Here is a 72,089-nt window from a genome sequence, read left to right as displayed (position 1 = left end):
CATCAATCAAGAAAATGCACCATAGGCTGAATCTGGTGTAGGCATTTTCTTAACAGAGGTTCTCTTTTCCAAAATGACACTCTAGCTGGTGTCAAGTTAACATAAAACTAGACAGCACAGACATGGGGACACAACACTGTTGTTTACACAGTTCACACTAAAGAACTGTGCAACTAAGTCAGAATAAATTCTCACAACATTTTAAGTAAGTTTACAATTTTATGTGGGCTGAATTCACAGCAACCCTCAGCCTCACGGGGCTGCATGCAGCCCTTAGGCCACATATTGGACACCCTTGCTAGAAGAGAAGACCGCTGAACTTGAAGACAGACTAATAGAAACAATTCAAAATGTAACACCAAGAAAAAGTCTGGGGTGAGCGGATAGCTCGGTAAGTATAGGGCTAGCTACGTAAGCGTGAGGACTGGAGTGATCTCAGCATGCACATGAAATGCTGAGTGCAGTGGCTCCTATCTAAAACCTCAACTCTAGGGAGACAGAGACAGGCAGGTCTCTGGAGTTTGCTGGCCAGCCAGGTTCCTAAAGAGATCCCGTAACCCCCCAAAAAAGTGGAGAATGATTGAGGAAGAAATCCATGTCAACGTCTGTCCAATACATGTACACACACATGCTCATGCACTTATGCACATACGCATACACACACACACACACACACAGTATCAGGAAGATGGTGGAAAACCATCAAGCTAACTAATAAATATGTAATCAGAATCCCAGAAAATAGTAGGCAGAAAAGATGTTTTTTTTGAAGATGACCAAAATTTTGAATTTGATGGAAACTATAAACATACCAAGGAAGGCAAAGCAGAAAAGATGGGAAGGAAACTACATCTGGGTGTGTGTGTGCATGTGTGTGTGTGTGCATGTGCATGTGTGTGTATAGTGTGAATACAGGTGTCATACCACATGCATGGAGGCCAGAGGACAACTTTGGAGAGTACATTTTCTCCTCCCATCTTTATGTGGGTTCTGGTGCTTGAACTAAGGTCACCAGATTTGCATAGAAAGCACCTTTACCCACTGAGCCATCTGGCCACCCCTCAAATTTCTTAAAACTAACATAAAGAGAAAAATCTTAAAACGAAGAGAGAAAAACCTCTGAAAGCCCAGAATAATAGGAATTGTTACTGCCAGGCATGGTGACACACACCTATAATCCCAGTACTCCAAAGACTGAGGCAGGAGGATAATTTCAAGTGAGAGGCCAGCCTGAGCTACATATTGATTTGAGGCCAACATAGGCTGTGTAACAAGATCCTGCCTGAAAATGGACACTCCCACCCTCACCCCCATAGATGGGTTTTTCTGTATTGCCAGCTCCCCCAAAAAAGGACATAGAGACATTATTAATTATGAAAGCTCGGCCTTAGCTTAGGCTTGTTTCTAACCAGCTTGTATAACTTAAATTAACCCATATTTTCTAATCTACATTCTTCCATGCACTCATTACCTCGTCTCCATTTCGCCCATCCTGCTTCTTCCACGTCTGGCTGGTGACTGCTCCTTTCTTCTTCCCAGAGCTCTCTGTTCCCAGAAGTCCTGCCTAACTTTTTCCTGCCTAGCTAATGCCCATTCAGCTCTTTATTAAGCCAGTTACATTGGCACATCTTTGCATAATATAAATGAATAGTCCACAATACCCCCAACCCCCCAAAAAAAAGTAAATTAAAAGAAGTTATTTGAACAAAAGGAAGGTGATGCCAACTAGAAACTTGGATTTATACAAAAGAAATGGCTGGAAGTGGTAAACATGTGGGTGGATAACAAAACTGTCTGATTTAAAATATCTTTAAGAGTGCTGGGTGGTGGTGGCACACCTTTAATCCCAACACTTGGGAGGCAGAGGCAGGTGGACCTCTGAATTCAGTGCCAGCCTGGGCTATAGAGTGAGTCCCAGGACAGCCAGGGATACACAGAGAAACCCTGCTTCAAAATAACAAAAATAAATAAATAAGTAAAACTTTAAAGAGCTATTTTATTCTGTAAGAGAAAAGTATTAATAGAGTATCAGTCAGTTATAAAATCTGTACCTGTAACATGTATGTTTGGGAGAGAAGAAAAGGAGCCACACTGCTGGACTGGGCTGCATTTCACAGCTGCAATGGAGCTGCACTGCTGGACTGGGCTGCGTTTCACAGCTGCAATGGAGCTGCACTGCTGGACTGGGCTGCGTTTCACAGCTGCACTGCTGGACTGGGCTGCATTTCACAGCTGCACTGCTGGACTGGGCTGCATTTCACAGCTGCAGTGGAGCTGCACTGCTCAGTAGATCAGCACAGGGAAGGAGAGCGTGAGGGCCACCTCTGTGGATGCCAAAGCAACAGCGGTAACAAGGAGAGTCCCAACGAGTTAAGAAAGACAGAGCAGGGGCTGGAAAGATGGCTCAGAGGTTAAGAGCACTGGCTGCCCTTCCAGAGGTCCTGAGTTCAATTCCCAGCAACCACATGGTGGCTCACAACCATCTGTAATGAGATCTGGTGCCCTCTTCTGGTTTACAGGGATACATGCAAACAGAACACTGTATACATGATAAATAAATAAATCTTTAAAAAAGAAAAAAGAAAAAAAGAAAGACAGAGCAACTGTAGAAAGAATCACCAGTACAAAAACACGAAAGGACAGGGGAAATGAAAAGATGGAGCTCACAGGACAAAATAGGTGATAAAGAAGTCCATACAAGTCCTATGAAGGGTGCTTCCTCTTGGCTCTCTAGTCAAAGGCAGAAATTGTCACACTGGATTGTTTTTTTAAAGCAAGATGTAATTGTTTTGTCTTAAGATACTTCAGCTAGATATAAAGGCATAGTAGGAGTAAGAGTTAGAAATGAGACACCACGCTAAAATCTAAAGAAGGCCACACTGACAAGAATAATATAAGAAAAATATTTCCAAATAAGACGTGCCACACAGCATAAAAATCATCATAAAATGATGAAAAGGAGCCAGGAGGTGGTCGTGCACGCCTTTAATCCCAGCACTCTGGAGGCAGAGGCAGGTGGATCTCTGTGAGTTCAAGGCCAGCCTGGGCTACCAAGTGAGTTCCAGGGAAGGTGCAAAGCTACACAGAGAAACCCTGTCTCGAAAAACAAAAACAAACAAACAAACAAAAAGATGAAAAGGTTGGTTCCTTAAGTAGACAGTAATCTAAAAACCCAGTTATGTGTCTAATGTTAAAGTTTCTAAATATAGGGAGGAGAAACTGACACAGGGAAAAACATGAAAGTCTACAACTATGCTTTGATATCTTTATATTCTATTTCAGTCTTTGATAAAACAAGTAAACAAAAGCCAAACCTGATGTGCACACCTGACATCCTAGCACTCAGGAGGCTGAGGCGGGAGGATTCTGGGTTCTGGGCCAGCCTGAGCTACATAGAAAACAAAGCAGGAACAAGGAAATCAAGAACACCATAGCCTCGAGCAGCCCTGGAAGCCAGCTGGAGGTCCATGACATGACATGTTGAGAACATGCTGTTGTGGGACAGCAACAGAGTGTGTGTTCTTTTCTACACTCATGGAACATTTACTAAGATTTGGATCATAACGTGAGGTATGATAAATTTATAACTTACTCAAATCAAAAGAAAATATATTATTTAATTATGAAGTAAGAAAATTGGGTATTGCTAAGAAAAAGGGATCTGAAAAGTCCCTGGACATTTTGAAACAAAATGGCACATTTTTTAAAAGCAGTGAGTCAAAGAAAATTTTGAAAGCATCTTGATGGTGGCTCACCACCATTTGAAACCTCAGTTCCAGGAGATCCAACACTCTCTTCTTACCTCTGCAGATTCTTGCACACATGTGGTGCACATACATACACTTAGGCACATACCCGTGCACATAAAATAATATGTATAATTTTGAAAATTTATGTGCATAGGTGTTTTGCCTGCATAATGTCGTTGCACCGTGTGTGTACCTGGTGTCTGTAGAGGACAGAAGAGAGTATCAGATGCCATGGAATTGGAGTTACAGATGTTTGTGAGCCACCATGTGGGTGAAAAATTGGATCCTTTGGAAGAGCAGCCAGTGCTCTTAACTGCTAAGCCATCTCTCCATCCCTAAATATACATACTTTAAAATAGAGAAGAAAGACAGCACCTTAGAGCTTATGAACATCACAGTGTTAAAGACGATCATAAATTCAATACTGAGTCCTATACGATGCAATAAATCCAATAGTTTGATCCTAGACAATGCAATAAATTCAACCATTTGGTCCTAGACAGTGTCATAAAGCAATAAAAAGGTGTACTGGACAGGCAGACTAGCTCAGGTGAAGGCGTCTACCACCAAGCTTGACAGCCTGAGTTCAGTCCCTGGGACCCACACGGTAGAAAGAGAGAACCAACACCTGCAAGACGTCCTCAACCACCACACACAAACAGTGGCATGTGTGGGCTTGCACACACACACACACACACACACACACACACACACACACAATAACTAAATCTAATTTTAAAATTCTTAATTATTATTGACAATTTAATTTAACTATTTTTGCCTGGCAGGCAATTTCATTTCATTTTATTTATTTATTTTTTCATTATTCTTTAAGAAATTTTCTACTCACTCCACATACCATCCACAGATTCCCCCCTCCTTCCTCCTCCCACCTCCAGCCCTCTTTCCCAAGCCACCCCGCATCCCCACATCCCACAAATCGAGGTCTCCCATGGGGAGTCAGCAGAGCCCAGCACACTGAGCCTAGGCAGGTCCAAGCCCCTTCCCACTGCACCAAGGCTGTGCAAGGTGTCACACCACAGGCACTGGATTCCAGAAGCCTGCTCATAGACCAGGGACAGATCCTGATCCTCCTGCCTACGTGCACCCCAAACAGTTGGAGCCAAACAACCGTCTCCTTGTCCAGAGGGCCTAGTCCAGTCCCATGGGGGCTCCACAGCCACCAGTCCTCAGTTCATGGGCTTCCACTAGTGTGGCCGGTCAGGTGAGAAGTGGGGGATGAGAACATAGGGAAATGGGAGGGTCAAGCTGGAACAGGGACAGAGTGGGAGGGCAGGGAGGAAGATACCATGATAGATGAAGATATCATGGGAATAGGAAGAGGCAGGGTGCTGGGGAGGCTCTCAGGAATCCACAAGGTTGACCCCACCTTGGTCTGCAGTGGTCCAGAAGGTGCCTGAACTGGTCTACTCTGGTGACCAACCCAGCAAATAACCTAGCTGTCATCATAGAGCCTTTGTCCAGTGACTGATGGAGGCAGATACAGAGATCTCCGGCCAGGCACAAGGCTGAGCTCCAGGAATCCAATTGGTGAGAGAGAGGAGGGATTCTGTAGGCGAGGGACGTCAAGATCATGATGGGAGGACGTGCAGAAAATTTAATTTTAAAAGTGGCATAATGGGAAGAAGGAAATAAAGCTATCTATATTTTCAGCTCACCCAGTCTTCACTATAAAAAATCATAGGTGTCTGCTAATAAATAAACAAATTAATTAATTAATTAATTAAAAGGCCACTAGAACTTGTAAGTGAACTTAGCAATGTTATGTGATGCAAAGTAAAATCAATGTGTTTCTATCCATTAGTACCAAATAATTAAAAATTGTAAAGCAATGACTGCTATACAGCATTGAAAGTGGGAAGCAAGGATCAGCTTGACAAAAGATGTGTGAGAACGTTACCTTGAAAACTATAAATTACTACTGAAAGGATACAGAGGCTCTAAACAATTGGAAAGACACTGGATGTTCACAGGTCAGAAGAGTCAGTAACCCTCCAAATAGATCAGAGCTCACATGAAAGTTTATAAAAATTCATAATGGAAGCAGAAAAGAAAAGCAGTTGGGGAAATTTTTACAATGCCTAACTCTAGAATTTATTATAAATGGGCATTTCATTATATCTTACTATAATGAAAAAGGGCAAAGATTCAAGGAAACACATCTCTGAAGAAATAGTGATGGCAGAGAAGCACACGAGGAAAGACCCCAGGTACCCCCACATCGTCCTGGAGAATGGATGGAATTCAAACACCTGACTGTATCAAGTGCTATTCAAATGCTTGAATGACTAGAAGAACATTTTAAATTAGAGAATGGTGAGGGGGTCAGATATGAGCAAAGTACAATGACATGCATGGAAATGTCATAATGAGGTCCATTATTTCTCGTGATAACTAAAGCAATTAACAATAAATGGCTGGACAATAGTGATAGGAAACAGCCAGTCAGTTGCTTGAAGATGGAGCTGGAGAAGAGCGGAGAGGAGGCCCAAGCCGCCTTTCAGGAGCAAAGGACTGTTGCTGGCTTTTCATTGCTGTGTAATCGATTACTACAAAGTCAGCATGTTACACAATACCTGTCGGTTACCCCACAATTCCTGTGGGTTAGGAATACAGAATGGCTTCCCTGCTTCAAGTTCTCTGTCTGGCTACAGCCATGCTGCCACCGCCTGGGGCTACAGACTCATCTCATGATCTGACTGAGAAAGGGTCTTTTTTTCCAAGGCTATACAACTGTTGGTGGGGTTCAGACCCTTGTGAGTTTTGGAGCTGGAGCCTCAGTTTCTTATTGATTGCTTGCTGTTGGTTGCCCTCCACATGGACATCTTGCCTGGGGCGGTTCACATCACAGTATCCTGCTTTACCCAAAGCCAGCAAAGGCAAATGTATGGTAAAATGGAAGACAGTCTTCTGCGGCACAGCTGTGAACGTGATTCCCAGCATCCTGTCCACGGTGTTCTATTGATGAGAAGCAGTTCACAGTTCCTGCCGACACAGACAGACCTGGGGATGACTGGACTCCGTCTCACAGTCTGCCTGCTACAGGTAAGTTCAACACTTAGTGATGCTACTGACCTCATGTGGGTATAGACATATGTCAAAACTAATCAACTATGTATGTTTGAAATGTGCGATTGTTGCATATTGCCACAGTTGTAAAAAGTTTACAAACAAAAACCAATTGGTTGGTCATAGAAGAATACAGAAAAGCAAAGCATCGACACAGCCATAACAGAGGAAGGAAGTCCCTCTCAAACATGTGGAATCTTCTACAATTAAGAGTTCGGTGTTCGATGGGCAGTGGTAGCACATGCCTTTAATCCCAGCACTTGGGAGGCAGAGACTGGTGGATCTCTGTGAGTTCAAGACCAGCCTGGTCTACAGAGTGAGTTCCAGGACAGCCAGGACTACTTCACAGAGAAACCTGTCTCGAAAAACAAAAACAAAAACAAACAAACAAAAAAAGTGATGTTCCTACAGGAGAGATGAATGGTCCCATGGAACAGATTGGAGAACTCAGAAACAGATTCACAAGCTGTAGACTCCTGACGAACAGCCTAGGTGGTTTTCTGAGTGAACGCTGCTGGAAATGACGCGGGCACAAGTCAGCATCCAGATGGAAAAAATAAAATTATAGCACTCACAAAAATACATTCCAGGTGGAATAGACACTTAGCTGCTTCCACAGCCCAACATTTTAGGAGGAAATATAGACATATCTTTATGTCTTTCATATTGGGAAGAATATTTGAAGTAATACCAGAAACTCAAACAATTGGAAACTGTAAGCTATAAAAAAAAAAGTTAAGTTGCGTTAAAATTACAATCTGTATGGCAAAAATGCAGCAGATGAAAAGACAACACTACACAAAAGAAGAGAAATAATTTATAACTGAACAAAGGATCTCAACACATAATTAAAAAAAAACCTCTGAATTAGTAAGACAAGTATAAGCCCAGAAGCAAATGGAAAAGCAATATAAACAAGCCATTCACAACAGAGATGGCGTATCTGTGTGTTTATGAAAGATGCCTAGCTTTCCCAGAAATCAGAAACACCCAAATTCCCACCACACTGCAAAACTCTTTAAAATTTGACAACGGCAAGACAGTGAGCTTATTGACCCCTGGTGGAGACATAACTGCGAAAAAACACATTCTGGAATAATCATTTGGCAATGTCTAGTGAGTTGAAGATGCAGGGATCCTATTCCACTAGATCCTAAGGAAATTCACATGATTGAAATGAAAGGTTCATTTCAGCAACACTTTTGGGGTGAAAATGATAAACTCAAGTGTTCAGTGACAAGAAGACACACGTGTTTCTTGTACAGCAAATGAAAGCAAAGACCTTACACTAGCCAGGTGTGGGTGGGGCTGCAATCCCAGCACTCAGCACTCAGAAGACTGAGGAGGGAGCGTTGTGAGTTCAGGGTCAGCCTGGGCCACACTGCAAGGTCCCAGACATCAAAAGAAAAAATGAACTGAAACTGTGCGTGGCAGCATGGAAAATCTTATACCCTTGGCGTGCAAGCCAGGCGTGGTGGTGCACACTTGTGATCCCAACACTTGAGAGGTGGAGAGGGAAAAGATCAAGAGTTTACAAACCTCGCAGAGTCCAGGTTGGCCTCAAACATCCACTTCACAGGAGCCAGAGAGATGACCAATCAATCGGTTAAGAGTGCATACAGCTCCAGCAGAGGACCCAAGTTTGGTTCCCAGCACCCATGTCAGGCAGCTCAGAGTTGTTTGTGACTCCGGTTCCAGGGGATCTGACACCCTCTTGCCTCCTTATGAACTCATTTGCACAATACATGTAACTAGAAATAAATCTTAAAAAAAATCTATTTGCCACTGGGCAAGGTGACCTTATGGGGAGAGCTGGGACTAGAAAACAAAGAAGACAGGAGTGTTGGGAGCAAGAATTCTTTCCTAAGCTGATGGCATCTGCCCAGCAACTTTATTAATAAGTACATCATCTTACATACAGGTCACGGGGCGGGGCGGGGGGGGGGGATAGAACGGATTCAACAGAAAAGTATCTGACAGTTGGACCATGTAACAAGAAGCCAATTGAGTGAAAAAATAACACAGGCTATGTCAAGTTGTTGTAAGTGCACTACAGACTTAGTGGTCAGCAGCCTTTGGACAGACAACCACAGCCCTTTAAAGGGGAAAATGTCAGGTTCCCAAAATCTGACACTGCAGCTCTCCAAAGGCCCTTACCCTAGACCATTACTGACTTTGCCAAGCATGTTCCTGGTTTTAGACATGGCTCCCAACAGACACAAGAGACCATAGGCCCAACCAAAATCCGTGTGGTACACACCAAAAGAGGCATGGTGAGTGGGCCGTAAGAACAAGGTCTCCATCAAGAAAGCAGCCATCTGGAAGCCAGCAGGGCATCACTGAGAGACCCATGCAAGGCCCTCGTGGAGGGGAGAATACCAGCTTTAAACACAGCCTGGAAGGACAAATGTCATTGCTCTGTGATGGCACCAGCTGAGTAAGGCCTTCTCTGTCCTTTACAGCTCTTCCCTGACCAAGTGACCATCTGGGAAGATGAACCACGGCCTGGGGTGGGAGCACACATGAGATGCCCTTCCTCCACACCCACTGCAGCTTCTGGCCTGAGACATTTTAATATCCTAAGAAATGTGGAGTTTGGGTCCACAATAAAAGGAATTACTGACATCTCAGTAGTGAGGGAGACAGATTCAGAGCCAGAGATGTTGAGTGGACAGGAGGCCATGGGCTCATCCAGTATATGGTAAGGAGGGTACCTGCCCTCATCAGAGCTGGGGCTGTTCAGTTGGGAGTGGGGAAGTATGTGTGTATGATTGACTAGGGGTATAGCAGGGTTTCCAGGAAATTCTGAGTGCCATGGAGCTGCATCATCTTGCATCTAGGGATGCAGTGGACTTTCCTGTAGCCAGATCTGTTTGTTTGGGAATGGTGTAGAGTAGACAGAGAACTGCATCTGTTTGTCGGGGCTTTCAGGAAACATGTTGGAAGAGGATAAGAACAAGAGGGTGAGTATATGGACAGGCCATAGAATCTACTGAGTTAGAAAGGATGTGAATGTCAAAGACCTTGACAGCAATGAAGAATTGTGGGAATGAGTCCAGCTTATGGGCAGCCACCACAGATACCCCAAAAATGGAAGAAACAAGTCTATTAACATATTCATCCCCTTCCCCATTCCTGAACCTCATCATTTCTATCTGCTCTTGCCCTCCTGCCCTGGCATACTTGACACACCCCTCATAAGGTGCTGGGGCTGGAAAACATACTCCAAGTCTTAACTCTGGAGTAGTGCCAATGGGATCCCTATATTGGCTCCGGTGCCCTGTTCCTCTCTTCACTATAAATTGCCACCATCTGGATTTTGTGCTTTTGGTAAATCTCATCAATGTTCAGGTAGTCAGGGATCAGGGATGGATGTATAGCCTCCCCTAGCCTCAGTCAGGGAAAAGGTTTTCTTTCTCAGGTCAGAATGCTGTCTGTGAGAGTTTTGAGAGACACAGAGTACCCACTCCTTCAAATGAGGTCCAGGAAATCAAGGGAAACCAGGCCACACACACTCTTGTGTGCTCTAGCTAAACTAGCAGAGAATGCCTTCCTCAGAGCAGAAGGTCTTATGTGGATGAAGCTGGACACTGAGCAGCGATTTTGACAACGCGAACTGAAGCATGCACCCTGAGAAGCCGCCTGACAAGGGGAATGGCTGACCTGCATATCGAGCTGTGATGGCCAAGATTTCATGGCTGGTGGAGGAAGAAAAAACTAGAGAGCGGTGCTCTAGCTTTGTTCTCGCCTGGGCAGGTGTCTAGTCTGCCCTCTGAGGACAGGATCTTAAAGACACGGAAGCCCTCCTTTGGTGATGTGGCTTTGGCAACTGATGCGAGCGATTTAACATGGACACATTCATTCTCGAAGTTAAGGAGGGACTGTGGCCGTGGAGCTCTGGAGTCGGTCCATCCTGGCTCACAAGAGCTGACTGTTAAATTTTCCAGAACTTTGTGAGCTGGTTGTTAAAGACATACATCATTTGAAACTAAATTACATAAACTAACCATTACCTCACACTAAAAACAAGGACACCGACTGCTTGTTAGTTATTTTGTATTTTCTGTGTACCTGTGCTCTTGAGGTTATGGGTCTGATGGCAATGTCGTGAATGGAGGACCACTAAGGGATCCAGGGACTTCACAGGCCATAGAAGTCAGCATCCAGCCCCATATTCTCTGGGTCCTGGATGAAAAATACCCACACTGGATGCCAGGGGCCTGGGGGAGATCAGTTAAAATGACCACATCCTCCAGAACCTGTCCCTTCTCAGCCCCGGGCATTCTCTGCTCTCCACATTTGCTTAAAGGACCCTGTGGCCAAATGGTCTCCCTCAGACAGAGAGGCTAAGGAGCCGGCTGAAGAAATATTTGTCCAACCTGGCCTGGCTTCCTTTTTGACAGGAACAAAACTGGTTCTAAGGAGCACAGATGGTGGGTAAGTAAACAGGGCAGCTGTGAAGTGAGTTCAGGCTGGAAAAAAAAAATTCAAAAGGTAACTTATGTGTCTGGCTTACATAAAGGGAAAGTGTATGGATCAGCCTCTCCTGCTTCCTGCCTTCCCAACTCCTCCCACAGGCCCAACTGTGTCTGCACCGCCCTCCTCACCCCCTTGGGGTTAGAAGGAGCAGCTGGCTGTGCCTTGGCTCCAATTCTAGGAAAACTTACAGCTCCGGGACACTTGCTTCATGGTGGAACCACTCACCTCTCCACCCACAATGCTCAGCGCCTCACCTCCAGGGGCCCTTCCAAGGTCCATGTTCAAGGGTCTTCTGCCCTGAGCTGGAACAGCCCCCATCCAAAGCTGGTCATTCCACTTGAGGGCCAATGGTCAGTTAAAATGACCACAGCTCAGTGGCCTCTAAACCTGGGTGTATTCTTCTCTGGTCATTGTACAGAACCTAGTAGGTTTAGGAACTCAGTTAGATTTCCTACCCTCCCTGAAAAACATCTGATTCCCGTTCCCACCCTAAACCTAGTAGTGGATTAAGTTCACATAAATATACATGTGCAATGAACATGTAGGAACACTGCAGATATGACTCTTTATATTGGTCACTGTTCGTCCTAGTGTGAATTCAGTTGTGCACAAAACGTGTGTGTGTGTGTGTGTGTGTGTGTGTGCCATTTCAGAGATGCATGTGTGCCTGAACTTGTGTCGCTGTATGCCTGCTGTCTGTGTCTTGATGTGTAGCAGTAATCAAGCACAAGCCTGGTAGAACTTTTAGAGAATGTCATCATCTTCTAAAAATAGAAGTGAAAGGCTTTGAAGAAAGAATTCAAAACAAAACAAAACAAAAATACACCCTCCCAAATGCATTGCTTTTTTGAGATTCACTATGTTCTCACAAACCCTAAGAGCAACAGAAAAACACCGAAGATTTGCATTTTTCTTTATGCTAAGGCAGAATTCCATCTCTCGGCTGAAGCAGAGGGAAACAGGGCATCACACATTCCCAGCTTCCCTGGCAACCTCCAGTTGCCGCCTCTGCCTCTGAAACACCTTGAGGCCTCTCTTCCCACTCAGGTGGGGGAACCTGTGGGTCCACTTGGCTCACAGACGAGGCCCATGCCCTTCCTCCAGAGCAGACCTGAGCTCTTGTTATAAAGAATGAAGTGAGACCTGGGGGAAATGTCCACTTCCAATAGCTAAGATAAAGGCTCTCTGAGCTGTGCATGAAGTCTCCGAGGAGACTAAATCTTGGGCATCTGTAGATTAGAGGTGCTGAACCCAAGATTTTGAGGGCATGCCAAGGACTTACTTGGGGAAAAAGTGGTCATTGGTCAGGAGCATCCCTAACTAGCAGCAGAAGCGAATACAAATTGTCTCCAAGGAAACCATCTTCATTTTAGTTTGCTGTGATTTTAAATATTTTTCTTTAGATTTATTTCATTTATTTCATGTGCATGAATGTTTTGCTCACATGTATGTCTGTGTACCATAAGTGTCCTGGAATGGGGACTATGAACAGTTGTGAACTGCTATTCAAATGCTGGGAGTTGAACCTGGATCCTCTGCAAAGAACAAGAAGTGTTCCAACCACTGAGACCTTTGATGGGATTTTCAAAGACAAATGTGAGCCCATTGTCTAAGATTACCAAATACCAAAGAAACAGACTTCCACTGCCAACTTAGCTCTACTACCCTGCAAGGGCTTGAGGTATTAAAATGGACTGGAGAGGGCTTCACGAGGACCCCATCCCGGCTGAGGAGCTGGTGACATGCTGCCGGGGGAGGGAGAGTCAGTTCTCTTCAGAGGTGTGGCCCGGGGAGCTGCCTATGCTCCATGGATGCTCCAACACCGTATGTATGTGAGGACATAGAAAGCAAAGTAGACATGAAGTTGGGGCAAGGACTTGATCGGGAGTCTGGGCAGAGCTGGAGGAGAGAAGAGGGGCTAGATACAACCAAAACACGTGAAATTCAAATAATAATTCAAACTATAGTTTAAAAACTGCTAATCTAGTTTTTTTTTTCAAATGAAGAAAATATGTGGTAAGTAGACATGATATTGAAACACAATTAAAGTGAGCTCTGTCATTAAATTTTTAAAAAGGAAATTTCAAGTAGAGAATATAAAGCCACATTGCACTATATGTTTAGATACACTTGAAACAATGGAATGCCAAATATGAGTACAATACCATATTACCAAAAATGACCAGGCATGTATGGGGAAAAAAATCAAGCAGACATTTCATATGCGAAAAAAATAATGGTTAAAATTTAAAACATGATTTTTTAAAAAGGCCAAATAAGAAAATCAGACTTGGCTGAAAATAAAATTAGTAAACTAGAAGATAACTATGAAGAAATCATTAATAACAACAAAAGAGAAACATTAAAATATCTTCATCAATATGGAAGTACCATGGTCTTCAAACAAAGTGTTGGCAAGTTCTCCAGAGTCAGAACATTTCTGTAAAGAAAACTCATGATTCGTATTGACTTAGGGCTGACTAAACTCTGGAACTGAAACTCCGGAAGTGTTCCTTTGGAAGGCTGGAAGAGGCCAGAACACCATTACTATACCCTAGTGGTGGTTTGCAGCCAGAAGGGAAGAGAGAAGCCCTGTGCTGCGTAGGAGACCCCAGCTTGGTGAACACTGGACCTTTAAATGTCATGTTACTAGAGTCTGCAGACTTGCAGGCACAGTGCTAATCAACTCCTGGTCCCCTCAGGCCTGGAGGCTGGCTCGGTTTTGACTTCCATTTTTCTCAAGGTCACAAATGACTTTGTAGTCCGCATGGCTCCAATTCCCTTTGGATCAGTGTGTGCTGGCTTTTAACTCTCCCTTGATATGCACCAAAGGAGTCTCAGCCAAGGCTCCTGGCCTTGATCTCGGGTCCCCCTCCTCACCTCCTCTGAGAAGCAGCCCTGAAAAGTGACTGATTTGCTTAACATTTATTGCTACAAATATGGAAGCAGCTGCCTCCAGCCAGCTAGCAATGTGAACCGGCTTCTGTTCCCTCCTTGGGGCTGGCATTTCTGGAAGGTGCCTCTTCTTCGTTAAAGGTGGCGAGGTCTTCCTCTAGGCAGAAAATGGGGAAAACAACCAAACAAGAGGCCTGAGAAGTCAGTAGAAGGTCTGCTTGGTCTATCTCAGCTCCCCAGGGTCTCTTTCCCTCGCCATCCCTGCCCCCTCCCCATGCTGCCTGGGAAGCCCATACCCTACTCTGCCCTTAGTCTAAGATTTCTAGGTCCCCCCTCCCCCAACCCCTAGACTAAAAAATAAAGAGCTTTCCAACTCTCACACTTCAGGATCCAGGAACATCATAGAGGACAGGATGAAAGGAAGCCGAGGACCAGGAGAGATGCTGGGAAACACCGTCTTCTGGACAAGACAGGGCTGTTGTTCTTTTGGGCTCACTGCAGCTGTGGTTACCCGAATAAGGTCAAGCCAATGAGATCAGTGAACGTTCCAGCAGGCAGATTCAGTGGGTTGTAAAATTTTAATTTTTTTGTTTTAAAAGGAGAGAGGATGTGAAGGTGGGAGGGGACATGTTGGAGGAATAGGGAATTGAGGGTAGGTGTGGTCAGGATATGTTCGTTACACTTATGAAATTATCTAAGAATAAATAAGAGATATTATAAAGGAAGTGATTCCCTTCTAGGGCTTCTGGCTTTGCTCAATTCTCTTCTTTGCCCTTCCTCAAGGTCTCTCGGGTTGGATTCCTTCATGCCCTGTGTACTCCTTGCCTCAGCTAAGATGTAACCAACAGCCATAATAAAGAAACCTAAAAATACGTCCAGCTCAAATATGAGGGATATTTCTTTCTTGCTCACATAAAGTTCAGGTTGTCTTAACTGACAAGCAGCTGTCTTCCAAGAGTGGTTGGCATCCAGCCTCTTTCTATTCTGTGGCTCCGCCATCTTCATTCTCTGGCTCCCAAAGTAGGAGGAGAGATCTCAAAGGATGATGGTGGGTGAGGACTTTTAGGGGCTGGGCCTGGAAATGCTGCATTTCCTCATACCCCATTGGCTAGATCCCAATCTCATGACCATGAGAGAGTCACAAAGAAGGCAGAGAGGTATAAAGGAGCTCTGTGCCTGGCTAGGGGAGTCTTTGCCAAGCCCTGAGCCTCTCACTCTCTTCCTACAGCATCTTCAGCAGATGCCTCTCCTGGCTGGCTCTTCTGTGTAGGCAGGCTCAGCTGCTCTGCTCACTTTCCTGGACTAGGATGGATCATCGATAGGCGTCACCTCCACAGGGATTTCAAGTGTGGTAGCAGCTCCCTCGGGCACTCACTCTCTCCAGAAGTTTTCTGAGGCCTCACTGGGCCTCAGAGGCCAGAACTGACTGATAAAGAGTGGGTGTGGTGGCGGCGGCAGCACTTTGGGCCATAACCTCTCTCTAGCAATGTTGGGGTTGATTTCCTTTGTGACTGTGTGGCCTCCGTGGCTTCTTGGTTAATCTGACAGTCAACTTGATTGGATTGAGAAGCAGCTAGAAGGTCAATTAAGCACATCTCTGGACTGATCTGTGAGTTCCCAGAGAGGATTGAGGAAGGGAATAAGAGTGGGCCTGAGTGCAGGCAGTGGAGCAGGCCATAGCTGGAGATGCAGATGGAGTAAATGCAGGGAAAGGAGGGAAGCAGGCCACCGCGTTCTCTCTCTGCCTCCTGGCCACCATGATAGGAGCCTTTCTCTCCACGACACCATCCTCACCATGACAGATTGAAGCTTGTAAATCTGCCAGGCCAAGTAAATCTTTCTTCCCTTAAGTTGTTCATACCAAGCATTATTATTAACATAATGACAATATATATGGTTAGTGTAATTGTTATATTGTTAACATAATATAATTAATCATTGTTATCACAGCAACAAGAGAAGTGACTAAACGTGGCTGTTGCCATCGGACCAAAAGAACATCACTTTGTGTTCCCTCCTGCCACCACCTATGGAGTTCCTTCCTTTTCACCACTTCCTCAGCCCCTGGTGGGGGGAGTGGGGGCTTGCAGAGAAGTACTGTATTGAATGTCTAATCAGGATCAGATAATATAAGGCCTTTGAAAGCAGCCCTGGGATCCAGGCAGCATGAAAATGTGGTGTTGATGGCCCCGGGCAGCCAGGACGAAGGAGAGGGCCTGCTGGAGTAAACAGGAGGCACAAAGGAGTGGCGGAAGTCTCCACTGCCACCCTGAGTTCCACTCTGACTGGCGCAGGAAGCTGAGGTCACGCAAGGTCATGTTTGTGAGATTGGGATACTCGCACAGCACGGTTAGGGGATCTTCGGAAGTGGTACTCTGTCACTGCAAATGGCCGACATTCCTTCCTGATGCTGGACTCTGTGCAAGTGTATGCAAACCCCTCCCTCAGCTGAGCTTCTGTAAGGTAACAGGGTTCTTGGGCTAATCCTGAGAGATGGGAGCGAGAGGGCGAAACACTGTTCCTAAGTCCGAAGAGGAAATAAACAGCCTTGTCCCATACAATGTCACAGGCCTTGGGGTCATCAGAAATGCCTGCTTAAAATTCAGAATTGCGGAGATTGGACCCAGGACTGCTAATCCCAATCTGCAGAGGCAGGGTGCCGCAGGTGATCTGGACACACACGTTTTGAAACTGTGTCTGGGGGGGGGGGGGGTTTCTACAGGATCTGAGAGAGCTGCTCCAGGCAGACCAAGATACCAGAATCCTACACTGCTGGGGCAACAGCAGAAGTGGTGGTGGCTAGCTTCTGACATCCATCACACGCAGGCGCCAGCTTCTGCAAGCCTCACGTGGATGAACTGTTTCCCTCCCTCTGAAGACGCAGTTACTACTTATCAGCGTAAGAAGGGGAAAGTCGGCACTCTGGGGAAGGATAAGAGGTTTCTCAGGCATTGAGCCCCAGAAAAAGAAATATTCCTGGGGGTTGATATATCTGTCTTTGGCACCAACCAGTCTGTATCTGCTTTACGTAATCTTGCTGTTTAGGAGAGACGGGAGGGTGGAAGGCACTACTACCTTCTCACCCTTGTCGGTCCGGCTCCAGATCAGGGAAGCCCTGAGCCAGATCCTCAGCTCTGAGCTGTTATACAAGATTTGTTTGGGCCTTACATTCTTCTGGCATCACTCTGCTCCAGAGAATTAATTGTGAACCCATCGCGACCCCTTCTGTTCTCAGACAGGAATGTGCACAGGCTCTGCTCAGAAACTTGGGGTTTCATGAGGGCAGAAGGCTGGAGGGTGGGAAGGGTGTTCAGCTTTGACTGAGTTGATACACAGTTGCCTTCTGATGCGGGAGATGAAGCAATGGAGTCAGAAGGTCCAGCCAGGCACTGAGGTCAAAGAGGCAGAGGCAGCCCATGAATTTCCCCTGTGGAAAGCCAGGTGCTGGGACAGAGCGGGGAGAAGTTAATGGCTCTCCCAGATCCTGGTTATTTACTTCTGGTTTCAGACACTTCCCAATGACTTGTCCAGGCCTAGCTGGCTTCTCAGTGGAGCCTGGATGGAAGACGTTAGGGTGGAGAGGTGAGCAGTGCCAACAGGCCGCAGGAGCGCCAGGCCTCCTCTGTCCTCTTTCTGGTAGGCAGCCTGGCCTGGTTCCCAGTTCAGCGGGCACCACAGGACAGTGAGCATTTCATGGTCTTACTCCCGTCATTTAAAGTGTCCAAGCCCAGAGCTACGGGACTAGGTGTCATATACCTGTCCTCAAGCCCCTTTTCTGGGATCCGGTTTTTTGCCTTGTTCTTGAGACCCAGTTCCTTTCATTGTGAGAGCCCAGATCTTATAATAATGGCTCCCGATATCGAACCCCTCATTCTGGGAGCTGCCTAGTAACCTGAGTTACTACTTCCCCAGTGCAGCAAAGCCCCCGGAGGCTTGTGGCACCATTCTCAATTGGCCACATGACTGGCCCTTCCATTTTCTGCTAAGGGCAGATTTAAAGTGTCGCTTGACTCAGAACCTCAGAGGGTTACCAATCCTTTAGATGTAGGTGGAGGCCGAAGCTAATTGCTCCCAATTTTTCCACCTTTCCTCAGCTCCCAGGGTATATTGCAAGCAGCCAAGACCTCTTGACGGATGAGACTGTCACAGTTTCCAAACACATGCAGGACAACCTTGTCACTCTGATTTCAGATGCTCAGTTCTAAGGATTGCTGCACCATTATTTGCTGCATCCACTAATCCTGCTGGGATAGACTCCTCCCAGCAGCCCTTGGAGCTAATGTCCTAACAAGGGCCACTCCAGGCAGAGGCAGGCTCCTGCTCTGTCCATTTCATCAAGACGTGCCCTCAGCCCGTATGACTACATTTCACCTTCCTGAGCAAAACTTAAGTCAATCATCATGTAAATTTTTTCCTTGTTAACTTTGACTCTTAATGTTCCCTACAAGTTGTAACAGAGGAGACCTGATGGCCTTATGGCCAGTTTTGGACTTACGCTGGCCAATGATAAGTGTTCAGCGCTCTTGCACCAAACTAATGACCCTACATCTTGTAACAGACAACAGTGACAAATATCATCCGTCTCACTAACACCTATGAGAACGGGTTCTTTAGACAGTTTTCTTGCCTATTCTCTTCCTCCAACGAGGGCAAAACTGCTCTGTTTCCATGTTCTTAACTACACTCTCAGTGAGAGGTATAATAGTACTCACAGTCCCACTTTTTGGTTTGGTTTGGTTTGGTTTGGTTTGGTGTATTCCTGGCTATCTTAGAACTCACTACATAGACTAGACTGGCCTCAAACTCACAGGGATCTTCTTTTCTCTGCTGTGATTAAAGGCTCAGGTGGTGGTTGGAAAGAGAAAGACTCCCATAGGGTCATGTATGTGAATGTTTGGTTCCTAGTTGGTGGACTGTTTAGGAAGGGTTAGGAGGTGTGGCTTTGTTGGAGACGGTGTGTCACTGGGGGCGGGCTTTGAGGCTTCAAAAGCCTATGCCAGGCCCAGTCTTCCTTCCTCTCTTTCTGCTGCAGCTTGTGGATTAGATGTGAGCTCTCAGCTACTGCTCCCTTGCCTGCCTGCCTGCCTGCTGTCATGTGACCGCCATGATGGATTGTAAGCAAACCCCCAGGTAAAGGCTTCCTTTTATAAATTACCGTGGTCATAGTATTTTATCACAGCAGTAGAAACCCTAACCAAGACAGCAGGTATCACCATGCCTGGGCAGTCTCTCTCTTTTTTTTTTTTCTGTTACAGATGCTATCTCACTCACAACACACTCCCAGGATGCATTCTGTTACCAGATGGCTGTCTTATGTTCTGGATTCTTACCATCTGTTAAGTTTTAACATGCCCCCCTCAGACATTCTAACTACTGCCCTTTCTACATCACCCCTTATACTTGCTATGAAGCGGCTAGAGTGATCTGTGCCCCAAACACCCTTGCAGCAGTTTGGGTGACCTCCGAAAAGGGGACTAATGATCCATCCAACTCATCCCTTTTCTTGCCACTCTGGGCATTTCCCCAGGACTTGGAACTAAAACAGCTGGGCTGAGGGCTTCTTTATCAATCAATCACCCCATGTAGCCAGCTCCGGGAAAACCTTAGAGAATTCTCACATCAGTTTAACTTGATTCTCTGGCTGCTGCAGCACTCCAAAAACTAAAAAGTGTACTTCCACCCCCTGTTTTTATCCTGTCCTCAGGGTCTGGGCCAACAACCCAGAAACCTTAGGAGGTCTGAGAAGCCCTAGACTAGAGAGTTGACTTTAATAATACCCAGGGGCTGTGAGGATTGGGGAAACTCCTGATAAAATCAACAGACCAACTTCCTTTGCGTTTACCACTTCAACTGTAAGTCTTAAGGCTGCAGAGGAACAGGCCTGCACATGGAAACTTCCATCCCCAAAGTTCCTTTTCCTGCCCAACCCTCAAGTCCCCTGCACCTCAGCACAGTCTACTCCCACAGGAGATTGCTGCCCTTCACTGTTCTGATTAAAGGACAATCTGCTTAAAAAAAAAAAAAAATGTGCTCTCATAGGACAAAGAGTATAGGGATGCTAATTAGGATTTCAACTCCTGTTCTGTCTCAAAGGGGCATTGCATTATTCTACCCATTTGAATGAGAGAGGACTTTTAAGGAGCAAAGAACTCTCTCTACCATACCCTCCCATCCTAACTCTGACCTTTCATGATTAGGGGATATCCCATAATCCAGCCAAGCAAAGTCCCATTCTGTGACCAGGACCACTAGCCTACAAATAGCTTCTCTCCCACTAGTAAGAGCAAATTATGGAGTCTCTGTCCAGCATAAAGGCAGCCCCGGCTTCCATGCTGGCGACAAGCTCTGTCATGCTGCCTACTGCCAGAGATGCTCAGGGCTGAGGTGCTTCTCTGTGGTAAAGCGTTCACCTGGTATGCCAATGAGCATCTCCAATACCACAGAAGCAAGACACACAAAGGCAAACCAGAGAAGTCCATCTATTGGATGCTATCCTTGTCCTGTGTGAGCTCATAGCCTTCCTCCTGAGTACCTCCCAAATGCACCTTGGGGTTATACTGACTTAACAGTGTAGAGCCAAGGCACTGGGAATCACCCACAACTGTGGAAAGACAGGTTCATGAGCCCCACCGTTTTAACCAAAAATCCTGGATGAGGGCTTGAGGCTCTGTATTTAGGACCCCTTGGACCAGTGGTCTTTATAAAGTGTGGTTCCCAGAGCAGCAGCAGAGGACCTGAGAACATTAATGAAAGCTCTCAGTGTATTATTACCTTGACTCTTCTTGGGGATAGTAACTGGAACCCACTGTCTGCCCCTGTCACCTTCATCTTCTAACCTTAGCCATCATGTGTGAGTGTATCTCCATCCCCACTGGCTAGGTTGGTGTCTAGATTTGCAATGCCTGCTGGGGACTAAACTGCCTGGAACAGGGCAGCTAGCCTGATGGCACCTTCTGCAGTTAGACAAGGCTAGTATGTTCTCAGGGCAGTGGTTTAGACCTGGAGCCCACAGTCATTGATGGAGCTTGCACTGGTGACTACTGTCTACCCTGGGTTCACAACCCTCTGATGAACATCTCTGCTGATGACTGCAAGAGGTCAGAGCAGATGGTGTTCATTCCCAGACTACAGGTTTCCAGATATGGTTGAGCTCTGCAGTTTCATCCTCACCATCCACACCACCCTGGAATACTCTGGTTGTGCCTTCCTGGAGACTCCAAGGTCATCAATGATATCTGCTGGGGAAGCCTCAATACTGAGCACTCAACCCACGCTAATCTTAACTGCCTGCCTAGGCAGGTTTAGTCATCCATCCCTGTGTCTCTCAGACTTGAGGAAGCCTTAGATGTTGATCTGATGGAATTCCAGACCAACCTGGTGCCTTACTGCCAGTATCCACTTCCCTATGGCCACATGTGCCCCTACCATCAATGCTGAGAAAGCCCACCATGAGCAGCTTTCTATAGCAGAGATCACCATGCCTACTTTGAGCCAACCAACCAGACAGCAAAATGGACAATATAGTAAATACATAGCTTGCTACCTGTTCTACTACAGTGATGTGGTTCCCAAAGGTTTCGATATTTCCATTGTCACCACTGAAACCAATTGCATTACCCAGTTTGTAGACTGATGCCCTACCAGCTTCAAGATTGGCATTAATAACCAGCCTCCCAAATACAGGGAGGCAGAAGATAGGTGGATTCCTGGGGCTACCTGGCCACAGACTAGCCTACCTAGCCAGTGAAAGGCCCTCTCAAAAAAGAAAAGAAATGGATAGAACATGTGAAATCTCTCTCTCTCTCTCTCTCTCTCTCTCTCTCTCTCTCTCACACACACACACACAACCACGAGGGAGAGGAAGACAAAGAGGAGGAAGGAAAATACAAATTCTCTTCTCCTCCCCAGGCCCCTGAGGCAGAGGCTACAGAGATGCAGCTCAGCCTTTCTCATTTTAAGAACCTTCCAGGTGACTCTGACATGCTCATGTTTAAGAACCACCGTGTTGTATGATTCTGAGTCAAGTTTGTGGGTGGTTGATGCAAAGGCTTCTAGAATTCAGATTCCAACAATGGCCTCCTTGGATCTAACTAGCCCAGGGCAAGTAGTAGAAAGCACACAGAGAGACATCCTCAGTCTCCTGAAGGTCCCTGGCCTACTGGGAGGAAAGGGCTGGAGGAGACAACTTCTCCAGGACCAGTGACATACCTGGCAGCAGTTTCTGCTGGCTGCTCCACAGAGCTCGGTAAAGGTCCTTCTGAAAGGTTCTATTCAAGGTTGTTTGGTGAGCAAACAAAGTACATTTTCCTTTCCCTGCAAACGGAGCTATGACCAGAGCCAGGCAGCTGCAGCTGTGGCCCAGGAAAGAGACCAGGAAAAAGACTACTCCTCACTTTCTGGAGAGCCAGGCCCATACGGAGGAGCTGGCTTTAGGGTTTAGGAGAGGAAATGTCTACCAGAAATAGGGGATAAGAAAACCAATTTTTTCTGCACCTCAAGCCCTGTCAGTGCGTCCCTGAGCACCAAGCTGTGGAGACTGTTTACCAGATTGAGGGGGGGGGGGCGCAATGTGGACAGATCATTCACCCACCCACAATCCAATAGTGATGTTAATTAAGATGACAACCTAAATCAGCTAGGGCCTGGGCGCTTGATGATTAGTGCAGAGGACTCTATGGTGGGCAGAGCGGGTGAGATGGGAATTTGCATGATTCAGATCTGTCAGGTGCAAGCCTCCTAGAGGACAGTGCAGCCCTGCACCCTGCCTCAGGGGCCTAGCAGTCTCAGCCACCTCCACAAACAGTGGAAGTTTTGACTTCTTTTTGTTTATTTGGTTGGCTGGTTGTTTGTTTGGTTGTTTGTTTGGCTGGTTGTTTGTTTGGTTGGTTTTTGAGACAGGGTCTCACTATGTATCTCTGGATGTCTTAGAACTCACTATGCAGACCAGGCTGGCCTCAAACTTAAGAGATCTGCCTGCTTCTACCTACCAAGAGCTGGGAGTAAAGGCAAATGCTACCACACCCACCCAGCCCTTGATTTATTCTTCCAGCCACAGTTGATCTTTCATTCTTCAGTTTATTTGGGGGCCAGGGATTAACCTGGTCCCTGAGGTCTCTTATGGACCGTATTGAATTTGAGCCTCAGAATGTACCATTGAACACTGTCACTTCTCATACTCCAAGAAATCATTCATACTAGCATGTGACAGTCTAACCTGATGTCCTTTCCCAGCCTCAGTTTTCATGTCTGAGAAATAAGAAGGATGCCATCAATTTCACAGTAATTTTTCACTTTATGTATCCAGTAAGGGAGTTCAAGCTTCCTTTAAGTTCAATTTTCCTTCAAGCTGAGAAGTCGGTATGCACAATCATAAAATGGTAGAAGTGGGCCTGGGTCTGCATTTTCTGAATCATGTCCCCCAGAAGGAGATGCTGAAATCCTGTCTCCAGATGAACTTGACTTTATTTGGAATGTAATCAAGTTAAATGGAACCGAGACACCAAAGAATGCTGGGAGCCCCTCGAAGCTAGAAGGAAGCGAGGCAAGATTCTCCCTGGAGCCTTACAAATCAACTCCCCTATCAATAACTTGATTTCAGACATCTGGCCTCTAGACCTGAACAAAACAGATTCCTATTGTTAAGCTTCTCTGTTTATATTAATTTGTTTGGGAAGCCTTAGGCAACTTCCACCACCTCTCCCAAGCCAGAGCTCGGCCACTGACCTTCCCTCAGCTGGAAAGCAATAGTTTCCATGTGAACCCTGCTTTACCCTTTGCAAAGCATGGACAAAACCCAAGTTTCCCTCTGTGCTCACAACAACCCTGATGGTCTTGTTGACTCCATTTTAGAAAGACATGGAAACTCATAACCAGGGGTCAATGCTCCTGGGATCACGTGACAAGTGAACAGAAGAACTAAGACTTAACCCAAGAATTCTATGGACTGATTTTGAGATAGGTACTGTATATAGCTCAGCCTGGCCTTCAACTTGCTAGCCTTCTTATGTCCCTGCTAGAGTGCTCTTACTACAGATGTGTGCCACCATGTCTGGCCCCCATCAGATCCTTAAGCCAGGTTGCTTTTCTTAAGTGTTTTTATTGGAGGTATGATAGCATGCTTGTGGTAGGACACACAAGCACAGACAGTACAAGGAAAGCATCAGAACTCGAAGACCTCCAACTAGGGGGAAAGACCTGAACTTGGCCCACCTCCCAGGTGCCCCTGCCAATCACTCTGCCTGTCCTCTCCAATGCAACCAGTATTCCCTATGGGGCCAATGCCTTTCACAGGACCACATACCTCATTCTGACTTGGGTGGCTTTAGGAGCTAGAGGAGGCAGCAGAAAAGAGGCAAAGCCTGTGGGAATGCTGGACGGGGGAGGGATGGGGGAGCACTGGAGGCTTGGGCTGTCCCTGAACTCTTTCTTCCCTGTCCTTTTCTTTGGAGAAAAACAAGGAAAAGAAAAACTGCTAACTCCTGGTGACATTTCCAGAAGCATAAAATCCAGGGAGGCAGGAGCGGGGAGGGGGGCTGCCACTTGTTTGAAGCAATCAGACTTTTAACAAGAAGAGAGGGTGGAAGGTGGCTGTGAGGATGGGCTCAAGACATAAGTATCAAGTTCCCTAGGACAGCCTGTCCACTGTCTGCATGCCTTCCTCCCATCAGGGTAGTTCCTCTTTCCTGGCTGGAGCTAGCAAGATCCACTCCAAGATTAGGAATTCCACTCAGTCTTGCCTGGAGGCAGGAGCAAGCCTCAAAGCCTCTAGTTCTTTCCCACCGAGTTGGCCACCTTTCTCTCCTCAGGGGTCTGGGGCCCTGTTCTTCCTTTTGAAGGGTAGGAGCAAGAAGGGGGAAGAGCCTGGAGCTCTCAGAAAGCTGCAGCCAGGAACTCAGTTGCCTTTCTGATGACAGCATGTGCTTAACTCCTGCGTTCAGATCCTACTCTCTGAAGCCAGGGCAAAGGTTGGGTCGCCCACACCCCTCCTCCGCCTCTGGAGACAGGTGATGCTGATACAGACATGAGACGCTCTCTCAGGCTCCTAGATGAGAAGAGAAACGCTGCCAGGTCTTCCTGAAGAGGCCAGCCTCTGGGTCACACGCCCTCAGGCTGCCCAAGGGGTGGGGAGGGGAGGCTGTATCCAGCAACTTCTGTAGATGGTGCCCAAGAGTCAAACAAGGGTTCTGAGGGAATGACAGGAACTCAGGGGACATGCCTGCTCAGCTGGCTGTCAACTACAGTCAGTGATGCTCTGCCTGCTGTCCCAGCCACCACACTGGAGGCGCTAGAGAAGGCAAACGGCTTAGTAGAGGGTTGGGTGAAGGGGCTCGCTCTCCGGAAGACTCTCCTGTCTCTTGCCTTGGGCCAGATGGGTTAGATCTTTTGTAGAGAAAAGTACAATCCTTACCTCAAAGGGATAAGAAATAGTTTGTTCTGGAGTCAGATATGACCAGAGTGACCAGGGCTCCAGAACACAGATTTAGGTTACGCCAAGTTCCATATTCCAATGAAATACCAATTTCATGCAGTTTTTATAGAAACGGAGCAAAGTCACAAATCAAGGCACTTTTCAGATACATTGGTGGAAGCATCTGAGAGACGGGTTACAGCAAAGAAGGGAAACCTCTGCGGTCTGATGCTATCTGACGGCACTCTCAGCTGATAGACAATCGTGGTCTGCAGAACTGAAAAGGATTTCTCCTGACAGTCTCACCGATGTTAGATCAAGTGCAGAGATAGGAAAAGAATGGTTAATAAGGGAGGTAAAGACAGCCCAAAGTAAATTATAATTAGTCTCTGGACCTGCAACAGTCCAGTCTCTGGACAATCCTCAGGTTCTGGTGGGTTGATCCACCTTGCCCAAGGGTTAGTGTGTGCTGGGGGGGAGGGACGCAGCTTGGCTTCTCCCTAGGTGTCCCTGGGGGAATCTGTCTAGTGGATTATTTTCTAGGGGAAAGCTATGGACTGAGTGCCAAGAAGACTGACTGCATGACCAGGAACTGAAAGACCACCACTCTCTTCTGGTTCAGTAACTGTGAGTTGGAAGACCTCGGTCAGGGTCTGATTTAAAACATTCTGAAGCTAATCACTGTACATATGGAGCCTGTTTCTGCTTCTGATGATAACAGTAGTTAACAACTGTTATTTTACAAAGCAAGTCCGGGGGCTGGAGAGATGGCTCAGAGGTTAAGAACACAGGCTGCTCTTCCAGAGGTCCTGAGTTCAGTTTCCAGCAATCACATGGTGACTCACAACCATCTACGGTGAGATCTGGTGCCCTCTTCTGACCTGCAGGCATACATGCAGGCAGAACATTGTATACATAATAAATAAATAAATAAATAAATAAATAAATAAATAAATAAATAAATAGATAAATAAGCCTTTAAAAAATAAAAACAGATCTGTCCCATAGGGGGTCTCTGAGGATCCAGTGAAGTATGGATTTCCTCTAAGAGTTAACAGAGTTACCAATGGCCTAGCAACTCTACTCCAAGTGTGTATATACTGCAAAGACTTGAAAACAGAGACCTAAACAAATACTTGTTCATACACATTTATAGCAACACTATTCACAATAGCCAAAATGTGGCAGCAACCGGAATGTCCATTCACAGATGAGCAAATGTTACCTAGATACACAGTAGAACATTATTCAAGCATGAGTAGAGAAGAAGGGACTGGAGAGATGGCTCAGCAGTGAAGCCACTTTTTGCTCTTTCTGATAATTTTGATTCCTAGCACCTACATCAGGCAGCTCACAACCTCCTGTTACAAGTTCTAAAGGTTCCCACAACTTTGTCCAGCACCTGCCCAAACACACACACACACACACACACACACACACACACACTTAGAAAAATAAATTTTTTTTAAAAAAAATTAAAAAAGAAAAGAGGTAGCCAATCAAGACAGCTCACACCTGTAATCCTAGCACTTGAGGCTGAGGCAGAAGGATCACTGTGTGTTTAAGGTCAGCCTGAGCTACAGAGGGAGACCTTGTCTCAATAAACAAATGGAAAGATGGAAAGACAGACCTCATAACTTGGCTAAACCTTTAAGACAGCATGCTAAATGAAAGAAGCCAGACACTGTGTGTTTCTTACATATAAAATATTCAGAACAGGCAAATTCATAGAAGCAAAACAGTTAGTCGTTGCTAAGAAGCGAGAGAGGGAGAGACTATTAGTTGGGTACAGTGTGTTCTCTGAGGTGACAAAAATCTCGGAATCAGAGAAAGATGGTAACCGCACAACGTCATACATGCTCCCAACGCCACTGAATTGTGCACTTTAAAAGGCTAATTGTACAAGTGTGAACTTCACCTCAAATGAGCACACATGCGTATCTTTGCAAAGCATAGCCATTGGTGGACAGAGCTGCCAGCTAGCTCTAAAATGAGAAGGGGCAAGGCAGCTTCCTTGACATCTCTGGGAAAGCAGATTGCAGCCATGTTTTACTACATATGGTTGAATTCAGCCTCCCAGGCCAGTGTTGTTGCCAGCCCGCCCAGGCATATGTTAGCCATGCATACACTGATGTGCCCACAGGCTGTGGGGCTCAGGAGCACAGTTTCCACATGGAACAGCCCTCTGCAGTGAGAAAAATGAGTCTGAGAGATCCAAATTTGTCAGTGTCAGGTAGTCTGGAATGATCAGCAAACACAGTAAGTTCCTATTCATGCCGAGCTTCTCATGTACCCTTCTCCATAGTCATTTCTTCAGGCTCCAACACAGAGAAATTGGACCAGGCTTCAGAAACAACAGAGAGAATTTAAAAAGCAGCCAACAGGGGTGGGAGACTCCAGGGACATATTCTTTAATGTAATATGTAGGCAAGATATGTGTTTAGCTAAATAGCCTGTTGTGTTCCCCTGGCACCTCCTCCCACACTCAAAGGGTCCTGCTGTCCTTCGGGTGGTCTCTAGAGAGGGAAAGGCCAGTAGGGGAGCCAGAACCAGGGAGGGAGGGACATATGTGTGCCATAGAGAAGGGGGACACCAGATTGTTACTGCTCTAGGCATTTGGGGACTGGTATCTGGGCCTCCTCCACTAACTGCCTTGAGGTTCTTACTTTAAAGATCCCAGGCAGCCTGAGCAAACAAAACAGTCTGGTGCTGCTCCTGGGTGTACCAGGAAAAGGCAATTAATCTTCTCTGATGGCCAAGGAGCAGAAGTCACCAACCCTCCTCATCCATCCCTGCCCTCTAGATGCAAGAATATCCTGGCCATTGACCTCTGGACTGGCTTGCTTTACTCCATCTGAGGCCACAGGCTTTCTTGAACAAAGCTGAGCAAAATCAGGTTATCATACTTGGGGGCCACAACCTGTGCTCCAAGTCAGGGCTTCCATCCATCCCCAGGAAGAAATGAACAGTGGAAAACAGAAAAGAGGGAGTTATTCACCATGGCCATACTGAGAAGAGGGACAATGAGATCCAGCAGACCTCACAAAGGTCTTGAACTGAGATCCAAGTTTAAGTAGAGGGCCAAAGATATGCACATCAAAGCTGTCCAGGTCATGGTACAGTCAAGCCCACCATTTGACCCATCACTGTCTGGGCTTCTGTCTCATTCTGTAAGACTGTCTGATGAACTGTTAGAGCTGTGTGAAATCTCTTCTCCAGGAGACAAGTTTCCCCTCTGGCTAATGGCCTTTCCTTCTCCCAGCATGAGATGCCTGGGGAAATTCCCATTTCTTTTTTTCTTTTTTTTTTTGTAGTGCTGAGGATCAAACCCAGGCAAGCACTCTACCACTGAGCTAAATCCCCAACCCGGAAATTTCCATTTCTTTGGGGTCTGTTGTCTCAGTAGTCTGATGGTCAGATTGAGAGGCACAAATATCTCTTCAGCATAGCTGTGCCAGACCAGTTACAAAATGACCTCCCCAGATTCCAAAGCTGGAAGTGGAAGTGAGTCCATGCTGTGGGCTCCTGTGCCCTGGGTTGGCACTACCACACAGGCTGTTGGAGCCCTGTGGGCAGCCCTCAGGTTTCCTTCTACCTGGTGACCAAGCCCACTGCATTCCTGGATGCCACAGGTTGACATAGTGTAATGGTTCCTCCATGTTTCCTTGCATTCCCCAGGCCTGAAGAGAAGCTGCTGTCAGCCATGACCTGTACCTAACACACAGCCACTGCTCCACCACTACTGTAGCCTTCCTGACAGCGATGAAGATTCTCCAAAGGGGACTATGGAATGGTTCAGAGGGCAAGAGCACTTGCTGTGCTCAAACAAAGACCTGAGTTTAAATCCCAGCACCCACATAAAAAGGCCAAACGTGGCTGCACGCGCCTGTGTTAACCCTGTGATTCATGAGAGAAAAATGTGTTTCACAATTTTGAGTCAAATTTGAAGCAAGCCTTAATTAAATACTGGCCAGAAAGAAGGACTCCAGCCAGATCCACCCTGGGATCCCAGGGAATGGCTATGAGTCACATTTTGCAGGGGCTTAAAAAGGCAAAGCCCACTGGGTGGCACGCCTTTAATCCCAGCACTCGGGAGGCAGAGCCAGGTGGATCTCTGTGAGTTCAAGGCCAGCCTGGTCTACAGAGTGAGATCCAGGACAGGCACCAAAGCTACACAGAGAAACCCTGTCTCAAAAAACAAACAAACAAACAAACAAACAGGCTGGAGAGATGGCTCAGAGGTTAAGAGCACTGCTTGCTCTTCCAAAGGTCCTGAGTTCAATTCCCAGCAACCACATGGTGGCTCACAACCATCTGTAATGAGATCTGGTGCCCTCTTCTGGCCTGTGGGGATATGTGCAGACAGGACACTGTGTACATAATAAATAAATTGAAATCTTAAAAAACAAACAAACAAAAAAAAAAAAAGGCAAAACCCCTAATTCACTGCATTTCCCAACAGGTCCAATCAGGGGCAAGGATATATCTTGATGTATTCCCTGCCAATGTACCTCTCATCCACATGTGATTAAGCACATCTGTGCAGATGGGGACTGAAAACATGTGGCTTGTTATGCCCTAAGAATTATAACTCCCAACACTCTAGGAAGTTATCTGGTCCTTGAGCAAGTGGGGCTTACAGGTTAACTTTGGCTCTTAGATTCCCTGATTGAGTTGTATACTGAGTTAAATCCTTGATTCTGTGATGGGTTCCTATTTATATTGGGATCCAATAACCATCAGCTTAATGGGAAACAGAAGGGTCAAAGGCCCTGTGATAGCTGACGTCAGAGTTACTATCTAGAAAGCCCGGAAATGGACAGTCATTTTGTTCAATTCTGGTCCCCCTTTTGCAACGTGTCTTTGAATATAGCCAGATTACAATTCCAAATGGTTTGTGTAGAAACAATTATTTTCGCTTAAAGCTATATAATATTTCCAAGTGCTGCATAAATCAGGCCAAATGCCCTATCATATTGCAAAACTATTTTAGTTAATGAATCAACCTGTTGATAAATCTGGACCCATTTTCCTGGTGCCAGTTGGTGTTATGGGTAGCCATTTTGTCCCCTGTGCCAGGGAGCTTCTTTTGGACTTAGCGTTTCAGCCAGCTAGGGGAGAGGGGGTGATGTATGCCCCTGCAACTACTTCCAGATGAAACTAAGACAGTTGTCAGGGCCCAGGAAGGCTGAAAGGGTAGTCAAAGGCTCGGAAGAGATTCAGGCAATGGGATGTTTATCAGAAGCATCTGGTTATCTGACCCAGCTGGAGAGACAGGGAGCAACCACATTGGCTGGACTGGTCCATATCATCTTTCAGCAAGGTCCAGAGCTCAGCACTTGACAGTCCAATGCTGATCTCCGGATGGTGGCTGCCAGCCAAGTGGAAATCTGCTGAGACAAATATAGACTAGGACAGAAGTTAAAGTTTAGGAACTTAAAGGAAAATCTTACATTTGGAACTTTCAGGCCCATAGTCCTAGTAATTGATGAAGGAGAGGAACCCCGAGGCCAGGGGAGAGATCCCACCCTCAGGAATAGGCAGATGGGGAAGCTTAAGCTGTGTTCATCTGTAGTCCCTTCAACCTGTGAGTGATAGATTCAAGTCTTATGACTCCCTTGACTCTCTGAAGCTTACATTAATTTTTCAGTTTACAACAAGAGATGAAAGTTTTAGATATATTAGCATTACCAATGTTTGTAATCTGTACTGAAATCCACATTGTAGAAAAAATGGCTACCAGGTGTCTATTAAAAGTCTCAGTATAACAATAGCATAGAGAGGGGAGAAGTTTGAAACATTTCCCCCTTTTTATATATCTCAAATCATATTTTAGACCTTTAGAACTTATGTAGACTTTAAACCTTTTTCTTTCCATCTAATCATTTACCAGAAACATGAGTAGTTATTACTGAGAACAATCATTGCAAGATGTGTTTCTTTAGTGAAAATTTACATCTGAAAGTTGTTTATCCTTTAATATAAAGCCTATTAATAAAGCAAACTTATCTACTTTTTCTTAACAAGAGACCTAGTAGCTCTAGATTAACTAATAAGGTAGCTGGAGTCTCAGGGGAAGGAGCTGGTTGCCTGCTGACACCTAGCTGACAAAACTACAGTTAGCCTAGCTGTCAATGTTGTCAGAGATCTGAGAGGATAAGTTACAGCAGGAAGTATCATTCAAATGGCCTATATATCAATTAAAATGACAGAGACTAGTCTGTCACCTAGATGGTCATCTCAGGCTCCTGTGGTCTCCATAGCTTTGCTTTGGGAGACAGAAGTACCAGGGCAGCATCCAACACCAATCTTAGGCAGCCAGACACAGAAGATGAGACACTTCCCTATGGAGGAGGAACATGGGAGAAACTGATCTTACTTTGTCTAGGCACCTCTCCAGTGTCCTGCTTGTCCACAGTTAGGGCCAGGTCCTGGTGGTGGGTGAGGCATTGGGGCAGTTTTGCCTAGTGGTTAGCATTACCACAATCCAGGTGGAGTCATCATGCCCCGTCATCTTCTTGAAGACCTTGATGGTCACTGCTAGAAACTGGGGGGGGGTCTCTGTCTGTCATAGTAAGCTTTTCCATTAAACATCTTAAATGTCATATTCAGCAGGTCTCTGACAAGTTTGAGGACCATTATCTATTAAGTGTATAAGCTAAACAACTCTTGCTTGTTTTCAGTTACTTGCTTTATACCTTGAAAAACATATACAGGAGGCTAAATAAATCTTTCCCTGTGATTAATTATATTAGTACTTAGCATGACTACAAGTATAGTTCTGAACATATTAAGGCTTGATCATCTTTAATAGCTTATAATAAAAAATAACAATTTCTTCATTGAAGGTCTGTTTAGTATCAAAATGAAACTTTAAATCATGAATACAGTCCATAGGGAGATTGGTAACTTTACTTTCCTGGTCCTTACTAATGCACCATTACAGAATATCATATTTTCTTATATGACTCAGTTTCAAAATAGCTAAAGTTTAACAAAGTTAGTAAAGACAAGGAGGTCTGACAGTCATTCTTAAGACAGTATCTGTTAGCTTGAATAGACCTAAGGTAAGGAGAGACCCTTTGCCATACTGCCAAGGTCATTGTCTTTCTGCATCATAAGCTAGAAATACCTCTCAGTCTCTGGTGTTTAGTGTTTGGTGCTCATAGCTGTGGCCTTAATTTTTAGCCTTTGTTTATCTATTTATCAAGATTATATAAAAACATCATAATAAAATATCTTATCAATTTATAAATTTAAATATTTTAAAGGCTGTTTCTTTAAAAATATCCAGGTTTTTTTTCCATTTAAATTTTCTATAAAATTCTAAAATTTCCTCTTAAAGAAGTTTAAAATCTCTCAACTGTGTGTTCTTGCAATATCAAAATAAAGCACCTTTTTAATTTCAAGAGTGAAGACACAGGGCACAACCATAATCTGCACAAGGCAAAACTGAGCTCCAACAGTACAAACAATTCAATGCCCCAAATCCTCTGGGGCTTTTCCAAGAGATTTGGGTCACCCTCTGGTCTTACCCTCTGCATCATACATAGCCTGGTTTCCAGGTCCCAGCTGGCTACATTTTATTGCAGCTGGTGTTTTGGGTGACTACCACATGACACCTGTATCTCCAAAACTGCTAGAGTCCCTTGCCATACATTGGCAAGCCTCAGCAGTTCTCCATGACTCCTTCATGTCTTTAAAACAAATACCACCTGGGTGATTCTTATGTTACAAAGTTTGGCTGCCAGCAAGGTATGTTCTTTTATATGAATGCATGGAGGTACCATTTTAATAACCAATTGATTTTAAATTCCATCTTTCATAAACCTTGTTTTCAAGAATGGACAGGAATTATACAAAAATCCATCCCAATCCAAAGTATCTTGGAGACCTGTTGTCTCCTTGGTGGGCCCACATCACATGGTTACCCTTAATCAAGATATCAGTGAAGCCATATGTCATATTTCCTCTCCAACCCTATCAAAGATGGCTGCCAGCCACAAGGCTACCAAGGATGGCAGCAGGCCACATGTTGGTCATATCCCAAAATATCACATGGTTCCTTTAAGATTACCTATGCACAGATTTTTCACTATCAGCCCCATGTTCTAAGTTTTGAATTAACTTTTTGTGAACAATACTCAATAAATTTATATATCTTGAGGAATAAAAAGTTCACATAATAGTTTTAGGCAATTAAATTAAATCAATAATCCCTTCAGCTGTTCTGATTTGTTCTTTTCTCCCTGCTCTTGACCCTGGACATAAAGATTTTGAAAGTGTGCCTGAGTCTGAGAAAGGGAGAGGCATAATCTAATTCCAGAGCCAGATTTTCAATAAAATAGAACAGCATAAAACAACTTCAATATTATCCATACCCAAATGACATTTGAATCTCTATTACATTAGATCCAGTGGCCAGAAAGCTTGGAGATAAATTCTGAGCCCCAGGCCATCATTGACTGCAACAGAAACAGCTAATCTAGAACCAAGAAACACAGAACACAGTAAGCTCAAGAAAGACTAGTCAGAAACAAACATGTGGTAGCCACATTCATACATAGGAAACAAAGAGAAAAAACTTTACCTACCTCTTCCAGTGTTATTCTTTTTTTTTGAGGGGGAGGTGAAATGGAACCTTTTGATACAGCCCAAGATTGTGAGAACAGTGGCTGGGCAACCTCATGAGCCATCACAGTAAGTGGCTACAGGGCATGGCTCTGGAGTTGGAACTCCAACTGTACAGTGGTGCTGTGGTGGGTGGGGAGGGAGGGAGGGTGATGAAGCCAACCTCTGGCTTCTGCATGAGGCCCTGGGCTTTTCTTAAGAGGTTGGAGTCTTGAACTCCAAGACTGGCCCACTGAACCCCATGCCCCCAAAGCTCTGCCATTTCTGGAATGACCTTTGGAGCAGCATTCCAGCTTGTTAATTTTGCTGTTTGTCCATCTAGTTGTCCTGAGTAAGAAAGACAGGTACAAACATAAGATATAGCCAAGACAACAGAAAACACAAGCCAGAATGACAAAGAAAACACCAATAATTGGAGTAGTTTAGAGGTAGTAGTAGAGGTCCACCAGTCTGACCAAGAGAAATTCTCTTAACAAATTAATTTGGGTGGAAAGTTTTTTTTTTTCTCATCTCGCTGGGGCCTCCAAATGTTAATCCTAAGATTCATGTGAGATGAACTAGTTCCATAATTTCGAGCCAAAATTAAAGTATGCTTTAATTAAACACTGGCCAGGAAGAAGGACTCTGGCCAGGTCCACTCCTGGGTTCCCAGGGGATGACTATGAGTCACGTTTTGCTGGGCCTTAAAATGGCAAAACCCATAATTCATTGCATTTCCTATCAGGTCCAATCAGGGGCAAGTATACAACCTAATATATTCCCTGACTATGACCTCCTGCCCACATGTGATCAAGCACATCTAGTGCCAATTGGTCAAACAGACTTGTTTAGTTTAGAGGAGTTAAAACATGTAGTTTATTATTTCCCAAGAACTACAACTCCCAGCATTTCAGGAAGTTATCTTGTCCTTAGGCAAGTGGGGCTAACAGGTTGACTTTGGCTCTTACAGCTGTAACTCCAGCACTAGTGGGCAGAGACAGGTAGATCCCAGGAGTTCACTGGCCAGCAAGCCTAGCAGAAAAAGATGAGCCTCAGGTTCAGTAAGAGACTGAATAAGGTAGAAAATGATAGAGCAAGGCACAGCATCCTCCTCTGGCCTCTGTGCAGGCTGTCACACACACACACACACACACACACACACACACACACTTTTCACAGATTAATTAAATTAAAATGTTAATCTAATTAAAAGAAGCACCATGTCCCTCCCTTTGGCTAGCAGATTATTGAAACAATGGACCACAAGAAATAGGAACAGCAGACTCTGACAACCTGTGTGGTAGTGCCAACCCAGGGCACAGGAGCCCACAGCATGGACTCACTTCCACTTTTAACTTTGTTATTTTGGGGAGGGGGGAGTTGTCATATTTATTCATTTACTCATCTGGTTTCAGCAAAGCCTATGTTCTCAGGAAACATTCACAGCTGCTTAAAGCTGGCAGAACAAGCTGAAGCCTGGTACCAACCAGAGAAGGAGCTTGTCTCCCAGAAAGAGACTTTACACAGTTTTGACAACTCATCAGACCACCTTGTAGGAGAGACTGCAGAGAGACAACGATCTGAGGTCAATTCTGAGCAGGAAGATGCCTTGACCAGTGCTACTTAGCTATGCATACTTTCAGCCCTCTGCTTAGAGCTAAACCTTATATCAGAACCTAAATAGACCTGGGGGCCATTGCACCTTAAATTTTCTTGTTCCTCTTCCAAACATGACCACACTGACTAAATCCCCATTCTCTGCTTTTCCTGTTTCTTTTAAACTTTTACTTTATGTGCATGGGTGTTTTGCCTGCAGGTATGTCTGCACCCCACATGAATGCAGTGAAGTCAAAAGAGGATATGAGACAGTTGTGAACTGTCATGTAGGTTCTGGGAATTGAACCTGTGTCTGGAAGCACAGCCAGTATGCTTAACCGCTGATCTTTCTCTCCCATATTACTTGTTTCTTTTAATTGTCTTCTTACTGATGGGTGCCAAACATACCTTGCTCCAGCTGCCAGGGACCGGCTCTGTCTGAACCTAACAACTTTGGTAGAAACACCATCTTGCAGTTGGCCTCCATCAGTGCCCAGACAAGAGACCCTGAGGGTTTGGGAGGCAAACAAACCCCTCCAACTGATCACACCCATCACACTCCTCCACATGCCTAAAGACACGCATACAGGCTCACACCTCCACAAGGAACAAATGTCAAAAGCTTGACAAATGAAAGGGGAGACTGACAGCTGGGAGAACTGGGGTGCTGGGTGGTGCTCTGGAGTTGCAGTGGCTTTCAACCTAAAGAAGGAGGAGGAAGAGAGGAGGAGGAGGAGAAGGAGAAGAAGGAGGAGGAGGAGGGGAGGGGAGGAGGAGGAGGAGGAGGAAGAAAATAAATAAGCCAAGTGTTCTAGTTTGCTTTTGGTGGCTGTGATAAATGCCATGACCTAAAGTAACTTGGGGAGGAGAGGATTTATTTCATCTTACAGTTTACAATCCATCTCTAAGGGAAATCAGAGAAAGAATTCAAACAGGAACCTAGAGGCTGGGAGAACACTGCCTGCTGGTTTTTTCCCCTTCTGGTTTGCTCAGCCTGCTTTCTGACACAACCCAGCCCCACTTGCTCAAGGATGGCACTGCCCACAGTGGGCTGGACTCTCCCACATCAGTCATAAATCAAGAAAATGCCCCACAGACATGCCAAGAGGTCAATATGATGGAGACATTTTCTCAGTTGAGGCTCCTTCTTCTCCAATAACCATACCTTGTGTCAAGTTGACACAAGAACCGAATGGGAAGGGAGGGAAAGAAGGAGGAGGGAAGCAAGGAAGGCAGGAAGTCGACAGAACTCTGACATTTTTCTTGCCTACAATGGCCCAGTGCTGCCCCCGTCCCTCCTGCTAAGTTAAATTAGAACCAGCACAGGACACTGCAGCTTCAACTATATGTGTGACCTCCAGTCACTTCTTCCACTTTTCTTAAAATGTTCCTGATGTGGCATATCCTTTGATGATGCTTCTCTGCCCCCCCCCCCCGTAAATGACAGCCCTTGTTCACAACAAGCCCCACTAATTAATGGTGTTAGCTCTCCTCGTTCAACAAACCCACATAGCCAGGGACACCCAGACCTTTCTGACTGAGAGGCCCCCTCCTGTCTTCAGCCTGCTCATCTGCTTCCTTTGTGGTCACTAGGCTCTCTCTCACCTCTTGCTGAGGAAGAACTGCGTGTCTGGCAGCTGTCAACTCATTGCAAGGCATGGGAACTTTCCTGAATGTCTGCCGTGCCCTGAGTATGGTGCAGAGGGTGAGCAGGGGGTTGTTCCTCGGAAATGCCAGTACAAGCCTGGCCCAGATTCAAAGGAGAAATTAGAAATTAGGCAAGGGTGCAGTAAAAGAAAGGGGAAAAAAAGATCTTGAGGGAGTGTAGAAGGCAGCAGGTTAAGTGACTCCTCCAACAGGCTCAAGTGGGCGGGGCTGAGCCCTCTGCACATGCGTGGTTTATTGTGTGGGTCTCCGCAAATGGCAAATGCTCGAGGCCTTTTCAGCTACCGGTGAGACCAGAACCTCCATCAGCAAGAGAAACAGGATGAAGAAGGATTGGCAGTGCCTGGGAGCAACCCAGGGACATCTCCGGCCTCTCCCAGAAGGGAATCACTGACAGCAGGCTCCTGGCAGGCAGTGTGCTCAAAAGGACCCTGGGTTTGGCTCCAGCTTTCTTCATTCATCCATAAACTCAACTGTCAATTTAAACTCTGTGCGGGATGTTGGGCTTGTGTCTAAATCCCAGTTCATTTCTTGGACTTCCGTAGCTGTGTCGGGGCTGGAGAGCTGGCTCAGCAGTTAAGAGCGCGGGCTGCTCTTGCAGAGGTTCAGGGTTTGATTCCCAGCAACCACATTACAGTTTGCAATCATCTGTAACTGCAGTTCCAGGGGATTCAACACTCTCTTCTGACCTCCAGGGGTACTGCATGCATGTGGCATACAGACGTACATGCAGACAAAGCACCCACACGCACTAAGTAAAAATAAAAGAAAGTAACAGTTGTGTTTCAGGGCTTTATAAAGACCAAATGAAACTATGTGTACAGGACCTGGCCTAGAACCTTTAAAACATGAATTCAGGCTGGAGAAATGATTCAGTGGGAAAGAGTGCTTGCTACCAAGTTCAATGACCTAAGTTCCATTCCCAGGACTCACACGGTAGAAAAATAGAACCAACTTCTGCAAGTTTGTCCTCTGACCTCCACACACAGACCATAGCACATGCACACTATACAGAGAGAGGGGGGGGAGAGTAAATACATAAATAACATAACAATTCTCTAAAGCCCCTTCTTCTTCTTCCCTGCTGTCATTCTCTAGAGAGAAACGCCCTCATTCTGATCCTAGGGAGCACTGTCCACTTCTCCCCTTGAAGCAGGGAGCTGGAGAATGGGAAGCAAGGATCAGGAGAGAGGGCAGGTCCAAAGGAAACCTAACAGGCCAGACAGAAATGCCACAGGGTGGTGAAGTTTGAGACTAGCCACTGTCGGGGTGTGGGAGAGAAAGCAAGCAGCTTCTCCCACAAGGACGTGTTTCTCAAAGTGGTTGACAATCTAAGAGGTGGGAGGTGGGCGAGGGAGCGAATCTATCTGTATCATGATCGAAGATCAAAACAATTTCTATTCTTGCAAATTCCCTTCGAAATCAGCCCCTTGGGGACTGGGAATGGAATGTATTTCTTCTCGAAGCTTACCAGGCAGCTGGCTCCGAGCCACCTGGCAGAGTCCCCACCAGGAAAGTTCTGGGAGAAGCAAGAGTGCCCCTCCAGGAGCAGCACAGGGAGCAGGCTTGCTGCTCCCGCCACAGCTTCCCAGCAGCTCCCAGGCATCTTGAGGTGGGATAGGGCAGCACTCATCTTCGGCCCAGCACATGAGCTAAAACCGTGCTGTTCAACTTTGGGGTTTCCCAGGGGCTTAAAACCCCTCAGAGAAGCATGGCATGTCTGAAACACCAATCTTATTTAAGAAGACTTTTGTCAAGGAGGTGTGGATTTTTTTTTTTTCCAGACAGGCTTTCTCTTTGTAGCCCTGGCTGTCCTGGAACTCACAGAGATCCACCTGCCTCTGCCTCCCGAGTGCTGGGATGAAAGGCGTGCTTCACCACTGCCAGGCTTTTGAAGCGTGCTTTTTAGACATTAAAGGTGAGATCTCAACCTGAGTCGGCTGCGTTGGTCTGCACCCTGATCGAGTGTGTGACTGCTCTTCTCTCCTTTCTGACTGTTCTAGTGACTCTTCTTTTTTAAGTTCAGCGTCAACTGTTGGAGGTCACCGTGCCCATTCCAAATGAGACTCTACGTCCAGTCACAGGCTGTCCTTATCTGGAGATCAGTAGGAAGAGGCTATCTGCACAGTTTCACTGACTGAAGCAGGCTGGGGTGTGGGTCTTTCCCAGATCCAGTAGTGCTTCCAGCGCTAGGAACTGCCCTCTACCGTAGTCAGAGCCTAGACCCTTTGATCTGACTAAATCTCCAGTTCTGGTTTTTTTCCCCATAAACAACAGATATATGATGTGTGTTCTTTCCCAGAACCACCACTGGTATCCTGACTGAAATCAGCTCCCCTCCAGTTTCTCTATATATCAAGACATAGAGTCCTCCGTCTACTCAGTGTCCAAACCTCCAAGGCGGACATTGTCTAAGCACGTACCATATGCAGATGCTGTGCTGACAATTATCTTTCAGTACAAAAATTAAACCTCAGCCTGCGCATGCTAAACAAGCCCTCTGCCACCGAGCTACACTCTCAGTCCTCGCTTGTTTGTTTATTAACAAGGCCTCACTGTGTTGTTCTGACTGACCTTGAACTCCCTGTGAAGCTCAGGCCTCAGATTCATGATTCTCCTGCCGTTGCTCCCCAGGTACATGGGCACGTGCCGCCATGTCTAAACTATAATTGCTTCACACTACCCATGGAGATAGCCATCTCCACCCTGTAAACAAGCAGTCTGAATACATAAAATAATTAACGAAATAGGAATGTGTTCTAGATTCCTGGGATTCAAAACTGTCCTGTCTGACTCAGAACTCCATTTCTCTCCAAGACAATGACATTGCCTTCCAGGTTCTCACTCTAAAGGCCTCTTCCTTATTGATTTAGTCACTTAGCTGTCACTTTATTACAGATTCCGACAGAGACAGTAGGAGATAGAAGGACTGAGAGTCATTATTTCTGATCTTCATTGGGCCCTAATGCAGCTAAAGCCCCATCCTCAGACCTTCAAATGGACCTGGAGTAAGTGTTACTGGTTTTGATGGAACAAGAAAAAGAGATGAGTCAGAATCAGGTATGGGTACAAAGGCCCATTCCAGTAACCAACCAGCAGGTCCCTATCTCCCAAAGGTTCCACAACCTCCAAATAAGACACCGCTCTCTGAGGACTAAGTGTTCCCACATGAACCATGGGAATGCTTCACATCCAGACCACAGCACCACCCCATAGCTTGTGAGGTTAATGCTCTTCTCCCTCCTGGTGTTGCTGAGGCTTTGCCAACTTGACCCAAGCTAGGATCGTCTGAGAAGAAAGCACCACAACTTAGAAGTTGCCTCTGAGGTACTTTGAATATAGTTGGCGCCCATAAGCGCATAAGGAGTGGCATTATTAGGAGGTGTGGCCTTGTTGAAGTAGGTGTGGCCTTGTTGGAGGAAGTGTGCCACCATGGGGGTGGGCTTTGGGGGCTCCTGTGCTCAAGCTATACCTAGTTCAGTTCACTTCCTTGTTGCCTGCAAGATATAGAACTCTCAGCTCCTTCTCCAGCACCATGTCTACCTGCACACCACCTTGTCCCACCATGATGATAATGAACTAAACTTCTGAAAGTGTAAGCCAGCCAATTCAGTTTTTTCCTTTATAAGAGTTGCTGTGGTCATGGTGTCTTTCAGCAATAGTAACCTTAACTAAGATAGCTTCCATCAGATTGGCCTGTAAGTAAGTCTAAATTAGTGGTTGATGTGGGAGATTCCAGCCTTCTGTAGGCATTGCTACCCCTGGTTCTGAGTTGTATGAAGAAGGAAGCTGAGGAAGCCATAGGCAGCATTGTAACACAAATTGCTAATCAGTCTTATTAATAAAAAAAAACCTGGAGCCAGGTATTGGGGTAAAAGCTGAAAGATCAGATAAACAGAACAAGCTAGCCATGTTCTTACCTCTACAAAATCCTCAGCCTCAAGAGTAAGGCTTCCTGTTCCTCACACCTTATATACCTTTCTGTGTCCTGCCGTTTTACTTCCTGGGACTAAAGGTGTGTGTCACCACTGCCTGACCTCTATGTCTAATTTAGTGGCTGGCTCTGTCCTCTGATCCCCAGGCAAGCTTTATTAGGATACACGATATATCACCACAAAGCATTCTTCCATGGCCTCTGCTTCATTTTCCAAATACTTGCCTTGAGTTCCTGCTCATCTAAAAAAATAAGATACAGTAGTGCCTTCTATTAGGGTGGTGGTAAGGGTCTTAGAAGTGGCATCTGGGTCTTGGGGACTGATATCTCTGCCTGCTCTCACCTGCAGCAGCTGTGTACTTAGGAGCATCCCATAAACTGCTCTGTCTTATGTTGCTTCCCTCCAGCATTGGCTCTTAACTCATGTGCAGAGTAAATGTGACTGTCATACACTGAATCACTGAATGACAGACCTTCTAGGCTTCAGGTCTAAGGTTACCTCTGCCTTCTTCCTATTTGGGCATCTTTCCCTTAATACCCCCCCCCCTTCCTGAATTGAATACACTTTCTAGAAGGATGTCCTATAATTCATCTTGTCACCATCATGCTAACCACACCTAACATGCAGTAAACACACTGTGAAAGTATCAGGATATGTCCAATCAAAGAAAAAGCCATGTATTCGGCAAAGTTTTCTTGAGGGACAGAATACACACACACACACACACACACACACACACACACACATGCACTAAAAGGTTTTTAAAGGGTGCAGGAGATTTATTTAATTGGCTCACACAATAGAGGTCTAGGCTACACAGTGTGTTTCAGGCAAACCTAGGGAACATAGTGGGATTCTGTTACAAAATAAAATAAAATAAATAAAGGTGGGGATGGGCACAGAGAGGCTAGAGGCAGTTGCAGAAAGCCAGAATTACTGTGTGCATGCTGGAAAGACAGACAGCCAAGAAGCTTCCCTACCCTGAAAGCTCGGCAGTGCCAATCTGATACTGAAAGCCTAGAAACTTCCTGGAGAGTTGCTGATACTGAAAATCCAAAGAGGCTGGAACTGAATGTCACCTGATGATCTCACCATCATCACCATCACCATCATCACTATTATATTACCATCACCACCACCACCACCACCACCACCACCACCACCACCACCACCACCACCAGCATCACCAACACTCCTACCACCACTATCACCATCACCACATGGCATCACCATCACCACCACCATCATCATTATCACCACCACCATGATCATCACCACAATTGCCATCACTCATCACCAACAGCAGGAATAGACCAACTCACGGAGAAAAAAATTAATGCACATTGCTTTCTCATCCAGGTCTCCTGAGTAAAGGTATCTCCCACATTGGCAGAAGGTCTCCTCAGCTCCATCACTCTTCCATATGTCAGTTCTTTGGAAATGCTCCTGCAGACACATCAATTTCTTGAGTCCTAGACATCTATCAATCCAGTCAAACTGACAACGGAGACCAACCATCACAGCTGTCCCATCTTCTCTGCCTCCCACTCTACCTCCATTAGAATGGTCCATATTTAATACTCATACAAGGTGCTAGGAGGAGAACCTTGCTTAGCTCCTGCTGCGACACAGAGGTCACTCTTACTAAGAGGGGACTAGACTGTACCTGGCTTCAGACAGACAGAGACCTCAATGACTGCTGTCCCAGCAATAACTTGGAGTCTCTCCATGAGGAGGTTCACCTTCCTTACCCAGGTATTCATAACCCTCCTACACCTATCTCTAGGATCCTCTCTGCTAAGACAGAGTCTGTGCTCTCTGGGGCATACAGCAATCACTTATCGTGTGCTTTTCACTTATTTAAAGAATACGGGACTTGAACTTCCAGGTATTGATTAAGGGGAGGAGTTGCTGTGATGTCCCTTTTGTTCCTAAAGCCTTTCAGATTTGAAGACAAAGGAACCAAGCTTCTGCCAGGCAACAGAGGAGTTCCTCTAGCACAGGCCTGACTTGAGGCCATGCAATGTGACCCCAGAATCTACAAGGCAGGCACAAGACTGCTCTAAGCCAGGGCCATCCTGTTGAGGAATATACATTGCCCAAAGAGATGCCAGCTCTTCAGGTCACAAACATTGTTTTCCTCCAGAGGCCAACATTTGGGGGAAGAAGCAGCCTGAGTCATGGACATTCTCCATGCTTTGTGGGGCATGCAAAGCACTTCACTGACACCCACCCCTTTGCAGGAAGATGGATCTGGGAGGAAGGGAGGCAGTCACAATTCACTGGATTCCTCTGAGGACATGTTACTAAAGCCCCTCAATGGACATGGCGCTCATAACAGAGACTCCAGGGGACAGGTATCGGTCCCCACTGGCCTGCATCACTTCCCTGTAGCTGTAGGACTTCCAACCTACAGGTTACAGCAATGTGGGATGCTTCTCAGCTGCTTCCCAGGGTCCAATTCAAATGTACTATAATGCCGGGTACCCTTTTGCCTCTCATGTATGGTATGCAACTTCATCCAGGAGACCACCTCCTGCCCCAACAGCTTCAGCATGTGTTGGATATGCATGTGGCTACTCCTGTTGATGTGGACTTATGCTGGCCAGTCTTATGTCAACTTGACAAACTATCATTATCTGGAAGGAGGGAACCTCAATTGAGAAAATGCTTCTATAAGATACAGCTTGAAGGCATTTTTTTATTAATGATTGATGGGGGAGGACCCAGCCCATTGTGGGTGGTACCATCCCTGGGCTGGTGGTCCTGGGTTCCATAAGAAAGCAGACCAAGCAATCCAGGGGAAGCAAGCTAATAAGCAGCAGCCCTCCATGGCCTCTGCATCAGCTCCTGACTCTAGGTTCCTGCCCTGTTTGAGTTTCTATCCTGACTTCCTTCAGTGATGGACAGTGCTATGGAAGTGTAAACTGAATAAACCCTTTTGGTCATGGTGTTTTGTCACAGCAATAAAATCCTAACCAAGACAGGAATGAACAGCAACCAGAGGCTTTTTGGTGTCAGTCAATCTCTACAGTTAGCTCCATGAGGGGGATATGGGTGGCACCACTCACTGGCAGCGTCCTGGTGCATCTGAAGTGATGCTTAGAGAAATTCTCCAAGAAAAACTCCAGAGCTCCGAGGTGTCCTGAAATCACCCTACAGTCACAAAGAGGATAGTTGAGTTCCTTGATCTCTATGTCAAAGACTTGCAATGTTCTTGGGTTTCCAAGCAGGTGAACTTGGACTGACACCACTGGGGACAGTTTCAGAGGCTTCTTGTGTGGCCTTAGCTTGGATACTTACTGCATATAGAGCCTCAGAAAATTCCCCGACTCTGCAAACACTAAGATTGCACACCCTCCCACACTGAATCCGTGAGCAGCGACTCAATTCTCGGTGACCTCGCAAGGTGGTGTGGGCTGTTGGTAACGGAGTTTCTCAAGGACGAAAATAAAGCCACAAAGATAGTAGGCTGTCTTCTCAGTGGTGTGGTCTGATCCTCTGGAAGCCAGGGCAGGCTCAGCCCCAAGAGATCCTAGCTAGCCCAGTACTCAGTAGATGGCTTTGCTAAGCTGATGGAACTCATAGGTGTTCTCCGACCCATGACCACCCTTGGCCAGGAAAGAGAATCATGGGGCACTGGCCAGGAGTCCATTGCCTCTTGCCACCTGGGGCCTACTGCCATACTTTACAACTCTTCCATGTCAGCAGTAGCTGGTGGAAGCACAGGAAAGCTCAAGGCCCTCAGTGATCCCTGGTGCCACAGCCTGAGGCCCCTCTTTCTTTGTATACAGATCAGTAGAATGGTTTCTGGAGCTCTCAGTGCGTCTCCTAGGACTTAGGACTTGAGGTCTTGCTCCTCTTCCAGTTGAAGGAACGCAAGTCTCTCCACAGTGTCAACATCTTAATGGTCGCATCCTTCTGGAAGGAGCAGATTGTAGTGAAGGTTCCTAATGAGCCCTCGGTGCCAAGGGGACAGAGAAAACGTCTCTCTTGGAAACTTTGGGGCACCATTATTGTTGGTACCAATGTAGCCAAGACTTTCCATTGAAATATCAGACTAGTTAAATTCCCTCTCTGGCGTCAGGAGACTTCAGGATAGGCCAGAAGGCCTGGATTGTATTAGCATGGTCATCTTTTTACTGACCTCCTTAAGTCAAAAATCTCACTTGAGTGGATTTTTGGTCTTTCCTCCATTTCTGGATTGTCTGGGATCAAAGGCTAGGTCATAAACACAGGTCCCTTGGGGTTAAAGATGGGGGCTTGAAGCCACCCACCTCTGTACTGGTGGGATTTTGAGTCAGAAGTAACTTCATCCCTCCCAGACGGGTTGGTCCAACATCAGAAGCAATCAGCCTCGCCTGGTGACTGTGGCTTAACCTGACCTTTCTGGGGAGGAAGGATATGACAGTGGTCTACATCCCTGGAAAATCTAATTGGCTTGAAGGACAAGAGTTTTCGTGGCCTGGCTGGTACTGGTTACTCCACCCAGGATTCATTACTGAAGACACTCTGTGGGTAGTCCAAAATTCCGTTCTGATTAAATGAATGCCCACTAAGCCCCTATGTCCAGCTAGAGACAGTGGGCATTTAGTGACTATTATAGCCATCTCTTGAATTTGCAGTAACTAGATAGTGTTGGCTCAACACCTTCCAGAAAACATTTCTGTCTAACCTGGACCCTCCTCACATGTGGAGTCTCTCTGCATGCCAGGGGCATCTGTGTGCTGTATTTGGCTTCCTGTGCAGAGGACAAGCTCTGAGGTCCTAAATCCAAGAACTGGAGGAGCAAGTGTCAGAGAAGAAGTTAGAGCCTCCTCTTGGGGTCAGAACAAGGCACTTTTGACAGTGCATGGTCCTCTGGAATTCTGCCTCACAATCATCTCCTCCAGACTACTTTCCTCCAGGCCACTTCAGCCCCAGTGGAGGAACAAAGGCCAGGCAAAGCTCACTGCTCAGACACTTCTTTGGTAGAACTTTGTTGGAATGGATTCCTGTTGATATTTGGTCCCTTTCTGATCTTCATTGTTGGTAAACCAAGTTTTAGTAGGACGCTGCGATTTTATGAAATAAACATCTCTACTTGGTGGGTAGATTTCCCAGAGCTATCTGGGGCCATCTAAGAAGTGTCAATCAAGCCTGGTTGGCAAGACCAATGTCTGCTGCTGAGAAGGAACTGCTTTCTCACATTGATTAGAAGATGGTCTGTACATTTTCTTCCTCACATTGATGCCATTCTGTCTTACCGACAAGATCAAACGTGCCTCATTATGGGCATTATACTGAAGCTTCCATGTCCCCATCACTCAGGACCATGTCTGCCACAGGGTGGATGATTCTCTTTATGTAAATGAAGTACATGTAGGGACTGGAACCCCTGTCACTTAGCCTCCTCTTATCCCTACACACCCCTGCTTCCAGAACAGCAGACTGCTGTTGTTATTTGAGTGCCAACTTATTTGAGCCCAGCCTTGACAGCAGAATGATCATTACCCCCTTTGCCCTGCCTGTCTTCTGGTCTAGAGTTACAGAAAAGTGGGTGTGGCAGTTTGAATGTAATTAGCCCCCACAATCTCATAGGGAGTGGCACTGTTAGGAGGTGTAACTTTGTTGGAGTGGATACGCCCTTGTTGGAGGAAGTGTGTCACTGTTGGGGGCGGGTTTTGAGGTTCCTATGCTCAGGATACTGCCCAGTGTCTCAGTCAACTTCCTGTTGCCTGCAAGATGGAGGACTCTCAGCTACTTCTCCAGCACCATGTCTGCCTGCATGCCACCATGCTACCCATCATGATGAAAATGGACTGAACCTCTGAAACGGTAAGGGAGCCATGTCAATTAAATGTTTTCCTTTATAAGAGTTGCCATGGTCATGGTGTCTCTTCACAGCCATGGAAACCCTGACTAAGACAGTGTGTATGCTTTGGAGTCTTGTAGGCTGAACTTGATACCCTTGTTCTTTGTGCCTCTTCCCCTCCAGGGTTCCCATTTCCAGAGCAAAACAACACTATGGCCATTAAATGGGACACAAACGTAAAGTGGATGCTTCAGAGTGGGGGACACGCCCCTTCCTGGCAGCCTCACACTAACCGAAAGTACCATCTGCCCAGACACTTCTAAACTTTCCAAATTCAAATCCTCTGAGAGTTTCCCACTTTGTATTTCTTTAAATTAAAGGGTATTTCTTGGGTGTGGACATGAGCCAGCCACTTGAGGAAAGAGCATTTAGACCTGCGGGTCATCTAAGCTAAATAGACTCAGTGTGAGCCACAGTCCTCAAGGTTCTCAAGGGCTTTCCTCCTAGTCTCTCAGTTCCAAGTTCGGACTCATCGGCCCCTCTGCCTCTTCACTGGAATGCCTAAGTGGAATCCAACTTTGCATATACAAAGTGTAACTTTAGTTTTCCATCCAATTCTGCTCTTCCCGCACTGCGCAGTGGTGCTACTGTCTGCCCAAGGGCTGAATTAAAATGCTGGAGTTATGCTTCACTTTCCCCAGCTTTGTGAATCTGATTGGTCCATAAGACCTCTCAGTTCTGTATAGAGTAGTCTATCTCATCCCTCCTAGTGGGGCAGCTGTTTCTCCACACAACAGGCCTCCTATGAATTAAAAGAAAAAAAAAAAAAGATAAATCAGAGGGCTGGAGAGATAGCACAGGAGTTAAGAGCACTGGCTGCTCTTCCAGGGGACACAGGTTCAATTCCCAGTTCCCCCATAGCAGCTCACAACCATCCCTAACTCCAGCTCCAGGCGGGGGTCTAACACCCTCTTCTGGCCTCCATGGGTATTGCATGCATGTGGTACACAAACATACATGCAGGCAAAAATACCCCTCATACACATGAAATAAAATAAAATCTTTTAAAATGTATATCAGATCTTAGTGAGTCTCCTTCATAAAATATGTTTCTAAACATTTAAGCTAAAATCTTTTCTGTGGTCTAAACCCCTCCTCATTGTCTAGAACTTGCCTGTCTCTCCACCTTCATCTTTCCCTGGCTTAGGTATTCCACATCTGTAAAGTGAGCATAAAAACAATAGTTAGAATCCCTGACTTTCCACTTGCTCCAGAGGCAGAAAGTGGCCATCATCCATTGCAGACAGAGCAAGTCCTGCAGCCAGCATGCGCTCTTGCGCACTAATCCAACACCTGGCTATTGGGATATTTGAGCTGAGAAAGATAAGCACAGACTCTCTGCGGGGACCAGGGTTGCTGAAAGAGTTAAAGGATTTCTTCTCCAATCCCCAGCCCTCCCTCTCCTGTGTCCACTTTATGAGCTTAATGAGAAACCCAGGCACTTTGCAAGAGACTGTACAAATAACTTCTGGGGCATTGCTAACTTATTCAGCAGCAAGAGACCTCGGGCTGCCAATGCTTGGGGGAAGATAAGTGGAAAGAGGTGGTTTTTACAGCGTTGGGCAGACAGAACTTTGTGGAGCTGAGTGTGAGCTCCTCCCGTACAGCAGAACTGAAAAAGCCCGCTTAAGCTCCTCAGCCCCTCTTCAAGATATTTGATTAGGAATTTGGGGGCGGGCCCTGGCCTGGCACAGACTCGCACACTCTCCGTAGGCACTCACTCCTCTCTCTCTCTCTCTTCCTCTCTCTCACATTCTCCAACCCAAGGAGGCCAGACAGAAGGACGGGGTCACTCTGAACGGTTCAGCCCGAGGTAAGTGTGGTCATACTATGTTTTATTCCTTGTAATTCTATGAGAAGAAATAAAGGAGATGGGCAGGGCTGGAGATACAGTAGCAAAGATAGGTTATTCCTCCCACCTGGTCCATGACACCCAGGGATGCCAAAGAGAGGCAACGGCGGGGGCATGAGCTCCAGCATGTTGCCTGTCTCCTAACAGCTCCCTGTGGGTGTTAGGGACCTCCATTTCACAGATATAAAAACATGATGGAAACTGCAAGAGCCTCTCTCCTGCTACCCATGAATCCCAATGTGCTTGGGGCTCAGGGCACTTTGGAAGGTAGTCTTTGAATGTCCCAGATATCTCTTAGAGAGGGGCATGGTACCCAAATGTTAGGTGGTTAGCTTTGTGTAATATGTATGTTGTGGGGATGTTGGGGGAGAATAAAGAATTGACCATGTCCAGGGAGTCATGGATGGGATAGTCTCCCACTCAGCCTAGGAGTAGGTTTTTAGTTTGACCTCAGCTCTGATAGGAGAGAATTTCCCTAGAGTGAAGAAATGAGATGATATAGTAGCTCTTGAGCCAGGGTCTCCAAGTCTGAGAGAAGCACTCCTGGGGTCCTCACACTGGACAGAAGGTCTCTAGCACAGGAAACAATTTAGGGGACTGCAACCCTGAAGCAACATTCTAGATCTGGTGGGGCAAGGCCTTCTGGCAGCCATGCCTCTGAAGAGAGGCCACTGTGGCTGGGCGTGGAGCCCCCTGGAAAGCTGAGTCTTGAAGAAGAAGGTAGCTCCCTTCTGCCAAAGTGCCTAGTCTGGAAGAGAGAGAGATGGAGACAGAGACACAGTGTGCCAGCCCTTTCTAAGCAGCCACCTTGGTCGGTCCTGCAGCAGCCCAGAGCTGTGCATGGAAAAAATGCTCTCTTGGCAGAGGGCCGCTTCATCCATCTTCTCTCCTGAGTCAGGGACCAGCCAGCATCCTAGGCAGTGGGCAGTCGAGTCTGCTCCTCAGAAACACTGTGGCTCTTTGTTCAAGGGCAGCGGTTGCCCAAGGATGAGCCAGAGTGCCCATTCCAGTCATCCAGGGGATGGTGGGATGAAAAGACTTAATGGGACTGTGTTCGGGGAATAGAGGGACCTGGCAAGGAGGGTGCCCAGAGATTGAGGAGTTGGGGTCTCATAGTCAGGGGTCCTCTCATCAGTTCATAGAGAATCTTTGAGTCCCTCTCCTGTCCTGTCCAACCCCAGCACGGCCCAACAGTAAGAGCACTACAGGAGACTCTCTTGGGCCACAAGAGGTTCCAAGCATGCTCGGTCTCAACAGTTGTGTTCGGAGAGGTCCCCCTGCTCACGGGGACTACTCAGTGCCCTTGTCATAGGAACCTGGGGTAAGATCCCCAGGCCAGATATGACACCCTATCTCCCTCCATCTTCTCCACCTCCAGGCTCTCTCCTGAGGCCCCAGTGTGCCTTGTTCTTGTCTTGCTGGTAGAGCAAGCTCCAAGGCGACAGACAGGCTCCTCAGAGCGTGGGTGGTAAGTGAGCCTAGACGTCTTTCTGACAAGGAGGGAGCTCAGAAGAGAAGAAAGGACACACCAGGCACAGTGGTGCATGCCTTTAACCCCAGCCCTGGGGAGGCAGAGGCAGGCAGATTTCTGCGAGTTCCAGGCCAGCCTGCTCTATAGAGTGAGTTCCAGGACAGCCAGGGCAGAGAGACTTGCCCCCCCTCAAAAAAGGGGGGATACTAAATCCCACTTCCAATCCTGGCTACCTTCCATTTCTATCCAAATCTCAGTGCCCCTCATCCATTTCAGTTGCAATCCCCATGGCGGGTGAGAGGCGTATTAAGTCCTTCAGTCTTCAGGACCGCAGAAGCAGACACAGTACAGTCAGCCCAGAAGACACTCACGAAAGCCGTGCTGGGCTCCCAGTCTGGAAAGTCTGCAAGTCTGAGTACACACGCAGCCGCAAGCTGCTCACCCGTGCGTTTTCTCACCCAGACGACTCACAGACGATGGCGCTTTGGAGAATAGCCCAGACCTTGTGGTGGCCACAGGGGAACCACACCCTCCCACACACTCGGGACCAGAAACCCCCAGGCTGCCCGAGAGACCAAAAAATCTTCCAGAAGTAGCTCAGCTATTCCCTTTCCACACCCCAGTCAGTTCTGGAGGCATCCTGGATACGGAGAGAACCAGGAGACTCCTGTGCTTGGACTCTCAGAAATGCTTTCCCTGGGAGACCAAACAAGGTGGGAAGGCAGACCTCAAAAGTATCCCGCCATTACTGGTACAGGAAGGTATACAGCTTGGGGGAGGGGATGCTCTGGGCTTCTCAGTTTCAACAACAGAACCTTGGGATGCTAAAGGACGTGAAGGACCTTTCCCAAACTGTAGCCCTGCCCCTTCCCCAAACTAGCCCCAGGCTGCTGCTCAAGTTCCTTCCTGACCTCAGACTCATTGCTGCGTGAGCAGAAGCAAGGGCGCTGACCTTCCCCAGACACCCAGGCCCAGCTCCCTGGGTGTGTAGAGCCGGGAGGAGGAGGCATCTGGGAGGGAAAGCTCGTCCTCCTGTGCTGCACTGCACAGTCACGGCAGGGGAGTCACCCACACAGCTCAGAGCCTATGGCTGTCCTGAGCTGCCCATCTCCCCTCTGGCACCTTCACTCACGCCCGCTCTTGCTCTGTTCTCTCCCTTTCTACAGAGACAAAATGCAGTGGGCCTCCATCCTACTGCTGGCAGGGCTCTGCTCACTTACCCAGGGCCAGTATGACGAAGACTCTCACTGGTGGATCCAATACCTCCGAAACCAGCAGTCCACCTACTACGACCCCTATGACCCTTACCCCTACGAGCCCTCTGAGCCTTACCCCTACGGAGTGGAGGAAGGCCCCGCCTATGCCTACGGTGCACATCCTCCGCCAGAGCCCCGTGACTGTCCCCAAGAATGCGACTGCCCGCCCAACTTCCCCACGGCTATGTACTGTGACAACCGTAACCTCAAGTACCTGCCCTTTGTGCCCTCCCGTATGAAGTACGTCTACTTCCAAAACAACCAGATCTCCGCCATCCAGGAAGGCGTCTTTGACAATGCCACTGGGCTGCTCTGGATTGCTCTCCATGGCAACCAGATTACCAGTGACAAGGTAGGCAGGAAAGTCTTCTCCAAGCTCAGGCAACTGGAGAGGCTGTACCTAGACCACAACAACCTGACCCGGATGCCCGGCCCGCTGCCTCGATCCCTGAGAGAGCTCCACCTAGACCACAACCAGATCTCACGGGTCCCCAACAATGCTCTAGAGGGCCTGGAGAACCTCACAGCATTGTACCTCCACCACAACGAGATCCAGGAAGTGGGAAGTTCCATGAGGGGGCTCCGGTCCCTGATCCTTCTAGATCTGAGTTACAACCACCTCCGAAGGGTGCCCGATGGTCTGCCCTCAGCCCTGGAGCAGCTGTACCTAGAACACAACAACGTCTACACCGTCCCTGACAGCTACTTCCGGGGGTCACCCAAGCTGTTGTACGTGCGGCTGTCTCACAACAGCCTCACCAACAACGGCCTGGCTACCAACACCTTCAACTCCAGCAGCATTCTGGAGCTTGACTTGTCCTACAACCAGCTGCAGAAGATCCCTCCTGTCAATACCAACCTGGAGAACCTCTACCTCCAAGGCAACAGGATCAATGGTGAGGTCTGGGGAAGGGAGGGACTCCCCGGGTGCTAATGGGAACACAACAACAACCATAAAACTAATCACAGGGAGCCAAACCATCAACCAAAACTCTCGCCACCCAAAACCCTGTAGTGCAGACAGGCTCACACTGGTCCTCCAGCAGAGGAAAGAGAGCCGCTAGAAAGCTGGTTGGCGCCAAAGGCCACTTCCTAGGAGGAGCAAGCTTCAGTCTAAAGCTTTCCAGGTGAGCCCAGGGGCTGTGAGGAGGCAGGATGGAAACAATCAGGACAGGGAATTGTCGGGAAGAACTGGTCACTTAACAAGTCACATGTTTGAAAGGAATGGGTCATATGTTAGGAGCAGTAGAGGTGAGTTTAGAGAGGCTCTAGACTAGTGGTTCTCAAACTGTGGGTCACAACCCCTTCACAGGGGTCCGCTAAGACCATTGGAAAACACAGATATTTGCATTACATTCATAACAGTAGCAAAATGACAGTTATGAAGTACCAATGAAAATAAGTTTATGGTGGGGGGGTCACCCCAACATGAGGAATTGTATTGAAGGGTCGCAGCATTAGGAAGGTTGAGAACCACTGTTCTAGAGGGATATTAAAGGAAAAGATACTTTGTTATCTTCTGGGGTCTGCCTTAGGAGGAGGTTGGACTCAAAAGCCGAGGACTCTGAGCATCCTTATTATCACCAGCCGACACATCCTCTCTGTTGCCCCTGGTAATCCTGCCTGCACAGCCTGGTCTGGTTTGAGTGTTTGTTTTCTAAACCTACCAGTTGATGGACAAAAACAGGCAGCTTCCCAGAACTGAATGTGGGAATTGCCGGTTCTGGAGTCCAAGGAGCCCCTGGTGGCAAGGCAAATGTCCTCCCTGAGACAACGTGAGCCTGGCCATGCAGAAGCCTTCGGGGTGGAGCACAGGACTGTCTGTGTTTTATAAGAATTTCCCTGCATAGGCAGGAACACGTCTCTGAGGCTGAGAGCTAAAAGATGAATTTCTGTCCCTATCAGCCTTTCAGCCTCTTCTGGTTAGGACCTCATGTTCAGAACATGCTTGCATTACCCCAGTGGCTTCTGATGTCTTCATCTCAGCTGGAAGGTACTGAGCCAGCATTTAGCCTCCCTCCCCCTGCAGCCCAGTGTTCTGTTCTGGGGAAGGGAGGCCTGTGAGTGAGCATGCAGAGGACTTTGAAGTTCTTTTAGGCCTGCTGAGAAGGAATGAGCCATCAAAGCACAGGAGAGACCCAGCCCTGTCCTCCCCCCACTCCCTCTTTCCGCTCAGGAGGGCACATCAGTCATGAGCAAAGTGTTAACAGCCAGACAGCCTTTCTCAGAGGGAGCAGGGGAGGTTTCGGTAGGGCTGTGGAGGGGAAAGGTGTCTGTCTGGTCCTTTCATTTGTAGTGCGAGGCACCGTCATGAACACCCTAACTTGGTGTTTACTTCAAGTCTCTCTCTCTCTTTGGGGAGGAATCTTGTGAGTCCCAAGGTGACGGCGGGAGCCATTTAGACTACCTCAAAGATATCACACACCACCAGAGTTTGGCATTTTCTCAGTTTTATGTCCCACCCTGCAGTCACCTACCACCTACTCTGCATCCAGAAGAGCCGTCATAGAGGAAATGTCACACTATATGTTGTACCTCATCCAAGTGTAACTCTGAACATGTGGCAGGAAGGAGCTCTGGGAAAGAGCACATGAGCTAATGCCTGACTATCCAATCAGAGAGAGGTGGCAAGGAGAGGCTGTCACAGCCTCTCCTCACTCTTCTGTCTTTATGCAGACATATCCAGTCAGATACAAGGTGATCCCACTCCCAAAGGCTAATCCAAAAGTAAAGTGTTCAATGAGTTGTCCCGAGGCCCTGCAAGAAAGCTCTCTGCTCTAACCCCTAGAAAATGTCAGCATCTACCCAGATCCCTATGTGCCTGGTTTGGGCCTAATTCCTTCCTTCCCTATCCTGGTTATTATTTAGTCTCTCTCCCAGCTTCTTTTCAATAAACAGAGTAACCCCATGCCCTATCATTCCTGAGTTGTAAATAGTATGTGCAAAGCGCATGAGCCAGAGGACCTGGCACATGGCTTCACAATGAATCCAGGGTAGCACATTGTCAGCTTGCCTTCTCGTTGCCATTTTAGAGTGGACAGGTACAGTATGGGTACTTGTTCTCTGAATTTCCAGGATGGAGATGTGAGATATAATGAAAGAAAAACCACCTCCCCAGGTTATCCAGCCTAGGGAAGGTAGAGCCCTCAATGCCAGCCCTTTGTCAAGGGTCCTAAAGACAGGCATTTCTGACCCAGAACAAGGAACAACTGAGATGGCTCCCTAGTTTGCCCCCACACACACACACTGAGGAAACCAGGAAAGAGATCTTCTTGCACTGGCAGCCCAAGACCCTGTTGGGGTTAAGGTGTGATAAGAGCATTTATGAGGAGGAGCTAACAGAACAGGAGCTCCAGGCCTGCATACAACTAGCTAGGCAGCTCCCTCCCACCCCCCACTTCCCACCCTCACCCCCCTCAATTGCCTCCAATGCCTCCCTCAGTTTTTCCAACCTGGTGGAGAGAGAGTGAGGAGAGAGAGCCATGGAATGTTATTCAGAAGCTGTGGGGTCCAGTGGAGCAGGGCAGGACTGGAATTTGGAAAGACTTATGTCACTATTTAATCTGGGCTGGAAAAATGTCTGCCAGGGCTCCTCACAGAAGCCCTGACCTACTATGGGCTTGAGGAAGGTAGTGGAGGGGGGTGGCTCTCAGAACCCCTCGATTATCTAATCTAAGTGCTACGTCTAGCTGCTCACAGATATGACCCCCATTTGTGTGCCCACAACTGGGAACTTGGATTTTTAGCAGTCTGCAGGCTCCAGGTTGGGACTTCTATCTCAGTCCCAAACAGAATTGGGGATGACAAAGAAGCCCAGCCACCACATTCTCCCTACCCCCAACCCACCTATCCCCACCCCCTACACAGATAACCGACCCAACCCCCCTCTGGACTATACCCACTAAATCTATTCCCAAGGACCAGAGGGAAAACACCAAAAAGCATTCCAGATCTTCCGCCCCTCCTCAAAGGCTATTTCCCAGCACCCCACTCTTCCCAGGACCTAATTATTCTCCAGGTCTGAGTTCTGTAGCTGTCTACAGCGCAAAGTGGTTTTGCCAAAGTACCCCAGCCCATCTTGGTCAGTTCTTCATGGAGATTAAAAACTGATGGTGTTCATTCAAAACCACATTCCTCCTCAGCCTCAGCCTTCCGCTCCTTCTTCCTTGGGAACCTTCATTTTCACACTGACTAGCTCCCTGGGGAACCCCCTCCATTGTCTCTAAAATGTGGGTTAGCTCCTCCCAGCTCCTTTCTGACCACGGCTCCAGACACCTTTGCAAGATGCAGGAAGTCTCTGGTATGACAACGCCAGCCCTGCTCTGCACCCGGGGTGCAGCTGTCAGCATTATATGATGTTCACTCCAGACCCCGCTGGCACCTCATTCCAAACCAGTTCACAGAGTGAACTTGTGGCCTTGTGGGGACCCAAGTGGAAGCAACCCTGACAGGCTTCATGGCTTCCAGTGAGGACTTTGAAGTCTCTTTTGGGTTTGTTTTTTTTGGTTTTTTTGGTTTTTTGGTTTGTTTGTTTGTTTGTTTGTTTTTGGGCCAGAGCTGAGGATCGATCCCAGGGCCTTGCACTTGCTAGGCAAGCACTCTACCACTGAACTAAATCCCCAGCCCCTCTTTTGGAGTTTTAACTGGGATCTTTTGTTTTGTTTCCTTTCAAGTTACTGACAGTAGACTGGAGACAGGTGGTTGACTCTGGTTGACTCATCCCAGAGGACAACAGAGCTGGCTGTGGGAGGCTTCATGTTGTGACAGAGCAGAACTCTGATGTCTGTTTCATGGCTTGGGGGTTCCTCCACAAGAGTCCTCAGAGACTTCTGAGAGGAAAAAGCAGCAAGGTCCTGGGGGGATGGCTCTGCTTCCACCCCAAGTCCAGAGTTCAGACCCCCAGAACCTACCAGGTCTGGTGGAAAGGACATTCATGGCCCATAGAACAAAGCGTGGGTGGGACTGGAGGCCAGGCTCCAGGAGCGGGAACAGACCCTGGTGGCAATAACACCCCACCTGTGATTCTAGCCTCAAAGGACAGATGATCCTCAAGGCAAGACAGCTAGCTACCTACCAAGAGTAGACACACCAGCAAGCTCTGGGTGTGATTAAATGACCTTACCTCACTGAAATAGGCAGTTGATGAGGATTCCTGACTGTTGCCCTGGGCCTCCATATACTTACACACAGATGTGCACACATATACAGTGCTTCACATACATGTAAACATGATATACACACAGGCACACACAGGCACACACACACACACACACACACACACACATATATACACGTGCAAAATTGGAAAAGGAAAGATAATAAAAGAGGCAGACTACAAGGTTGCTACGGGCCACAGGAATATATGTATATATATTATAAGAACTCAGCTGGTTATGGCCAAGTCACTACCTGGAGAGATCAAGGAATTCCTTCAGAGGAAGCCAAATTCCAAGGAGTTTTTGGTGTTACTTGGCTTATTATATATCAGCTGTACTCTGTTATGAAAATCATGTGTGCCTTCATAATTTTCCCAGTTGACTTTTCCCTAAGAAGGGCTAACAGTGTGGACTGACCACTCTCTGGACATACACATTCCAGGTATTTGGAGAACAGCCTCAGGAAAGGCTTCCTTCCCCCCAGCCCATCCCTTTCTCCCCTTTCAGCACTGGAATCAGATTATCTCCCTTAGCCACTTTCAAGGACTAACAGAAATAACAGTCCAGACACCAGATGCTAGTCTCCTGATTTAAGGTAAATTCTACAAGGAGACACCGCCTGGGTCAGGTGGACCTTACGTAAGTAATAGCTTTACACAATTTAGCTCGGACCCTCCTTTCTTACAGCCTTACTAACTTTATAGACCCCTAACTTCTTACCTAACCACTTCTTGGAATGTAGACTGAGCACATAGACACACACACTCCCCCTTTTCGTGTACTAACTGGTCATTAGCACTCACAAGGTGAGGTGGTACATGCCTGTAATTCCCACACTCAGGATGTGGAGACGGGAGCATCTGGAGTTCAAGGCTATGCTTAGCTGCAGAGTAAGTTTGAGGCTGATCTGGACTATATGAGATTCTGTCCCCCAAAATAAAAAATAAATAAATAAATAAAAAATAAAACCTATGTAATTATATGCAAGAGGTGGGGGAGTCATTTATTTGATTTTGTTTTATTTAGTATGTTTTTTGAGACAGGGTCTTTCTATGTAGCCCTAGCTGTGCTGGAACTCACTGTGTAGTTCAGGTTGGCCTTGAACTCACAGAGATCTGTTTGCCTCTGCCTCCCTAGACCTATGCTAAAAGACCTGTGACACCACGCTTGGCCGTTTTGGGTTTGTTTTTTAACTTTGGAACCCTGTAGCAATGCTGCGTTTTCCAGCCTGCCTTCCCCTTCCAGCTTCCTGAAGGCTCAGGCATACAGACACTGGTCTCTAAAGCCAGGATTTCTCGCTTTCACTTCCTACCACTGTTTGTACCTGCAAAACGGCAGGAAATATTCAAGAACCGTGTCCCTCGGTTTCCGGAGCCTCCTCCTTGTAGAGTGCCGGTCAGCAAAGCCCTCCTCCCAGACGCAGCCCAGCCTTCACAGCGGATGTGGTGTCCACCTACCCTCTGCCGCCCCCTGCTGCCCACACACAGGAAAAAACAAAACAAAAACAAAAACAAAACAAAACAAAAAAAAGGCTTGGTGGGAAGGACACCCAAGGATATTGGGAGGCGAACGCAGCAAAACACAGGTGGGGATAGGGGAGAAGGAGACAGAGCCGCAGAAGCTGAAATAGGACCCGCTTTTCTCCCAGCACTGTCCCCAACAGTGCCAATCTGCCTGACTCCAGTTCTAGCCCCCTCTCTTCCTCCCCACACCCCACCCCTGTCTTTATTCTTTATTTCAGCAGATTCAAAGGGGGCCCTCTAAGTCCATTTTGTATCTGACTCCTAAACTGCGCCTCTCCCACCCGCCCACCCTTCTTGTTCCGCCAGAGTTCTCCATCAGCAGCTTCTGCACAGTGGTGGACGTCATGAACTTCTCCAAGCTGCAGGTGCTACGCCTGGATGGGAACGAGATCAAGCGCAGCGCCATGCCCGTGGACGCGCCACTCTGCCTGCGCCTCGCCAGCCTCATCGAGATCTGAGGGGCCGCGCGCTCTGGGCTCCGCGCTGCCGGCTCCGGGCGCACTCCCCGCCGCCACCCTGCTGCATTCGGCTTGATGGTCTGGTTTGGCTTTTGCTGGACGGTCTGGGACAAGCATGTGACACCAAGTCCGAAGGTTCTTAGTCAGTCTCCTTCCAACAGGCAAAATTAGGTGGGATCAGGGGCCCTGTCAGATCCTGCAGAGATGGTGGAGGACTAGGGATGGAGTCCAGCCTCCAAATCCTTACTCAACCTTCCCCAAGACCTGGTCTGGCAGAGCATAACCTTGAGTAGACGGTAGCATAGAACCATTTTCAGACCATCTGACTTCTGGGGCTGTGCTGCTTCATCAGTTACTCTGGGCTCCTATTCATTGCTCCTCAAAAGATCCCTCTTGCCCAAGCACCTCCTCCTAGGCCCAATCGTCCATTGAGGCCTCTTCCGTGTCTTAAGCAGTCAGGAGACACCCCCTAAGGCCAGTGGTAGCTGTTTAGCAACCTGTGGAGAGAGGCCACACTGTTGTCTGAAGTTAAAAGGATGCCTAGAATCACCACTACACCTGGCTAACCTCCCCTGTTTAAAGCCACCAAATCGAAGGGCATCAGCATAATTATGATGTCATGGCTTGATACCAGATCCCTATAATGGAGGATCAGACTTCAGAGGGGGGAGGGTTACACGGTTATCATCATGTCTGTAATGTGGGTAGGGAAGGGTCACATCTCAGACTCACAGACCTGAAGGGGCAGGCCCCTTCCTGGGTTTCATCTGACCCAACATGATCTGTGCAGCAGCAGTGTGGTTTTCAAAACATGAGGAAGCTCCTCTGCCCATCCTTCGATCCAAGTAGGAAGGTTTGGTACACAGATGGCAGGGCAGACTCCACCAGCCTTGGCCCCACATGCTAACCCAGACTAGGGGCTGATCGCAGTAACTGGTTTGTCCCTAAGGCCAGAGCTTAAGGCACCAGCTCCACCAGAGATGCTCGCTGGGGTGCAGAAGCCTGGCCAAGTATTGCCTCACTAGGCATGGATCCCTCTGCTTTCCCTTGGTGGAGCCCCTCCTCATGCCCCCAGGTGCCTATGATTTGTAGCTTGGCTGACAGCAACACTATCGTCTCCTTTCTAAAGGCGATGTTGCCTGGACACAACCCACAGGCTCCTCCAGACCCCACTGGGATGGAGCCATCTGGGCAGCCAGCAGCAAGGACCAGTTGAGGGATGTTAGCCTGAGTCAGGTCCCTGTCCAGACGCCTTACAGCCCTGACTCTGTGTGCACGTGGGAGCAAGTGTCTCAGAAAAGGGGTGGGTGGGAGGAATGGGAGTGAGGGGGTGGGAGGCTGCCTAGACTGTGTCCTGGGCTCCAGAATCTCAAATCCACAAAAGCCAAACCAGCTTGTTTCAACCAGGGAGTGCGGTGTGCGGGGCAAGACTGCCCTGCCCAGGGCTCTTGGGAAGCACCTGCGTGTGAACACCATCATGCCTCTATAAAGGCTCCTTAGCATGGGCAAGCATGAGTGGTGGCTGACCTGACTAATAAAGTTATTTTACAAGTGCATCTGCAAGGACGGGGTCATTGGCAGCAGCCCTCAGCGTCGCCTCGGGGCACCTAGTCAGACTGGCTTTGAACGGCGCTAGCTCTTTCTTCTATAGTCTGCGTGGGCAAGTGTAACCTAAGAGTTTTTTGAAAGTAGCCTACACGAAAACTCAAGTCAGCCAGTGTGTTCTGAACTTTAATCTCACTGTTTGTACACCCATTTGTCTCCCAAGAGAAAGGAAAACCGGGTTTGAAGGCACACACACACACACACACACACACACACACACACTGCTTTTCTCCCTCCTCTCTTGCCGACACACAATTACCTTAATGGCTGCTGCCCTCTAGTGGCATCTGCCCCAAACTGGGAGCTGCCTGATCTAGCAAAGCTTACTTGGTCCTGGAAGAACTGAGCCTGCACTACCTACCTACTCTCCGGTCCAGACTGTTTCCTGAAACCCTTCAGGTGCCAGATGCCAGGCTAAGCACTTACCATTGTCTTGATGTGAGGAGGGTGGCTTCACTGTGCCTTTGCGGCAGGGGAGAGGGGAATCGTCTGAGGATGAATCCATGCCAAATTCTGACTGCCCCAGCTCCGTGTTTTGTGAAAGTGAACTGATGATGCCCTGGGGCGTGTTTTTTTTTTGGGGGGGGGGTGTGAATGCCTTGGAGATCTGGCATAGAGAGATACTGGGGGAATGGGGGAGGAGATGGGACACTTATGGAGGGGTCTATCCAAACAACTGCCTTTCAGTTTTGACTCTTAGCGGCTCAACTACCTCCACGGTATTAGTTCTTTTGGATTGTTGTAACAGACACTGACATAAGCAAGTTAAAGGGGTCAGTGCTTATTGTGACTCTTGGTCTCACAGGGTCTCGCTCACCAGAGGAGGGAAAACTCAGTCCATGGCAAAGGGCTGTTCACAGCAGAGCAGGGAGCAGAGAGCAAATCAGGAGCCAAGATCTGGATATAACACTCAAAGGTCCGCTCCTAGTAACCTCCTGCTCTACCTCCTAAAGGTTCCATAGCCTCCCAAAGTAGACCCACCAGCTGCAGAACAAGAATCAAAATGGGAGCCTGTGGAGGACATTCCAGATCCAAGTCATAGCGTCCCACCCCAGCCTCCAAAGGATATGGGCATCTCATACTGTAAAATGTATTTTAACACAACTTCAAAAGTTTTGGGGGCTTTGTTTGTTTGTTTTTTGAGACAGGATTTCTCTTTATGTAGCCCTGGTTGCTTTGGCAATTGCTCTGAAGACCAGGCTGGTCTTGAACTCAGAGATCTGCCTGCCTCTGCTGAGTGCTGGGATTAAAGGTGTGTGCCACCACCATCCAACTCCAACTTCAAAAGTCTTAACAATCCCAACACCTTTCAGAAGATGGAAGTTCAAAGACTCCTCTGAGATTCAAGGCAACCTTTCGGTCATGAGGGCCTATAAGTCAAAAGAGAGGTAAGCATTCCTATTCCTAAAGGGAGAACGGGAAGAGAGGGGAGAGCTGAAACTGAAGCAAAAATAAAACCCAGCAGGGCAGATGGCAACTCCTGTAGCACCACGTCCAGCATTTAAGACAGCATGATGTGACTTCCAATGGACTTTGGCAGCCCTGGCCATAAGCCCTTATGACATTTGTGACGCGGGTCATGCAACTTAGACATCCCATGTTCCTGGCATCATGGGGTGTCCATTGCAGCTTGGGCTTTACCTCCATTGCTCTGTAACTAGCCCTTTCAGAGCTGCTCTACAGGGAATCCAGAATAACGACCTAGCACCTGGCCTCACAGATATTACTCTAGAACCTTGCAGGAAACCCCCATGAGCCCATCACTCTCACATTCTCCATACCTGCAAAACTAACACTATGTGAACAATGCCAAGTTCTGCTGCCAGCCTGAGAAGCAGCTGGGCTTCCTTGGACTATGACTACAGAGACCTCTGAGTGCTTATGCAGCTGACCCCAGGAAAACCTGCCCTTAGCCATCCCCTTGTGAGTACAGCACCCCGGGGCATGCTCTTTAAAGAAGTCTTTCAAATGAGCTTGCACTTTTACACCCTGAAACCTGCATGGTTGAGGTCTCACTAATTCCTGTGGGGCCCTGAGGAACCTTCTGATTGTCTTAATATAAAGCCACTTCTTCTGTTGGCCTTAACATTTACGGTTTCTTCACCTGTAACTTTAAACAAGTCCCTTTTATGGCCAAACTGTGCACTTCCTGCATTCTTTTGATTTTTTTTCTTCCTTGTCCCGATTCTCACTGTAAACCTGTCCTCAAGTAGCCAGCAATGGCCATGCCACAACCTGAATGCTATCTGGACATTTCCTCCACCAAATTATCTATTACATTTCCATTTAGCCTCACTTAAATTTTCAGAACTTGGGATATATGTACATAAATTCTTTGCTGTAATGTAACACAAATGGCTTCTAGTCCAAATTCTTTGAGTCCTTGTTCCCATTTAAAACCTCATGAGAAAACAAAACAAAACAAAACCCTCATAAGAGCTGAGCCTGGTGGTGCACGCCTTTGATCTCAGCACTTGGGAAGGAGAGGCAGACAGATGTCTGTGAATTTGAAGCCAGCCTGGTCTACACAGTGAGTTCCAGGACAACCAGAGCCATGCAGAGAGAGATTGTCTCAAAACAACAACAACAACAACAACAACAACAAAGCAATCAAGCAAAAAGTCTCATGAGCCAGGCCTTCATTGTTTGCATTCTGTTGGACTTGGGTCTTCTGAACCCCATCAGAATCACCCACAACCTGTTCTTACAGCCCTCTAGGGCTTCCCTAGTCTGCATTTCCAAACCTTCCAAACTCCAACTGCAAACCAGATTGAAAGGTCTAAGAACCGTGTAGGCTGACTTAATCATCACAGTATCCCCACTTCCCTGACACCATTTTCAGGATCAGTTACCTTCCCTTGCTGCAGCAGTACCAGACTGGGTCGTAAAGGAAACAAAGGACGTATCGTGGCTGTGGGAGAGAATGGCAGAAGCCGTTCACAACACAGCAGACCAAGGAGCAGAGTGCAGGGTAGGAACCTTCAATGGTCCGCCCTAAATGGCCTGTTTCCACCAGCTGGATGGTGCCTCCTAAAGGCTCCATGTGCCTCCCAGAACAGCACCCTCAGGTGGGGAATGAGTATTTAAAGCCTGTGGGGACATTTCAGATTTAAACTATCATACCAACCAAGACAAGACAAGAGAAAAATGAAAACCCCGCACAGCCCTGCAGCGAGGCTTCCCTCATTTCTAAATTGATTGCTTCACAAGAGACACAAGAAGGGTTGTCCCTCAGGCTCAGGCACCATGTTCCTTCCCGCTACTAGATGGTCAGGATGTACTCTGTCCTAGAGATCTGCCTTAGTTGTTTTTCTATCACTGTGACAAGACACCATGGCCAAGACAACTTGTGATTAAGAGCATTTAAGTGGGGTTAAATTTCCAGAGGGGTGAGTCCAGGATGGTGGAGCAAGGAACAGCTGAGAGTGCTCATCGTGATTCACCAGCAGGAGGCAGAGAGAGCTAACAAGGTTTTTGAAACCTCAGAGCCCACCTCCAGTGACACACCTCCTCCAACAAGGCCACACCTCCCAATCCTTCCCAAACAGTTCCACCAACTGGGGACCAAGTGTTTGAATCTATGAGCCTATGGGGCCATTCTCATCCAAACCACCATAAGCCTTGACTTATATTACCTTACCTTGTTTGCTCCATCTTGTCAACTATGCTACAGCTGTTATTGTTTTTACTATATACTATATATCGTTTTTATGCACAAGGAAACTGAGACACACAGACCTTGGGCCACCCAGCAGGGAAGCATGTCAGCCAGACCACAATGTTGACCACCTCTCTTCAGCCTGACAGTGATGAGCCATTGTTTCTGCCACGCTTCCTGCAGAGCTGGGTACTTCAGTGGAGTATTCAGGGGGCTAAGGATAGGAAGGTCTGATGTAAGTGGAGAGAGACTGTCTTTACTCTTCAGAGGATGGATCTGAGTGCATTCTGCTAGCATTAGTAGTTCCTTGTGGGTTTTCAGTTAAAATTCCCTCTTCATCGGTAAGTAGGGTTGGGGGAGCGTTTCCTGCAGTGGCGTTGATTGGCTAACAACAAAAACCACAGCCTGAGGATCAGACATTACAAACTGAAAAAGAGCTGGGAAGATGATCACAGGTCTGTGAGAGGATGTCAAGAGTCTGCCTGAGATGCCAAGAAGTAGGAAGGGGGACACAGTTATCTAGATGAGAGGGAGGAGTGATCTGGACACGGATAACACCCACACATGGAAGGAAGCTTCAGATATGCTAGGCAACAAAAAATGGCCGGACCACAGAGAGCAAAGGAGAGCATTTAGAGTAATGAGGCAGGGTGCTAGGTAGGAGTCAAATCACCTACTGCCTTAATTCTCTTTCAGACTCAAGTACCCAGACACTTAACCACCCCCATAGCAAGGGCAGCTGTATATTTTCCCACTGTTGTGCCTTTGGCCACAAGGGGGCAGTATTTCACCTCACATGGTCAGACTCCAGCGCCTTTCCAAGCTTCTGCAACTGCAGATTTATTTACCTTTATAGAAGGTCCAGTGTCAACCAGGGGCCTTTTGTGCTAGTGAGGGCAAGTGAAGCCCGTGGGCCTCTTCTCAGAATCCTTTTCTCTTTGTGTTTTCCTTTGTTTTGAAACAGTCTTTCTGTGCTAAGCAGACCAACCTTGAACTCCTGGCTTACAAGATACTCTTGCTTCACCACCCTGAGTAGATGGCAGTACAGGGGTCACTTCCCAGCTTTTCCGAGTGTTGGCTTGACTTCCTGGTTCTTTGTGAACAGCATCTCACTATACAATCCAGGATAGTTCACTAATTAAACAAATTACTGTGATAGCCAGCTACTAAAATATAAAACATAAAATTTAGATATAATGTATATGTTTGTTTATTAATACAATTAACAAAAGTTATCCAGCTGGGCAGTAGTGGTGCATGTCTTTAATCACAGCACTTGGGAGGCAGAGGCAGGTGGATCTCTGTGAGTTCGAGACCAGCCTGTTCTACAGAGCGAGTTCCAGGACAGGCTCCAAAACTACACAGAGAAACCATGTCTCAAAAAAAAAAAAAAAAAAAAAAGAAAGAAAGAAAAAAATTCATCCAGAGGTCTATTGACTACAGTTACTTCAAAATATTGCTGAGTGCAAAAGGCATGTTGAGGCATTTTCAATAACTGCAATGTAATATAAAAATATCTTTGATGTCAAGATATTGTAACATACACCCTTAATCCAAGTACTCAGGAGACAGAGGCATGATGACAGGAGCTCAAGGCTAGCCTCCCAGTTCAGGGCCAGCCTAGGCTCCAGGAGGCCCAGCCTCAAATTAAATCTAGGATTTCAGTGTGATCTGAAAGGAGCCTTGGGTGCCTCTGTGTTTTTCATGGTCACAAATGGAGGCAGCGCTATATTTTGATTAGCTACAAGTCAGATGGAGGTCTGCTTCTGGTTCAAGCATACAGACCTTATCCAAGGGAAGTCAGGAAAAGCCAGGCAGAGATTCGGATCCCAGAAGGAATGCAGGAAGAAAGCATGCGTGGAGTTGTCCTCTCTGTGGGCACACTCAAACACTTGACAAACTGGTGTTGGATGCAGCCCTGAGCCAGATAACAGGCCTGCAGCTGTTGAGTTAAGTCTATGAAAGAATCCTCATAAAGTTCTCAGGGTACTTGCTATGGAGTTTGGAGAGGGCTAAGATTCATTTTGTCTTAACAATTTAAACGATACTGATCATTCAGAATCTCACAAGGCTCTTTGATAAAAGTACCAAACAAAGTGTGTGGATGAAATGTTCTTTCTCATTCCTCTTCCTCCTCCTCCTCCTCCTCCTCCTCCTCCTCCTCCTCTTCCTCCTCCTCCTCCTCCTCCCCCTCTTCTCCCTCTCCCTCTCTCTCCTCCTCCTTTTCCATATAATGTGGGCTAGGGAGACCATGGAAGCTATAGAAAGGCCTGAGCCCTCTCCTTTATTTGCTGACTCAGCTGTGCAGACACCACAGTTAAATGTCATCACGAGACTCATGGTCCTGTGTGGACCTCAAACTTTCCCAGAAGGTTCCATCTCAGTCCTATAGTCAGGCACTAGTAGATGTGACTTCAGCTACCGGCTGAGACCCTGGGTAACCCACATTGTGCTCACATGGAGCCAACACTTTGCTCAATCCTGTAGCTGCACAAGTTTTCATCCCTGAAAACTAGTCCATGCCCTGAGGACAAAGCCCACATGTGGAGCAAGGCCCTGCTTCCCAGACTGAGCCAAACCCTTGCTGCGCCACCAGCACCAGCTCTGGGAGCAGAGGAAAGGAGAAAACTCCAGCCAAATGGCTAGGAAGGACAAAGGGCCCGGCCACCACACCCAGCCACACTGGGCCCCAGCAGGCATTGCAGAGACTGAAAATAAATGAGCAGTTTCCACCCAAGCCTGGGCTGCAGGGACAAAGGGCACAATTACCCTGGACCTAGGAAATGGGTCAGAGTCACTGGTGGAGCTAGGAGGAAAATTGAAATGGCAAGTCTTGACATCTCCATAAACCCGCAAGAATCAGCAACAGCTTTTGGATTTGCATGCTACCCCCAGCAAGCCCCACCTCTCCTTCCCGGGCGTCATGCCGAGCCTCCAGTCTGAGCCTTGGACTCTGGAGACAGTCTGAGACAGCAGAAGGGTGCCATTGGCTTTAGGCTTAGCCAGCAGTTTTAGGGGGAGCTGGGAGCCAGGTAAGAGCCAACAATAGCAGGCTTCCTCGAGAAGGTGTGACTAAAGTTGTTGCATGGAAAGATCCAGAAAGCACAAGTTCCAGAACAGAACCATACATCTCAAGGGTTCAGGGACCACAGCTCCATGTCTAGTAGTAAAAGGCAAGTGGTGGGGGGGCTGTTCTTTTGACAACATGAAAACGGACCCTGTGCAACCTAGAAGCAGCCCCAAGGTCATATCCATGAAGACCATGGTGACCCCCAAAACTGCCCAGGCACAGACACTGGATCGGCAGTGCTGAGAACTGTGCCCTGCTTCAGAGTGGAGTCTGGCCGTGGCTGCCTTTACCTTTTCTCCCTCATCAGAATGGGTTCCACGAGGCCCTTGCTTTCTCACATCACTGACTAGTCTAGATCAGCCTGGCAAGGCCAAGTCCCATACCAATGATCTAGAAGCAATCGAGATTGCAGAGTGAGCAAATCTCATGTCACATAATAGAAGCTGGCTCTGTAGTCTCCATAATAAATAAAGGCCCCAGACATTGAACAGCTAAACAAATGGCAGTTTTTCTTTTCAGGAAGTCTGTGGACCAGGGATTGTGAGGTGCCACCCCAATCAATGGCTGTAGCGCTGAGTAGGGGACACCAACAGGGTACAGAGAAGCCATACAGGGACTGCCACCTACAAATGCCTCCCTCCGTGCACAAACACTTCTATTAGCTGGCACTGCTTGAGGCTGATTCCAAATCTGTACACTCATCCGTCTCCCGGGGCTGGCAAAGTCTCAACAAGTAAGGTAGCCTACCGATCTTTCAAATCAATTCATACTCTTGTTTATGCGGGAGGCCAGAAGTACGCAGCATGCTTTCAGAGCTAGGCTTTTTCTGAAGGTCTTGGAATCCATCTTGCTTGCCTCTTCATGCCCCTTGCAAGCCCTAGTATTCCTTGGTTTACAGCAGCATCATTTCCACCTCACTGTCCCCAGCTTCCTCTGGCATCTTCTATTTGTCCCTCTGGTAATCTCTTCTGAGACACAAGGCACAGCTGTAATGATCTCCCTAGTTCAGTGTGCTCGCATCCTTGACTCTCAATAATTACATTTGCAAAGATACTGTCTCCAGATGAGCTCACAGTCTAATGCTCTGGGTGGCCATGGATGAGAAGGCTGGTACTCTTCAATCCATGACACCATCTGACAAGAACTTTCCTAAAGCAGAATGAAAGGTCTTTGTGGGGGGTGTTATCCAGATGTTCCTACAGTCCAAATACCACAAACTCAGGTGACCTTCTACTGAATGACAAGCAAAAATGATAGTCCAAGTTGGGCGTTATATGACAGAAAGGTCCCCTTCTGGGTTGGTCTACAGAGAGGATGACACACATGTGTCCCTGAGCCTACATCTTTCTCTTTTCATTAATTGTGAACTATCACCAACATATGGTGAAGCACAGAGATCAACATGACGAGCCCCATGAATCTACCATTCAGGTTTGATACATGCTAACACACTTCCAATTTGCCTCCTATAAATGGAACCGCACCTGAAGCCTCCTGCTACCTCTTCCTAGTTCCCGCATGGCCTCTCCAGAGGTAAGTTCTCTCTTGTCCTCCTTTGCCTTCTAGTGTGACTCTGTGGCAGTGAGAAAGTGGTAGAGAGCATCCCTCAGCTGTGAGCTTTTGATCTTTTCCAGGCTCCTGACATGTGGTATGTTACACGCTCAGACTGCTGGCAGCCATGTGAGCAAGAAGTTCAGCAACCACGACTTCGCAGGGTGCTGTGTTGCCGAGCTGGAGGCGTTAGCTCTACTGAACACACTTTCAACCTGTGGTTAGCTTATTAGGTTGGCTCGCCATCATCAGCCGAGGAGCACCTGGCCTTTTATTACATATTTATAGATTCACAGGCTAGCTAGAGCTGTTTGTGCCAATTAGCACCGTGGTCTAAGCAACCGGCTGATCTAACCAGCTATCCTGGTCACGTCTTTCAATTATATAGTGACTTCACACAGTATTTGTCACTAACTTTTCCCCACAGAACATTGGTTCAAGGTTTATCCATATCGATTCTTGAAGTTCCTGTTCCTTCCTTATAACCATGGTAAAATTATTTCTCTACTTTCTTGTTGAAAGGCGGCTGTTTTCCGTATGGTGAACATGTCTCTTTGTCCTTGCATTTGGATCTCTCCAGTGTTTTCAAAGGAAACCTTATCCACTAGGGATCAGCAGTGCCCAATCCCACCTCCACCCCCCACACCAACCCTCCACCCCAGTGAACACCATCAAAGCATCTTGAGTTGCCAAATGCTCCCTGGAGGGCAAAAGTACCACCAGTTTAGATTCTCTGACATCTGTAGCTGGGAGCAAGACACTGCTCTCACTAGCTGCTTTAAAGTATGGGGCTCTCCAGAGTCACTGTGCAAATACGCCCTCACACCAGCTGGACCTGGGAGCCTCCATGTCTGGACAACCGCCCAATGCCAAATACTGCTGTCACCATGAGGGGTGGGAGTTGGTATTGATTTTACTCTTAGTTGGAATGTTTCATCTTCCCTTTCAAAAACAAAATAAAAACCCCTTTCTGGGGCTGCCAAGGCAGGTGCCCAGCAGAGGACTGAGCAACAAAACATCTCCCCTGCCCCAGCTCAGACTAGCTCCCTCCACCAAGAAGACCCATGCCTCCTCCTTCTCTATGCTAAATGGCTTGCACCTTTTCTGGGGATCTGCCCTTGGGGGGCCCACAGATTAGAAAGCACCATAGCATGCTTCCTCTTGTAGAAGGGGAGAGTGATGACCCTTCTTTCCCAGTGGGGGGGGGGGCAGTAGCACCCTAGTGTCCAACCCAGGGTCCACCTGAGAGCAGCTGCTGTAGCTATGATGAATACAATGGCATTCATTCATGCACACCGGGGGCAGGCAGGTGCAGGTGAGCAAACACCGGAAACAGGTATCTACATTATCCCAGAAGGAAGGCAGCCTCACAGGTGAGCTAGAGACGAGGGCCAGTGCATCGAGACTGCTCAAGTCCAAAACTTGAAAAGCATATGTGAAAGTCCATGCTCAGCCAAGGACAGGAAGGAGACAAAGGGTCAGGACGGTGATGATTAGTGTGGCGCACGTCCACCTGAGGGCTCCATTGTCACATTCCTGGATGATCCTTTCACTGGAGGATAGAACAGGCTATGTTGGAGAGCCATTGTGTAAAGCTGCTGCCAATACCACACATCAATGTTTCATGGGTTAGTTGAGCAACTTGGATTGTAAATTCTTTAAAGTTAGGAATCATGTCATATGAGTCCTCCAAATGCTCTCCCAACAGTTAACACAGAGCTGTGTTCATGAGTTTTTTTTTTTATCATGCCCATGGGATCATATTCTTTTGGGTCTCACAAAAAGAATGGATAGTAAACGGATTTAGTAGCCCATTAGCCTCTCTCACACATACTCATTTTTGAAATATATATATATATATATATATATATATATATATATATATATTTCAATATATATATTCAATTTTGTGGCCCAGGTCTTTCCTAAAATGTCAGTGTAGTTTAAGGAAACCGGTACATTCACTCTACTTTACAGAAATGGTAATCAACATCTCATAGGTTGAATTGACTTGCACCTAAAGACAGACTGAACCCTGAAACCCAGGGCCACTGGCTCCCCGGGAACTCTGTCCTACCGCTGTGCGTTCCTTGTTCTCCTTCCTGTCCCCAGTCACCCAGCCTTACCAGGTACCCCAAACACAGCCTGGCTTTTGTTCTGATAATACAAAACCTCAACAGAGGTCCACTTCTGACATCAGCAAAGCCTGGAAGGTAACAGATTTGGAGAACTGCCAGGGATTTGGGAGCTGTGACTGGCCAGTCTCTACATTCACAGAGGAAAGTCTGTGTACTGTTTCAGAACAGACAAAAGAACATAGTGGGTAAGTTTCCAGGTGAGAAAGGACTCTGGACAGGTGCTCGGCATATGTTGGTGCCAGGGTAAATATATATATATATGGAGAGCTCAGGGAGGACACTCCAGCGGTCAATGACAAAAAGACAATGTTAAATTCTATTAAAATAATATAATAAATAATAAGTTAAAATATATGAAATAATATCACTAATAATAAATAAACAAGGCATGTGATATACCGACAAGGTCAGCACTTGGGAAGGCTGAGGCAGGAGGATCTCAGGTTCAAGGCCAGCCCACACAGCACATTGAAACCGGGCAACTGGAGGAGGGGATTGTTAAGTCATTAGGCAACACTGTCCTAAAAAATTTGACAGGGGGGCTGGAGAGATGGCTCAGAGGTTAAGAGCACTGGCTGTCCTTCCAGAGGTCCTGAGTTCAATTCCCAGCAACCACATGGTGGCTCACAACCATCTGTAACAAAATCTGGTGCCCTCTTCTGGCCTGCAGTCCTACATGCTGTGTACATAATAAATAAATAAATCTTTAAAAAAATTTTTGAGAAGGAAGAATTCAAGAAAACAAAAGTCTTTGGGGATAAAGAACTCTATCTTGCCAAGATATGCTCAAAGCAGGGTCTGTCCTAGAGTGTAGATGTGTCAAGGTTTTACCATACTTTGTCCTGGATCTTCTATTACTTCATTAATAGGAGTTTTTAATGTCCCTAGAATACAGTCTCACCCCCAACCCTAAACCTCAAAGGCTGACTACACGTGAGAAAGGAAAATTGCCTTCTTCATTATCACCTGCTAAGGTAAGATCTTTATGCATGCAGCCATTGTGTAACAAGGCTTTCTTTCGTCAGAATACTATTAGAGGGTAGGTGCCATTATTAGTATCTGACACAGAAG

The 72,089-nt window shown here is 47.1% G+C and overlaps 1 protein-coding gene and 1 pseudogene across 1 annotated transcript; one reads left to right on the top strand and one right to left on the bottom strand.

Moving 5' to 3' along the window:
- Positions 1–43,732: 43,732 nt before the first annotated feature.
- On the bottom strand, positions 43,733–49,260 carry LOC118592890 (annotated as a pseudogene).
- Fmod (fibromodulin) lies at positions 48,759–60,321 on the top strand. Its single transcript, XM_036202311.1, has 3 exons — positions 48,759–49,093; positions 51,770–52,755; positions 58,845–60,321. The coding sequence occupies exons 2-3, from the start codon at positions 51,777–51,779 to the stop codon at positions 58,994–58,996; spliced, it is 1,131 nt and encodes a 376-aa protein (XP_036058204.1). The 5' UTR covers positions 48,759–49,093; positions 51,770–51,776; the 3' UTR covers positions 58,997–60,321.
- The last annotated feature ends 11,768 nt before the right edge of the window (positions 60,322–72,089 follow it).

This window comes from Onychomys torridus, chromosome 11 (assembly GCF_903995425.1).
Source record: "Onychomys torridus chromosome 11, mOncTor1.1, whole genome shotgun sequence".
Taxonomy (NCBI): Eukaryota; Metazoa; Chordata; class Mammalia; order Rodentia; family Cricetidae; genus Onychomys; species Onychomys torridus.
The sequence above is the reverse complement of the archived record's forward strand: the minus strand, read 5'-3'. Positions and strand labels throughout refer to the sequence as shown.

Bases quoted from the DNA above. Each gene is read 5' to 3' on its own strand.
- Fmod (XM_036202311.1), top strand. From the start codon at position 51,777: ATGCAGTGGGCCTCCATCCTACTGCTGGCAGGGCTCTGCTCACTTACC. The intron at 52,756-58,844 runs GTGAGGTCTGGG...TTGTTCCGCCAG, and splicing joins CCAAGGCAACAGGATCAATG to AGTTCTCCATCAGCAGCTTC.